The following is a 72089-nucleotide window of genomic DNA, read 5'->3' on the forward strand; positions in this document are numbered from 1 at the left end:
TTTAATACCCACTTTCGATTTAATTATGTTAAACAATTTTAATATTTTATTATGTGTGATTATTTATTATAATATGAGATAGAAAAATAACCTAATTATAATTATAATATAATAGAAAAATAATTTTAAAATATTGTGTATTTTTTTATAAAAAAAAATAATTTTTTGACGAGTATGAGTACGGGTACGGAAATACTAGATACTCGACGGGGACGAGGATGGGGATGAAAATTATATACCTGATAGGTACGGGTACGGGAACGAGGATGAATTTAACTCACGGGAACGGGAACGGGTATCATGAAACTCGTACCTGACCTACCATGTTGCCATCCCTACTAGCATCCTACGTTCCATCAAAATGTTCAATTTGAGGCAACATGTGCTCTTGTGGGATGACTTTAGACTCAATCACCTCTAAGAAAGGCCTAAATAACCTTTGTACTTCCACCATTACATCCTCATCAATCGACCTAGGATTGGCCGCTATCGTTGCTTGTATCTCATTTGCTCACAGTTGGATCTATTCATTCTTCCTTTTGATGGCATCTTCTTTTTCCCTTGCTTGAGTGTTCTCCTCCTTTAAGCCATTGATCAATGTCATCATCCCCTACATTGTTGGATTATATTTGGGATGGTATACTTTTATATTTAGAGTTTAGTTTTAAAGTTTATGAATTAAGGCTTAGGGTTTAGTTAGTTGGTTTTATTTTCTTATGATAGAATTATCTTCATTGAAATTATTTAGTAACTTTATTTTATTTTGTTATAGTTGATTAAAAAAATTTATTTAATTTATCTTGAATAATCTTTTGTTTAAGTTCACCATCATATTTGAGTAATTTTTTTTATTTCTTATCTTTTAAACTTTAACTATAAATTAAACGTAATCTTTTAAATTTGAAATTTGATAAAGTTTTAGTAATTTTTTTTAAAATCATCATTGTATATCAAATTTATTTTAAATTCTAACTCTAATTCTTTATAGGTTTAAATGAATTCTAATAAGAAAATTTTCAACTTTACAGTAATAAGAACTCTCAATCTTATTATTTTTTTCACATGTCTCAGTCTTACTATAATAATGATTAAAGGTTAATAGATTTTAAAATTTCAAAATAATAAATAATTTTTATAACTAATTATTTATATGTATAATTTTTCTTAAAAAGTTTATTTATAAATTATAGGTTTATAGATTGTAGATTATCTGGTTCTTAAAAAAAAATAAAGTTATTAAAGAAAAAAAAAAATCTTAATCTTTAAATTACAAAAATAAAATATGTTGAACAAATATTTTAACAACATTTAAAATAATAATACCTAAATATAAAATTTCAACTAAAGTATATTTTAAAATACACATGTCAAGTTTATCTAAGAAGTTAAGTGGTTCTTTTAACAAATGAAAATAGTTATCTTATTTAAAGAGTGCCAAAATATTGTCATTGTTGCTCATTATGTAACCCCATTCCGACTTTTTATGCAACAATCTCTTTACCAAACTTAAGTTGATCATGAACCAAATGCAGCAACTTAAAAATAGGAGAATAACCAACAAACTTATTATCCAAGTTGTAACATGTATAAACTTCACGACTATTGTGACAAAAAATTCAAGAAAACACCATAATAATTCTCACATTAACAAGAATAAAGAGAACAAAACTAATAAAGACAATTTTCAATCAAATAAATAAATAAAATTACTTGGATGGAGAATGAAAATATAAAGTGAGAAAATTTAAAAGAAATGTACATGCATTAAAAAAAAAGCTTGATTTTGATATTTGATGTTGGTTATTTATTTGCAATAGTGCAAAAATTATAGCATGATTTGAGTTAGACTTTAGTGCAATGCCTCCTATTTTTTCCAATGTAAGGTTTGACAAAACTGAGAAAAAGCTTCCAAAGAAGTTGGTAAATAAATAAATGAAAAATAGAAATATAATTTAAAAAAGAATAAATGAATAATAATAATTTAAAGAGTTAACCACTTATACATTGTCAGTGTAAAATTTTTTTATATTGGCAGTCAATCAGAGCCGTTAATAATATCTTTTTATCTGCTCATTTAATTAAATTAAAATAAAAAAGACACTATTAACGACTCTGATTGACTACCAGTGTAAAAAACTATACACTAGCAATGTATAAGTGATTAACTCTAATTTAAATCATTTTTGTCTCAAATTTATTTTAAATTCTAATTCTAATTATTTACGAATTTACTTACAAACACATAACAATAACATTCACATATCATTATTTTATTTGAAAAATTCATATATATATATATATATATATATATATATATATATATATATATATATCTTTGTGTCATCGACATGTTTGGCTATTTTTGTTTTTACTTGAAATCATTTTAAAATTAAATTTAATATAAACTTTAAAAATAAAGTAAAAACCATTTGATAATATTTTTAACTTAACACAAATAACTGAATTAACTTGCTATTGAGGGTTTAGTTTAATTAGTGATTTTAATTTGAGTACTTTATCCTTAGTAGGTCAATATGGTATAAAAGGGGACTAATTAGGTCTACTTGTAAATTTGGATAATGTTGATTATATCAAGGAAAAAGAAAGAGAATTTCATTCTTCTTAGCTGCAAATCAACTCAATTAATATTAACTCCTTGTTAGATATTTGTTAGGTCATAAAAAACATAAATATCTAAAAACAAAATAAAAACGGACTTAGATTCTCTCATGCATCTAGATCCAAATAGTTGCACTACCCAATTAATGATTAGGATTTCGTAGGCATGCGGGTGCAAAGAAACATGATTGGAGAGGATGCAAGTTAAACATTAATAAAGGAAAGTTAGAAAGAGAAGATAAAGTGAGAAAAGAAAAAGAAATAAAAAAAAAAAGTGAGGAGGTTGGAGAGAGAGAGAGGAAGGCAAAGAGAGAAAAAGAAATTATTTAAAAAGAAAAAGACTTTTTCATTCATTTATTTCTTAAAATAAACTACTTATTTTCCCTTTTATAAATATAAAAAAATTAAGTTGATTAGTTTTATTAACAATTTTTCAAAAATAAATGGTTGTGGCTTCTGTTTTTAAGAAGAGAGGTTAAAAAAAAAGGAGTGAAATACTAACTAAATGTAACAACACTGTACTTAAAAATATCCCATTCTCATGTGCAAGAAATAAAACAAACAAAAAGAAAGATAAAGGGAAGCAAGGCATAGCCACTACTAGCATGTGTTGTGGGACCAATGCAAAACAATACAAAAGGGTCAATATTGGTGAGGGGTGGCCAGAAAAGGACTGAAACCTTATTGTTTGGCTCAGCTACACTTCAAAAATGTGGTGCAGATGTGAACAAGGGTGACAAGTGGAGAAAATGAAAATCAATGTGCTTTTAATTTTTTTATTTTTTAATTAAATCAATGTGTTTTTCTTCAATCAATAATGTACCAACATTATCAAACATGTTTATGAACTGATACAAAATGATTTTAGCATAATCGGTAGTCCTAAGATTAAGTTTTGATATGTAATTAAATTAAACATTCAAATCGACAATTTTTGTTATCTATAATAAAATATCTAATTCAAATAAGATTATCTTACGTAATATAGCCCTATAAATAAAGAATAATGATATATATATATATATATATATATATATATATATATATATATATATATATATATATATATAATAAAATTGTACAACTTCTACATCGTCAATTTTTTATCTATTTTTTCTATCACTTCATATACCAGATAGTAATCGACCACATCAAATACCCGAATACATGATCCGACCGACTAGATCAACAACGTTGAGGATATCGATCACTCACTACTTAAGCCGAACATGCCGGTGTGCTCGGCCAAGTTAGATATTTATGCCAGGACAATTAAGGAGATATTAATTTACGTAATGTGCCGATTTAGTCTCCTAATTTTTCGGGGCCCAGTCCTTAATTACGGCCCAATAAGAAACACTATAAATAGATCTCCTACGAGGTACGTAACTAACTTTCAACTACCACATTTAATACGCCGAGCACTTACTTGAGCGTTAGAGTGTCTTTGCAGGCATCCCCTCTCACTTCGGACTGATCGGAAAGGAACGAGAAAACCTAAACCCAAGACCAGACCCACAACAACAAGGACAAGTAAAGTGTGTATCCTAATACATAAACACTTCACAAAGAGTGTTAATAATATTTTCTAAGATTTTAACGTACTCTTCTTAACACACTTACTCCTATTGATTAGAATTTATTAAAAATTATAAAATCATATGAGAAAGAAAATCATTAATATGGTGTAGGATCTACTAAATTTTAGTTTTTTTTTAACAAATGTTAATCAATAAAAAGTGCAATATAAAATATATTCAAAATATTTTTCATCACTTTAACTATAGATAAATAGACACAAAAATAATATTATAAACATTGCATAATTTTGTTGTTCATAAATCATTTTTCAAAAATAAATCGTATCAATAGCTGTAGTAAATGCCATATATCGGAATGTGACTTCCTTGTGGGCCTCTAAGGCTCACCAGGCTCATCATCCATCAAGGTTTTAAGTTGTTGAGTTTGATACAATTTCATGCACCCAAGAACATGGGCCTGGAGAATAGGGATGCTGTTTTTCTTTTTTTATCACCATTTTTTTTTTCAAAAATTGTAACATCGCACCCATTGAATTTGACATGTCTATATCAACTATCAACAAACAATTTTTAAAGAAACGTAGTTGTGAAAAAGAAAGAACTTATTAACACATTTTGGCAACGGTATACCCATGCCTACATTATTATAGAGCAAAATTCATCAATCTCAAAGAGAGTTCTATTGGGTCAAAATTGGTTTCAAGCTTTTATTATAAATCTATATACTATTTTACATCTTAATTATTATATTCAATTTTAGCATTATTATACCCAATTTTACTTCTTAATTATTCTTTCATAAATTACTATTTTTTTTTTAAATTTATTTCACAAATTATCCACACCTTTCCATTAATCACTCACAAAACATATAACTACTAACTCTTTATATTATATTAAATTATATATATATATATATATAGATTCACTTTTATTTATTTTAAATAAATATATAGAGATATGTAGTGTATCTTTTTTCTCTAGTATTGATAGAAGATATTTTTAAAATATCAAATTATATTGAATTATGTGATGAAAGAGAATAATAATTTTTCTTTCTGTTGTAAATTTGGAATTTTTAAAATCCAAATTCAAAATTTTACAATGGTTTCTTGTTTTTGGTTCGTGAGTGGATTAATCAAATTACACTTGACTAAAACTGTTAGATTGTTTTAACAATATGTAGTTGTAATTAAAAGTCAGTAGCATTATTTAGAAAATTAAGACTATGTTTAGATTGATGGAATAGAATATGTTAGAATATAATGGAATGAATGGATTGGAAAGGAATGAAATAAAAAATTCTCTATTCAAAATTTAATTAAGCCAAAAAGTTGGGGTTGGATTGGGGAAAATCTAGTTGAGAAAGGTAAAAAAGAAAAATAGTTTAAAAAATAATCACAAATATTTTAGCTATAAAAATTATAATAATAAAATAAAAGTCGGAAGGAAGAAAACCACTCTTAAAAATTAAGAATATGGGAACAAAAAGCACAGGAAAAATATCTGAATCAAAGATCTGGGTAATAAGAATTATAATAATCAAGAGCCTTATGCTAGTGTAGTCTTTTTTGCATAATTAAAGAATTGTTATTATTCCAATCTTGAAAAAATAAAAAAATCATAGCCTGTGAACCAGATCCGGGTTCATGGTCTCTTGATACAGTAATGTATAGTCTATTTTTGTACTTTGCTACAAGTACAAGTGTATGTTTGGATGAGTATTACTTTAAATTAAAATTTATTTTCAAGTGAAATGGTTTCTGTTTAGATGATTTTGTTGGATCTTTAATCCAACGTTGGTCTTATATGTGAATAATTATATATTAAAGATACATAATGTCAAATTAAAGTGATCTAATGATGTATAAATTATTTTGGCAGCTATGTATCTGAAAGGTTATGGGACCTTTAATGTGTGGTAACTAAAGGGTAATTCTATTTTGTGATGGGTTAAAATAGAAATACCAAAAGACCTTATGACTGTCTACAAATAGGTTAGGTCCCCAGATCACACGACGTTCTTTTCTTTTCTGACATCCCATTATCAGAGAGAGACAGAAAGATAATTAAAGGGTTCTCTCAAGAGAGTACGTGTTGATCTGGAAGGCCAAACCGCACCGCTCTCTTATCATCATGAATTCAGGTATGCTTCTGCTTATTGTTTCTAGTGATTAACATGATAGATTTTATTTTTATATAGATGATGGTTTTCATCAAAAATTTAAATTTGGTTCTTACAATTCATATCAGAGCCATTTATCATGTTTTATCATTAGGAATATTTTGGACATGTTTCTTCATTATAGTATTATATAAATTCACCATGCATATACAGTTGAAAGAAAATCCAATATATGTATCTTCTGAATATTATAGTTAGGAGAAAAGGACTTTAATTGTTGGCTAATTTATTTATTTATATATTTTTTGAAATTCCTTTATATAATTTGAAAAATGGATTTTCATATGCACCGTAACATGGAATGCTAGTTGTTTATTTGATTTTAATGGAGTTTGCTTCCAGTAAAGTTTATTTCTATAATTTGTATTCATTACTATGGTTGAATGCAATTGATTGGATTGGTTTCAGTTTCAATTTACAATTTTAATTAATTTTAAGATGATATATTGAACATTTGCAAGCATGTATTGAATTTAGTAAATTATATTGTATGAAAGGTATGATTTTTATATCAATTTTGGGATTTACGACTAATTGGTTATGAAGAATCAAATAATAGTCTTTTATATTTTGACATAAATTTCTTGATGATTCTCACAGATTATGTATTAAATTGATATATTATTATATCTCTTTATGCTAATTCATTTCGATTTCAATTACGAATTAAATTCATTTTTAAATTGATATGTTATATATTGCAATTGATTTCGAATTCAGTTACGAATTTAATTCATCTTTAAATTATGAATTCATTTGGTCTTAAAGTGATACATTAATATATATTATGTCCAACGTTTAATGTATTAATTATTTTTTATATTGAGAATTCATTTGATTTAATATGTTTACATTATTGTAATAATAATTGATTTTATAATTCAGTTTGATTTTTATATATACACACGGTAATATTTTTATTTATTATTAAAAAAATGGAACCTACATATCATTACAATAAAGGTTGATTTGTGTGTATATATAAATTTAAAAATATTAATTAAATTCAAATACTAAAATAGTAAAAATAAAGGTTTATATATATATTTTAAGATTAATTAATTGAAACAATATGTCACCAAAGTGACCTCTCTTGTGAAAATTAATTTATTTTAAAATATAAAAGGTTGTGATCTTGAAACTTATGTGTGTATTAGTCGGCCCAAAGGAAGGTTAATATTTTACATAATTACATGTGTACTTGTGGTGATAAATGCGTAATAATTATTTGGTTTTTTTTTTACGTGTAAATATTAAATCAGTCCAAAGGAAGGTTTATTATTTGACATGTTCTTATTATTAGCATTTTATTATCGCATCAAGGTATCATTGAATAGTTAAAATTTTATCCAAAGATAAAATGTTAATGTATTACCGGTATCTTGAAATGAGATTTATTTGTATTTGAATTTAATTTTTATTATTTATTTATTTATTTATTTATTTTTTAATTTTTTGAGACTTATATGAGTGTATTTTGTTTGTTGTTCTCAATTCAGTTATGAATGATCCTGCCAATATTACTTCTAATGTCAACTCTATTCCTATATTAAATGGCTCAAACTTCAAGTCCTGGAAAGACAATGTCTTAATAGTTCTTGGAGTAATGGATCTTGACCTTGCGTTAAGGATAGACTCACCCCCACCTCTTACGGATACAAGTACCTTTGAAAATAAAAGGGAAATGGAAATGTGGGAGAAGTCAAATCGCATGAGTCTAATGATCATGAAGAAAGCCATTCCAGAAGAATTCCGAGGCACAATATCTGAAAATATAAATACAGCTAAGGAGTTCCTTGCAGAAATTGAAAAGAGGTTTGTTAAGAATGAAAAGTCTGAGATAGGTACACTCTTGGAAAACCTAATTTCAAAGAAGTATATGGGTAAAGGCAACATTAGGGAGTACATCATGGAGATGTCTCATATTGCTTCAAAACTAAAAGCACTTAAGTTAGAACTCTCTAAGGACTTGTTGGTGCATTTAGTTCTGATTTCTCTTCCAACACAATTTGGTCAGTTTAAGGTGAGCTATAATTGTCAGAAAGAGACTTGGTCTCTAAATGAGCTCATCTCACATTGTGTTCAGGAAGAAGAAAGATTGAAGCAAGATAAAACAGAAAGTGCACATATTGCCTCTACCTTAAAGTATAAGGGCAACGGATTGAAAAGGAAAAAGGATAAGGAAGTTATAGTTACAACACCTCAAAGGAAACAACAAAAGAAATCAAATGAGTCTGAAGGCAATGGTTGTTTCTTTTGTGGAGTTGTAGGGCATGTGAAGAAGCATTACACTAATTATCACGCATGGCGTGTTAAGAAAGGTATGCTTCTCAACTTGGTTTGTTCTGAGGTTAATTTAACTTCTGTACCTAGACACACATGGTGGATAGATTCTGGTGCAACAACTCACATCAGTGTGTCTATGCAGGGTTGCCTGAGTTATCGAAAACCAAATGATGGTGTAAGATACATCTATGTGGGTGATGGCAAGACGGTTCAAGTTGAAGCAATTGGAAAATTTAGATTATTGTTAAAAACTGGTTTTTATTTGGATCTTGATGAAACATTTATTGTACCGTCTTTTAAACGAAATTTAATTTCTATTTCTATTTTGGACAAATTTGGTTATTCTTGTTCATTTGAGAGTGAAAAATTTAGTTTGTTTCATGATTCAAAATTGGTTGGTTCTGGTTTTTTATCAGGTTATGATAATCTTTATTTCATTGATACGATTGCTTCATTTAATGAATCTTTACAATTAAGTACTCGAGGCATTAAGAGAAAATTAACCAATGAGAATTCAGCTACGTTATGGCACAGATGATTAGGTCACATCTCTAAACGAAGAATAGAAAGACTTGTGTCAAATGAAATTCTAAACCCTTTAGATTTTACAGATTTTGATATTTGTATCAATTGTATAAAGGGGAAACAAATCAACAAAAGGAGATTTGAGGCCAATAGGACTTTGGATGTCTTAGAACTTATACATACAGATATTTGTGGATCATTTCCTATGGTAGCATGGAATGGTCAACAATATTTTATAACGTTCATAGACGATTTTTCAAGATATGGCTACATTTATCTCATTCATGAAAAGGCAAAGTCATTGGACGTGTTCAAAAATTATAAGGCTGAAGTTGAAAACCAACTCAACAAAAGAATTAAAAGCGTCAGATCTGACCGTGGTGGTGAATACTATGGTAGATATGACGGTTCAGGTGAAAAACGTCCAGGACCATTTGCTAAATTCCTAGAGGAATGTGGTATCGTCCCACAGTACACTATGCCGGGTTCGCCCACTATGAATGGTGTTGCTGAAAGACGAAATAGAACGCTTAAAGATATGGTAAGGAGTATGATTAGTCATTCTACTTTACCAAAGTCACTCTGGGGAGAAGCCCTTAAAACTGCAGCATATATCCTTAATAGAGTTCCAACAAAAGCAACTGGAAAAACCCCTTATGAACTTTGGACAGGCAAAAAGCCTAGTTTAAAACACTTACATGTTTGGGGTTGTCCAGCTGAAGCAAGGCCTTATAGGCCAAATGAAAAGAAACTAGACTCAAGAACTATAAGTTGTTATTTTGTTGGATACTTTGAAAGATCCAGGGGTTATAAATTTTATGATCCCACAACTAAGTCGATTTTTGAATCAGGAAATGCTTAGTTCTTTGAGGATGTAGATTTTGCAAGGGGAGATATAATTAAGGACTTTGTATTTGAAGAGGAATATGTTGATATTCCCACATGTGTTATTGACATTGTTCAGGATCCTCTTCTTGACTTTGTTCAAGACACAACAAATCAAGACAATGTCAAATCTCCTATGCAAGAAGTTGTTCCAGAAGAACAAACTCTTCCTCCTCAAGAACCTATGCCATTAAGGAAATCCACTAGAGAAAGAAGAAGTGTAATACCAGATGACTATATTGTGTTTCTCCAAGAACATGAGGTTGGAATTGGATTGATGGAAGATGATCAAATTAACTTTCATCAAGCCATGGAAAGTTCTAATTCTCAAAAGTGGATTGATGCCATGAATGAAGAGATTAAGTCCATGAGGGATAATGACGTTTGGGATCTTGTTCCATTACCAGAAGGTGCGAAACCCATTGGTTGCAAATGGATATTTAAGACCAAGAGGGATTCGAAAGGTGATGTGGAGAGGTTCAAGGCTCGTCTTGTCGCAAAGGGATTTACTCAGAAAGAAGGTATTGACTATAAAGAAACTTTTTCTCCGGTTTCTTCTAAAGACTCTTTGAGGACTATAATGGCATTAGTGGCGCATTTCGATCTTGAGTTACATCAGATGGATGTAAAGACAGCGTTTCTCAATGGTAACATTGATGAGACAATTTATATGATGCAACCAGAAAATTTTATTTTGAAAGATTCAAAGAATTTGGTTTGCAAACTTAAGAAATCCATCTATGGGCTCAAGCAAGCATCTCGACAATGGTATTTCAAGTTTCATCATGTGATCACCTCGTGTGGTTTTGAAGTGAATTTAGTTGATGATTGTATATACCATAAGTTTTGTGGGAGCAAGTATATTTTTCTGGTTTTATATGTTGATGATATTTTGCTTGTCAGCAATGATATAAATTTATTGCATGAAACCAAGAAATTTCTATCTAAGAACTTTGAGATGAAAGATCTTGGTAATGCATCTTTTGTATTGGGCATACAGATACATCGAGATCGTTCTCGAGGTACTCTTGGGTTGTCTCAAAAAGGTTATATCGAAAAGGTTCTCAAGAGATATGGCATGCAAGATTGCAAACCAGGTAATACCTCTGTGGCTAAGGGAGACAAGTTTAGTCTCGCTCAGTGCCCTAAGAATGACTTTGAAGAAAAGGAGATGCAAAAGATTCCTTATGCATCAGCAGTAGGAAGTCTTATGTACGCTCAAGTCTGTACGCGTCCAGATATTGCGTACGTTACAGGGATGTTAGGTAGATATTTGAGTAATCCTGGATTGGATCATTGGAAAGCAGTTAAGCGAGTCATGTGGTACTTAAAGAGAACAAAAGATTATATGCTCATATATCGGAGGTTGGATCAGCTTGAGATCATTGGGTATACTGACTCCGATTTCGCTGGATGCCAAGACAGTATGAAATCTACATCAGGCTATATATACATGCTAGCTGAAGGTGCTATTTCATGGAAGAGTGCTAAACAATCTCTTATAGCCTCTTCTACTATGGCAGCTGAATTCATAGCGTGTTATGAGGCATCTAATCATGGAATTTGGCTGCGAAACTTTGTCACAGGCTTGCGTATAGTAGATGGTATAGAAAGACCACTTAAGTTATTTTGTGATAATAAATCAGCAGTTTTATTTTCCAACAACAACAAAAGCTCAACAAAGTCTAAACACATAGACATCAAGTTCCTAGTTGTTAAAGAAAGAGTTCAAAGTAAACAATTGTCTATAGAACATATTGGCACAAACTCCATGGTTGCGGATCCGCTTACTAAAGGATTACCACCCAAAATGTTTCTTGAGCACACTGCTCATATGGGTGTTATGTCTTTAAGTGATGTTCAATTTTAGTGGGAGTTTGTAATTTTATGAATGCTTCTATGACATAGACATATTTTTCAATATATGTATGGTTCAAGTATATTTTCTACAGAAATAAAGTTTTGGTATATTGAAACTTTGATTTTGTCATGGTTTGATCTCACTAAGGTTTAAGGAGGACCTATTGGAATTAGGCATGTTAAGATCACATTACATGAAAATTCCATACTACACATCCATATAATGATTCATGTTATTCATTTGTATCAATATATGTGACCATTGATGGGTTTAGTTACGACAAATTAAATGTAACAAAGACTGCTTTGATCCTATGTTGGTATGATTGATGAACCGAATTGGTAAAAGATGCATTTTATGATTATATAATTATAAGGTTACACATATAGTCCAAGTGGGAGATTGTTGGATCCTTAATCCAACGTTGGTCTTATATGTGAATAATTATATATTAAAGACACATAATGTCAAATTAAAGTGATCTAATGATGTATAAATTATTTTGACAGTTATGTATCTGAAAGGTTATGGGACCTTTAATGTGTGGTAACTAAAGGGTAATTCTATTTTGTGATGGGTTAAAATAGAAATACCAAAAGACCTTATGACTGTCTACAAATAGGTTAGGTCCCCAGATCACACGATGTTCTTTTCTTTTCTGACATCCCATTATCAGAGAGAGATAGAGAGATAATTAAAGGGTTCTCTCAAGAGAGTACGTGTTGATCTGGAAGGCCAAACCGCACCGCTCTCTTATCATCATGAATTCAGGTATGCTTCCGCTTATTGTTTCTAGTGATTAACATGATAGATTTTATTTTTATATAGATGATGGTTTTCATCAAAAGTTTAAATTTGGTTCTTACAGATTTAAGATATATTGTATAAGTTATTGGATGTGAATGATGAATGAATCTGTGAAGATGATTATAGTAGTTGTATGGAAGGATTTTTTATGTGTTCAAGACGTGATTGATGTTATAGATATGTATGTCTATCTTTGTATCTTATATATATTGTGTACGGATGAGATGTATTCTCATTTTCCATGTTTATATGCTTGTGTTTGAACTAAACGTCACTTATAAGATTAGTACAAGTACGAGAAGATGTGTTTGATGAAAGAAACATAAAGAGGGACTTTGTTTTGATTAGTGAGACATCGAGGCAATGATTAGTTTTAGCATTTTAATGGATTTCATTTGGAGTATAACTCTTTTTGTTTAATTGTTAGAATTTGGTTAAAAAGGGCAGTTTGTGCCTTATTTTAATTTTATATATTATTTACTACATTATTTAATAAAGTTGCTAGAATAGATTGTGAACCTTTTTTTATTGAATTAATGCTTAGAATTTTTTGTGTGAAAAGTTTTAAATTTATTTCCTTAATCATTTATTTTTTGTTTAATTATTCAAGGTAGAAAGGTGTTACAGTTATTGGTATCAAAGTTTGGTTGGTTCATCTGGTGAGTGAGTTATGTATCTTCTATTGAGATTCACATCTTAGGAAAGCTAATGAATCAATTTTTTTTAAGGTTTTGATGATTAGAAACAGGGAAGCATCAAGATCAAGAAGTGTATAAAATGAGATGTATTGTAATAGTGTAGTTTATATGTAGGTTGTAGTTTGTGTTGCTTTGTATTTATCTTTAATCATGCTTATATGTTTGTGCTTTGTGCAAGTAATTGTTATCCTAATTGCCTTAAGAGTAGTATGATGATGATAAAATATAACGTGAGAAGTTTTTTGGATGATAAAATCAATTTTTGAGATATTACTCAAAATAATCGATTATTCACTTACAATAATCGTTTATTTTCTCTTTTTTTTCATTAAACTGAAATACATTGCTGTAATAATCGATTATTTGTAGAAATAATTGATTATTCTAAAAAGCACTCTCTGGAATAATCGATTATCCTGAGAAATAATCGATTAAATTGTTCTTGAATGATTTCTAGAATTACTAAGAACAAAATAATCGATTATTCTTAGAAATAATCGATTATATTTGCATAAAAAATTTATAAAAATGTTTTTCTCATTCAAAAATATATACAAGTGACATTGTGAGTAAACTTTGTGAAACTTTTGATCTTTGTGATCTTCTTGGAGCGTTTTCTTTGTGAAACCAAGAAACAAAAACACTTTGTGAAATGTTTTGAGAATCTCATCATCATCATTATAATATTGAAGAGTAGGATAAAGATTTATCTAAGAATTCACGTTCTGATTTGTTCAACTTACAGGTGAATTTGTTCCTTATTCATTTTGATATAGAATGGTAAAATCTTGAGTAGGTTTCTCAAGTGTGGAAACTCTTGCAGCGGGTTACTACAAGAAATGTTTTCTTGGGTGCAAGAAAGGTGGTATCTTGTATGTAGGAGTATATTCCATGTGTGGTGTGTGATTGTAAAATTTCTTACATAAAGATAATAGAAAAATCTTGATCAAGTTTTGATTAAGGATTGGATGTATGTTACATGTGGAGTGGCTAAATCAGGATAAATCATTTTGCACTTTTCTATCATCCTTACTCCTTTTAATTGTGTAATCTTTAATTTGTATCTTAACTTGGTTAAAACTGATTGCATGTGATCTATATTTTTGTATGTTTGAGGTGTTAATTGAAATGTAATTCATGCATGGTTTCATGTTAAGATTCTAAAGATTAAAGAAAGTTTTAATAAGCATATAGGAGCATATCCCATATATCAATAACTCAATAGACTTCAATTGGAAAGTATTTTAGAAAAAGTTTTTGAAATAAAGATCCTTGAAATAAAGATCCAGAGCTCTGATTAAATTTTGAAAAATCCAATTCACCCTCCCTCTTGGATTTAGCTATCTTTTCTAACATCTTCCATGTTTCACAATTATGTTTCTTGAAAGTGTTGATGTGATATGTAAAGTTTTTATTTGTTTGTCTTGCAAAGGGTCCTATTTTTTTTGCTATAATTTATTGAGATTGATATCCTGAATATGTTGTGCACTGCAAATAGGGGACTTGACAAGTCTAAAACATGTGACCATGAGCATTACCCCTATCATTGTTTTTAATTTCTCTTGTTAGCTTATTTGAAGGATGTGTTTTTTAATGGATGAATCTTTTATTGTGTCTCGATAGAGTACCTTGTTTATTATCTATTTGTGAAGTATGAGAAATTGTTCCTCAAACTTTTTCCCTTGATGTGAGAATTGTGGCATTGAATGTTGTTTAACTTGATGTAACATTGATGTATTCATTTGTTTTTTTTTCTTTTTGGTTACTATTTTTTACTTTCGGTTTGATCTTAATAGATTAAGACAATAGATAGGTATTAAGGATGGGTATGAGAGGAATGATACTTCACAGCCTGTAACGAGGGTGGTAGGGAGTCAAAATGCGATAACTTATAGTGAGAAGTTGGAAGAGAAATCTAGGTCCCTTTCACACTACAATTGTTGAGTGGTTGATAGTTTTGCAGTGGTAGAAAGTGTTGTAAATCGAGAACCAAAGGAGAAACCTTCGCTTTGAGCGGTGTCAGTGTTTTAAAACCCGATAACTTTATCTAATGCACTTCTCTCACGTATGATACTCCTTAGATTGTATTGTTTAATTCCAGAACAATTTGTTTGTTCATAATTCTTTAAAAGAAAAATATCTAATTACGCATGTTTTCCCTTAATATTCAAATTGCTTGTGGAAACACCAACTAATAGTTTAGCTTCTACTTTCAATGTCTTCTCAAAATGTCTTTTGTTACTTTCAGAAAGAAAATTGCAGTTGGTTGATTTGTTTGTTCCCTAGTCAACAAGAGAAACCTATTGATATGGCTTGGTTATCTTCCAATTATGTCCTATTTAAATTCTTCACCATGCAATAGTTCTTGTGTGAATAAAAGTGTAGATCATATTCTCATTAACAAAGTGAATATATGTTTAGAAAATAATTTCAAGTATACATGATGTTGCCTCTTTAGAACATGAAAGAAAAGCTTATCTTACTAAGTACTCCCTTCAATAGAAGATTTGCAAAGGTTTCTTAAGGACATGTTTAATATTTCACCAAGGAAAGAGACAATGTTTTCTATAGTTGACTAGGAAGGGTCAAACCTTTGTGTGAGATACTAGATGTGAAAATAGTTACCAAGAGCTTAAAAGTAAATTGACTACCAAACTTGTTTTAGTTTTCCTATTCTTGGTGAACCCTTGTAGTGTTTCACGATGCCTCTAAGATGAGTTTAGGGAGATTGTTTTATCAATGGATAAAATAGTAACCTAACCTATATGTTTTGATAGCTTAAGGACCATATAGAAAAATATTTAAATAATTTTTAGGTCTTGTGTGTCACCTTGGAGAGTGTATTTATGTTGATAGTGAAGAAGAAGGGTATAAGAGCATGAGGTTATGTATAGACTCCCACTGATTAGACTAATGATAGTGACAAGTAAGCATCTCTTTGATAAAAACTAGTGGGTGAGTGGTTGTAATATCTTCTCTTTTAGCCTCAATTAAGCTCTATTCCATGGATTCTTCAAGCTTTAAAAAACTCAAAAATGGTCAAAAAATCAGAGATGGTTGCGCCACTCCCTTGTAGGAAGATAAGCAAAAAGGAGGTTCTTGCCACAAGGAGGATTCCTTGATAAAAGAACTTAAGGAGAAGTTTCCCCTCTAGAGAGGACTAAGGACTTTGGAAATGGAGAGAAATATGAACTCTACTCATATAAATCTTAGTGTGCCAAAATTACAAGGGAGAACATGTATATATAGGAGTTGGTAGCTTGTAGTGCAAGCTAAGCTAACCTAGGTTAAGAATAACCTAGGTTAGGTTAACTTGAACTCAAGCTACTAACCCTAACCTAACTAAGAGACATTTGACCAACATAAGCTCACATATCACTTTTTTAGATCTAGAATGGTCAATGAGAGCTTGCCATGTGGACAAGCAAGGAAAACGAGACTCATGTCACCATCTTAGATCTAAAAGAGCCATTAGGAGTTTGTCATGTGGCACACGTGTTTGGTGTGACTAGACAAGGTCATGTGGTTTATTGGCTTACTTGGATGGACAAGGAGATATGTGGTCCCCACATGTCTTGGATGTCCAAAACACTTGCAAAAGGCAAGTGGATGTCTAAGCCATGGTAAAAATGGGCAAAGTTGGCTTATCCAAGCCCAACAACATCCATTTGACCTTTTTTAGTTGTACCCCTACTAAACTACTATTTAGACCCACAAATTAAATATAATACAAGGTCAATATTACCTACTTTACATGACCAAAATACAAGGTCCAAAAAATAGGAAAAATGTGTACAAGGCTTAAAAATACAACAAGAAGAAATAGGCTAAGAAATAAGCCTATAGCTTAATAAGAGCTTAGGTTCTAATTTCATCATGAGCTCATCCTTCTTGTATCCTCCTTGGCATAGCCCTTGTGATAGGTCTAGTGGTAAGCACTATTTCATCACTCTTTTAATGTAAGATGAACTTGTTGATAAAATTTTATGTTTAGTAATACTGGTGAGAAGTTTTAGTGATAGTAAAACTATCTTTTGATCGGAAATAGTTGAACACAAGACAAGTGAAAAGGTTAGAAACTATTGAGAATTATAATTGGACCTTGTGTAGGTAAATTATTAATGTGTCTACAAAGATGACTAAAGAGTTTAACCTTTTAGGACAAGTTTAGAAACCTTAGTTGATCTATGAGTAACACTTAATGAATTCTAAGTTTGATATATTGAGAATGACTAATAGATTTATAAATGAGATTAGTAAAAGATAAAAACCAAGTCCATTTCTGTTGGTTCAAGTAGAGTATTTGAGTCAAAGTAAGGAGAGTGGTTTTGAGGTGGGATATAGATGAAGTTCTAAGATTCTAAAATGAATTGAGTACATCTAGTGTAGTTTGAAGAATATGAGCTTAAAAGAAAGACATAAAAGTAATATAAGTCTTCATCTCAAAGTTGTAATGATATACCAAGATCTTAAGGGGATGATTGGAGTGGAAAGAGTTGTAGTTAAGTTACTCATGCATGTTCAATATGTTAGAAGCCTAAGGAAGAATACCAAAATCTTTAAGAGAGTTGCAACCTTTAGGCATACTAAGTAGGTGTGAGATTACATTGGGTGCTCTATAACATAGTTTTGCTACAAACCTTAGACTTAGATTTTTATTTTTTATTTTTAGAACTTCACAAAACTTTAAGAACCACCTTAGATTCATTTAGCTTATAACCTTTGTACAAATAGCCAATATGATAAAACTATCTAATCCTTAGAGAATCCCCTTAAAGATTTTTCTTAAGATTAAAAGGTAGTTAGGATGATACTTTATAGAATCATTAGTGCAATAAGGTGTGATATACCTTTATGGTTGGTTAGAACCTAGTGGGAACCTTATTATATAGGACTTGAAATGAATTAACAAACCACTTGTAACATTATGATTAACTAAGAGAGGATGAGGAAGATCATGTATCCCTGAAAGTAAATACTTGAATTGAAGTTGGTTTGACATGAAGATCATGAAAGATTACTCTTCATTTCTTTCATTCCCACCATATCTTAATATGAATTAACAAGTTTCTAATTTATAACTTTATCTTCTTTCTTTCAATCCTTTATAGAGTCTTCTATGTTCCATAACTCAAAAAAATTGTACTCATGATACAATCCATATCCATGTGTCTGTAATGGTTAGCTAAGATAAAATCATACCTTGAAGACATTACCTTGAGAGTTAAGGACAAAAAAGGGGGCCAAACCTACTATTATAGCACGTTCTACTTGAGAGCTTAGGAACACTATGAAAGAGCATTATTAAAATGTCTTGATACAAACAAAATTCAAGGAAAAATTTTCTTTTAGGGAGATAGAGTTGTAACATCCCATTTTTTTTAGAATAAATAATAAATAAATTAAAATAATTAGAATATTATAAGAGAAATATTTTGTTAAAAGAAACAAAAGAGGAGAGATAAATTAGAAGATTTTGGGCTAACTTTGGTTCCAACCTGAGGACTAATTAAAAAGAAGAAAAGGGAAAATATTAGTTTATTGCATAGTCTTCCGATGCCTAAAGCACTTGTGGGAGCAAATTTAAAGGATAACATCGTAGGAGGCACTAATTAGCAACCAAAGCTGCAGGAAACGCATTGTACCGCAGGATTGTCACTCCAATTAGGGGGAGAGTGATATTGTTGAATTCATTGGGCATATATGAGAGAGATAAAGGTAGATGAACAATCCTTAAGCCCCGTAGGTCGTTGAATTTGATTTATGTGACTGCTTATGAATGAATTGATTCTTTTTCTCTTATATTATATGAATTAGACTACTAATTGACATTGGATTAAGTTGTTGGTATAAATTGTTGTATTTGTAGATTAGGGTATATTATGTATGACTTAAGAAGTTTGATGGATTGGATGAGTTGCATGATTAGATGGTAATTATTATTATTATTATTTGAGTATGGATAATCTAATTTTCCAATTGAATGATGAATTGAAATAAAGGATATGAATAGATATATTGGAGGCTAGGATTTATGTTGGTTTGAGAGTTTTGGTGTAGTATGTTTAATTCTAAAAATGTCGATATGAACATTAGTATTTAGGTGATTTCTCACTATGTGATTAACCAAATAGAGTTCTGTTTGATGGGTTAGAAACTAGACATTTGGGGATATAGTTTAGATTAAGAATCACATAAAAATGTTAAGAAACAACTGAGTTATATGAGTCGGAAGATGATTCTCACTTTCTATGCGTGAAATGTAACGTTTGAAAATTATAAGCATTGCAAGGAACATTAGATGACCAAATTAGGTTTCTTAGTATTCATAAGAGTTGTAGAATTGGATGTTAGCTTTCCAATGGAATTAGAATCACATAAAAAAGAGATCTAGAACTCAATTTATGATCTAATTAGTGAGCAAAGGTCAAGCTGTCCAAGTTAGACTTAAATACTGGATTTTTGTAATTTTTAAAAATAGTATATGATAGAATTAACTCTTGAGGTCAACATAAAAGTTATAGATAATTATTATAACTTTGTAATAAAATTAAGATGAACTTGGTAGCATAGATAAATCTCTATAATGTTATGATGTTTAAGGTTTGGTGATGATGATTTTATAATGATGAATGCTACAATATATGATGAATGAATAATAATAATAATGTATAATGTTATATTGTGTGACGATGTTGTTGTATTATAAGTTATATTGATATATGATGAGTTGAATTATTATAAGTAATGTTATGAGATATGATGGATAAGTCTAGTGTTGCAGACTGACAAATGAGAAATTGAATTATTGTATGTTGTGAGAATATTGATGAGGTATGTGTATAAGTTTAGTGTTACAGAATAACGTTCGAGGAGTTAAGTATGCATATTGTGTTGTTGTATTGAGTTTATTAAGTTCATGCATTCATACTTTGTTTTGTATGGTAGTGCGAGTCTATGCAAGTGGGATGAATATCATTGGTAATCTATTTGCGCCCTGGGGGGTGTTATGGTGGGGAAACATCTAATGAGAATGGAAGGCTACTATGGCGAGTTGTAACACTTCAACAATACTTTGATAAACATCCTCTAATTGAAGTGGCTCAGAGTGATCACTATTGATGAGTTGCCCTTATACTATTCGATGGAGTGGTCTCGTTCCATTACTCTTTGACTATTATGTATTCTCGATGATGATGAGAAGATTGATACCATAGACATATAGAGTTAGGAGAATGCATTGCATGAGTTTTGATTTATGATTGAAATATATTGTATGACTTGCTAGATGTGAACGATGAACAAATGTGTGGAGATGATTATAGTAGTTGTATGGAATGATGCTTATATGTGTGTGAGACGTAATTCATGTTATAGATATGTATGTGTCTACCTTTTGTACCTTATATATGTTGTGTGCGGATGATATTCTCACTCCCTATATTATATGTTTGTGATTGGATTGAAAGCCATTTGTAGGACTAGTACAAGTACAAGAAGATCTATTTGGTGAATGAAAGATATAAAGAGGAGTCTTACTCTAATTAACGTGACATTGACGCAAATATTAATTTTAGTATTTTAATAAATTTCATTTAGACTATAGCTCTTTTTATTTAATTATTGGGATTTTTAAAAAAAGGATGGTTTGTGCCTTATTTTAATTTAATATATTTTTTACTATAGATTGTGAACCTTTTTTTTAGTGAATATTAATGCTTAAAAAAATTTATGCAAAGTTTTAAATTTATTTTTTTTAATTATTTAAATTCTTTTATTTAATTATTTAGACTAAAAAGGTGTCACACTAAATAAAACAAAAAATAAAAACGTTAATAAATCACTTGACAAAAATGATAGTCTATATAATTACAATCATTAAATAAAAAACGATATTAACAAATATTAAAATTTTTAAATGGCTTAAATTATAAATTTTTTTTGAAACTTTTCAATTCATGAATTCTTAAATCACTTAAATTATTTCTAATTAAGAAATATTACGATATTAGTTATCATAAAAAATATTACCGTATTAATTAACATTAATAAAATATTTTATAATATTATTTACTCTAAAATATTATTATAATATTTTTTATTTACCCTAAAAAGGATAACATTTTAGTAATGTTAATAACTAATAATTAAAAGGTTTTAGTAACTAATAATATTATTTATAAAACTATTAATATTAAGTCACATGATACACATCTTTAGAATAAGAGAAATTGATGTTATATTTGTTCAACTTTTAAGAGTCTTACTGAAAGTCTAAATTATGAAATAATATTAGGCTCAATCTTAAAAATATATATAGAGTGTAGGTGTAATTTACTCTAATATTATTTATATAACTCAAAATCATTCTTAGAAATAAAAATAATAATTTTAAATTTTAAAAGGATGTAAAGAAAAATATTTTACATGACCAAAATCAAAATTTACTGGAGATCAAAAGTATTATATCATAACAAAAATGCTATTTAAAATTAAAAAAATAAAAAACAAAGAAATTTTTTTACAAGATTAAAATTAAAACTCGTTCATTTTTCAAGAAAAAAAATAATTTAAGATATGTTTTTAACAATATTTTCATTAATTCATATTCCAACATGCAATACATTAATTAATCATTTTTATTATTTACTTAATTATTATTACAATAAATAAGCGTACATTTATTCAATTATCGTAGGTTGAATTATTAAGTAGTCCTAAATTAAAATGTTTCAAATATGTTCCCAAGCTAATTTCTTTTAATTAGTTTTCCAGACTAAAAAAAATAGACTTTTGAAATTAGCTTTTGATAGTTTAAAATTGCCATAAAATAATAATTTACGATAATTTTAATTTTTTTTTTTACAAATTCAATTAAAAAAAATAAATAATCAAGAATCTCATTCAAAAAATTTGAAATAAAATTGAGTAGCTACACATTAATTTAACCATTACCTAGTCTTTCGACGTCGTTTTGCACCTTGGCTTTCTGAACTGCGAGTTTACCACAGAGACGCTGCTCTTACTGTCCCAATCTCCGGCCATACCCACCGCCGCAGGCAATTCTCTCTCTTTTTTTCTCAATTCTCAAATTAAACTCATTTTTTTTCCTGATTTTAAAATAATTCGCTTACAGATGCTATTGATTTATGAATCATGAATGTTTATTATTAAAATTTTAGATTCGATGGTGCTTGTATCAATTCAAATGCTTTTAATAATTTACAATGCTAATGTATGAGCATATGATGTTGGTAGTGGATTTTTGGTTTCTGTAATTCATGTTCTAATTACTAACTTCATCTTTTAAATTTGTATACTTGTATATGTCTACGTGTGTCTATTAGTTACTGATTGGACTGTAGAAGAATAGTTTGCATAATATATAAGACTTTAATTTTCATGCACCATGAGTGTGAATATTTTTGCATTTTCCACTAATTATAAATCATCCTAGGCATGATTTTTAAGACAATTATTATAAAAGTCAATAAACTTCTTATATACGGAGATCTGATTGAATGACAGTATAAAATTCTTTTACCGTGTGAATGTATTCTAATTAAATTCAATATATAATGGCTGATTGATTTTTTTTCTTTTGAATTTTCATTTAGTTTAAGGAATCGACCCAGTGAATGGAACTGAGCTGATTTTCTAAAATGGGGAAGGGAAAGAAGGTGAAAGACACTCCAAGTGACGATGATTGTTGGTGGTGGTTGGTTCAGAAAGGAACAACAGCTGTATTCATCACTGTTGGGTTGTTTGCATTGTTGGTCCGTGCAGCTGTGTCACTGCACCCTTACTCTGGTGCTGGCAACCCTCCAAAGTTTGGGGACTATGAGGCTCAGAGGCATTGGATGGAGATCACCATTAACCTTCCAGTTAGGGAATGGTATAGGAACAGCACCAGAAATGACTTGAGCTACTGGGGACTTGACTACCCACCTTTGACTGCGTATCAAAGTTTCATTCATGGGCTTTTTCTTAGATTCTTCCACCCTGACTCCGTTGCTCTTTTCACTTCCAGAGGTCATGAGTCCTATCTTGGGTGGGCATTTTACCCATTTTCCATTCTTAAGTTAACTGATGCTGTAAAATGGTATTTTGGTCGTTGGATTTTGGAAATGTACCTCACTTCCAATTTAGTCTCAATTTAAATCATGTTTGCAGTTCAGTGTTTGAATTACTTAAAGGACAAAATTTAGATGCAGTTTCTTAGTTTCTATTTTTCAATCAGAATTAGAGTTTTACTTTGGTAAAATGAAAGTTCGCATTAAAGGTTAGTATAAATTATCAATGTAAAATTCTAATTCTGATCGAAGAATAACACTAAAAGTAGATAAGAAATCACATCTAAGTTTTGTCTTTATTCAAACTCATTTATGTTAGTCTCTAGTAGAGATTGCAGAAGGAATAATGTAGAATGAGTTTGAATAATTTAAGGTCTGTCATTCTGTAATTTAATCAATGTGTGATTTAAAAATGGGGTGCATTTTTAAGGAGCAGAATGACAGTTTATCCATTTAGAATCCTATTAATGGATACAATTGGTTTACCTTCAATATAGTTGCTGAATAGTGAGTATTTTGACTTTGCTATTATTATTAATATTTTAAACTGTGGCTTACGTTTGCAGAAAATTGCTCATGAGGTGGACAGTGTTATCATCTGATGCCCTGATATTCTTTCCAGCTGTCCTGTATTTTATTATTGTTCATTACAATCAATCTTCAAGGAGCCGTAAAAGTGAATTAGCATGGCACATTGCAATGCTTTTGCTACACCCCTGTTTGATCTTAATTGATCATGGTCATTTTCAGGTTTCATAAGAAAATTCTTATGGTGTTCAATGCCTTTGGCTCTTTACGCATTTTTCAGTCACAGGTTTGGTAGTGACTTACTTTTGAATGTTGCATTTTGTTGTATTTCAGTTCAACTGCATCAGCTTGGGCTTTACTGTAGGAGCTATTGCTGCTATCCTCTCTGGGAAAGATTTTGTGGCTTCTGTTCTTTATTGTCTAGCTCTAAATCATAAACAGGTTAGTCTCTTTCATCATTGCATAGGTCTATTTTTCATTTGTTTTATTACTTCTAGCTTTTTTTTTTTATTTTTTATTTTACACAGTCTATGTAGTTTTATATGATTATTCAAGCCTATCCAGCTATTATTCAAATTTTTTGCATGCGCTTGTATTGTTATAGTATGCCTTTTCCTCTTAAAGACATTGTTATCATTTTGTCTGCTTGGTGCTTCATTCATTACTTGTATTATTTGTGGTGTTCACTTTAAGTCAGGATGTCAATTGGTTGGATCCTACAGATTATTTTTCCTTTTCTTGGTCGATTCTTATAATTTATTAATTAATTTTCATGTCCCAAATTGTATGCGGAATACCTGATATACTTATTAGCCTATATGCCAGTTTGAATCAAATAAAATTTCTAAATATTTTACAAGGCCAATTTAATGACTTAGTGACTTTGCTGTTGTCTTGTGTGGGTTATATTGAATAAATGACAATAATTTTTGGGTTGTGTAGTTGAATATGATCTTTAGTTGACAGAAACAAATAGTTGCCTTGGAAATAACAAATGGAGGTAATGGATTAGGTAGTCGTGCCAATTGATGAGCTAAGGCATAATGAACTATATTTGGATACATAATTACATACACTGTTTTTTGGCATTACTTTCCTTCAGGGAATGGTAACTATTTAATGAATGCTTTTCCAGATGAGTGCATATTTTGCACCTGCTTTTTTCAGCTATCTCCTGGGCAAATGCCTGAGGCGTAAACATCCAATCCTTGAGGTGTTGAAACTGGGGTTGGTGGTTTTAGGAACCTTTGCAGTTGTATGGTGGCCTTATCTGTATTCAACGCATTCCATTTTAGAGGTAACAATGTTGTAATTGCCCACTACAAAGTGTATTCTTATTCTTAACTTTTCATTTGTTTTATATTATTCTTACATGGAAGCTGTTAATATTACTTTTACTGTTGTGCTTCCCTTGAACAATGATTTTAGAAATTGTACTTTTCTTGATCTTCGTTAGATCGTGGACAAATTGAACTTTTTCATAGTTTTCCCTTTGCTTATGTTATTGATTCCACCTGTGTGAAATCAGGCTTGTGCTATGTGTTAGGCCTCTTATAAGAATATTATAAGAGGAGAGCTAAGACTTAGGTTTTATAATAGGACTGAATTGTTTTAGCAGTTATTGTTGTTTTAATTAGGCACTGGGTGCTATTAGTGGGGGCAAGCGTAACTGCCTCTAGGCAGTTATTAGCAGAATAAAAATAGCAGAAGAAGCAGGACAAAGGTTAGGCAGTTTTGGAGTAGTTTCGGGAAGGGAAAGACTAAGCTCTCGAACATCTTGTGAGGGAACCTTTGTACTCAAATCAGTTTACTAAATTTCCTATGTAATGTGTATTCTGTACCAGTTAAATTGAATAAAATTCAGTCCTTATTCTCATACTAGTTGGTGTCTATCAACTGTGAAACTGGATATGTATGCAACCTCCATTTATACAATGGAGGTGGGTGACAGAAGAAAGCTGGATTGTGAAGGGTTGTGTCCTAAATTGAAGTTGGAGATACAAAGTCTAAATGTTCAACAAGATTTATGTGTCTTTGATCTTGGAGGAGTGGATGTGGTGTTGGGAATGGAATGGCTTGCTAGTCTAGGAGAAATAAGAGCAAATTTTCGTGAATTAACTCTTAGAATTCCGATTGCGGACGAATATCACACACTGAAGGGAGACTCCAATTTAACGAGAGCTTTAGCTTCGTTAAAATCTATTGTAAAGGCTCTACGTGATCAAGGTCGTGGATTCCTAGTAACATACTGTCAGATGCAAGCTAAAAGTAGAGAACCAACAACTTGTCCCGCTTGGACAGAATTGATTTCGGAAGATTACGATTCAATCTTTCAAGAGCCATAAGGATTACCACCTCCCAGAAGGCATGACCATGGAATTCGATTGAAGGAAGGGTCTAATATCCCCAACCTCCGACCGTACAGGTACCCACACTATCAAAAGAATAAAATTGAAAGGTTGAAAGGTTGATAGATGATATGCTTAAATCTGGTATAATTAGACCTAGTGTTAGTCTTTATTCGAGTCCTATAATCTTGGTGAAAAAAAAAGATGGTCAATGGCGTTTTTGTGTAGATTACCGGGCTCTTAACAAGATTACTATACCAGATAAGTTCCCTATCCCTATTATCGATGAATTGCTTGATGAACTAGGAGGAGCCGTGATTTTTTCCAAGTTGGATTTACGATCCAGTTACCATAAGATTAGGATGAGAGAAGAGGACGTTCATAAAACAGCTTTTCGGACTCATGAAGGGCATTATGAGTTTGTTGTCATGCCTTTCGTGCTCACCAATGCACCTTCCACCTTCCACCTTTCAATCTCTTATGAATGAGGTGCTAAAGCCGTATTTGAGGAAATTTGTGCTTGTTTTCTTTGATGATATTCTAGTTTACAGTAAGGGTGAGGATGAACATCAGAGGCATGTACGGGCAGTTTTGGCATTATTGAGGGAGAACCAATTGTTTGCTAATAAGAAAAAATGTACTTTTAGCCAAACTCAATTGGAATACTTGGGTCATATCATTTCAGCAAAGGGGGGTGGCAGCAGATCCACGAAAAATTGATGCTATGTTAGATTGGCCAATACTTAAGGATATTAAAGCTTTGAGGGGATTTTTGGGATTGACATGTTGCTATAGAAGGTTTGTTAGAGACTATGGTAAGATAGCTAGACCTTTGACTCAACTATTGAAGAAGGATAAATTTCAATGGAATGCTGAAGCACAAGCTTCCTTGAACAAATTAAAACACCTTGTGGCCAAATTGCCTATATTGACCATCCCCTATTTCTCCAAAACATTTATTATCGAAATTGATGCATCAAACAAAGGGCTAGGGGCGGTTCTAGTGCAGGAGGTTAGGCCTGTGGCTTTCCTCAGCCAGACTCTATCTGATAGGGCCCAATCTAAGTCCGTATATGAGAGAGAATTAATGGCAATTGTGATGGCTGTACAAAAATGGAGGCACTACTTGTTGGGAAGGCACTTTATAATTCTGACTGATCAGAAGAGCCTTAAATTTATGACTGAACAACGACTAATGAGCAAGGAATACTTCAGGTGGACCTCAAAACTTATGGGTTTGGATTTTGAGATACGTTATAGACCAAGAAAGGAGAACGCAGTGGCTGATGCTCTTTCTAGAAAAATGACATTTTCTGCTTTGTCCTCAGTTCACTTTGAGCAAATAGAAGATTGGGAATCTGAAATTCATCAAGATCCTAAGCTTCAAGGGATAATTCATGATTTGATAAAAGATTCTAATTCCCATCTGGGCTATAAATTTCAGAATTAGAAGTTGTTTTATAAGGGTTGGTTAGTCCTTTCAAAAGGCTCTTCTTGAATACCCTTATTGTTACAAGAATTTCACAACTCTGCTATAGGGGGACATTCGGGTTTCTTTAGAACCTATAAAAGAATCTCTGAAGTTGTGTATTGGGAAGGCATGAGGAAAGACATCTAGCATCAGGTAGCTACGTGTGAGACGTGCCAAAGGAATAAATATCAAGCTCTATCTCTGGCAGGACTTCTTCAACCACTGCCAATACCAAATCAAGTGTGGGGCTGATATATCAATGGACTTCATTGAAGGGCTTCCCAAGGCTCAAGGAAAAAATGTCATCTTAGTAGTGCTTGATAGATTGAATAAATACGCTCATTTCCTTGCACTTAGTCATCCTTTTACTGCAAAAGAGGTTGCCAAAGTTTTTATTGTATCGGATCGTGACAAAATATTCCTAAGTCACTTCTGGTCAGAATTGTTCAAATTGGCCGACACTCGACTCAAGTTTAGCACTGCATACCATCCCCAAACAGATGGCCAAACTGAGGTGGTCAACCGGTGCTTAGAGACTTATCTGAGGTGCCTCACCGGAAATAAGCCTAAGTAGTGGCCTAAGTGGTTGAGTTGGGCTGAGTTCTGGTTTAACACCAACTACAACAGCTCTGTAAAATTGACTCCTTTCAAAGCATTGTATGGCTGCGAATCCACCCCATCTTCTGAAAGGAACCACTATTCCATCAACTGTGGAAGAGGTGAACATGATGACTTATGACCGAGATCAAATGTTACATGATCTCAAGGAAAATTTGGTCACAACCTAGAATCAAATGAAGAAGTATGTTGACCAATCTCGACGCCCACTATCCTTGGCTATTGGTGATTGGGTATATCTCAAGCTCAAGCCGTATAGGCTACGGTCATTGGCTCGAAAGAGAAATGAGAAGCTGAGTCTATGTTTTTATGGTCCTTATCAGATCACAAAACAAATTGGAGAAGTTGCTTTTCAGTTAGCCCTTCCACCAGAGAGTAAAATCCACCTTGTGTTCCATATTTCTTTACTCAAGAAGGCCTTCTCTCCCTCAGAAAATCCTCAACCTTTATCACCTATGTTGTCAGAAGAGTTGGAATTGCAGGTAACCCCAGCTGCTGTGAAAGCAGTGCGTAACACTGCTCACGGGACTGTCGAAGTGCTTATTCAGTGGACTGACCTGCCAGAATTTGAAGCCACTTCGGAACCAGTGGAAACCATCATGAAGCAATTTCCTTCTTTTCACCTTGAGGACAAGGTGACTCTTTTGGGGGGGGGGGGGAGTATTGTTAGGCCTCTTATAAGTAAATATTATAAGAGGAGAGCCAAAACTTAGGTTTTATAATAGGACTGAATTATTTTAGCAGTTATTAATTATTTTAGCAGTTATTGTTGTTTAATTAGGCACTAGGTGCTATTAGTGGGGGCAAGCGTAACTGCCTCTAGGCAGTTATTAGCAGAATAAAAATAGCAGAAGAAGTAGGACAAAGGTTAGACAGTTTTTGAGTGGTTTCGGGAAGGGAGAGACCAAGCTCTCGAACATCTTGCGAGGGAACCTTTGTACTCAAATCAGTTTACTAAATTTCCTATGTAATTTGTATCATGTACCAGTTAAATTGAATAAAATTCAGTCCTTATTCTCATACCAGTTGGTGTCTATCACTATGCTAAATTCCCCGTGATTGGGTTTTATCTTGAAGGCTACCGTAACTTGATTTTGTAATTGTAGTGACAGAAGATTTTTAATGATGATAGATAATTGAATATTTGTGCCGCAAGTGGCAAATATGACACAATCTAGTAGATTGTCTGATCATGTTCTCCAATTTCCAATCTATCTCGTAGGACCATATTATCTTCACTTTAAATGTGTATATTCCTGATTATGCCACATGGTTGTGGCATGTGTACCTTATGGTTGTGATATCAATGGATTATCCTCAATAATTATATAGTTTTCTGATTTGTATTCGAAATCTTTAGATATTTATTATTTAGTGATAGTATTTTCTCTTGATTCTGTCTGCTGAGTAGTCATTAATATACTAATTAATAATCATCCTGGTTCAGTTAAAAATGCACTCCAAGACTCCAAGTTGTATGTGTACAAAAGTAGTCAAAAAGTTGGACATAAGTTATTGAACAAGTAACATGAGCCTTGTATATCTCTATAAGAAGGGATGTTTCTATGCATTTTGAAGCATGAATGAAGTATGTATATGTCATTAGGTGAGTCTTTCAAACATAGAATCAGATTTATGAAATTTATAGATTAAAATCTCAACACTCAACAGTTGATCCTCAAATGCATAGCTCATATCTGGCTATATCTCCAATGTTGTGTAAACTGTTAAGTATATTGGAGTTCAGAAACTACTTATCATCCTCTTTTGTGTTGAGTTTGCTAGACAGTTGACAATAAAGTTGTTTGATGAGCATTGGATTTGTCCTCCCACTGAGATTTTCTTCTCTTTTGATTATCATGGTTTTGGGAAAACTAGTTGCATGTGTTCTTATATGGGCTTGAGGTTTATGTGGTTGGAGAAAATTGTTTCAACCGTGTCTTTGCATGTAAAATTTTTTGGGGATAGGAATCGTATGATACCTTTTCTTACTTCCTTGTGGGTCTATGCCTCTGCTTTCTTAAGTGGTGTCTATATATATATATATATGAGGAGGGTTCAAACGACACCGGTGTAACTTTTACTAAGTGTTACACCGCTCAATAACTTGATATTAAATGTGAATTTTGAAAATCTAACCGTTAGATTGAAAGTTCATATCTCTTAGATCATATATACAAAATTTTATATTAATCCAAGATGATTTGATACTTTATTCTTATAAAACAAAATTGACGTAATATATTCATTTCAAAATACACTAAAATATGAACACTTTGATTACCTTCAAGTTGTTGTTCAAATTTAACAAAATTTAATATATATGATCTAAGAGATATGAACTTTTAATCTAACGGTTGGATTTTCAAAATTCAAAATTAATATAAAGTTATTGAGTGGTGTAACACTTAGTAAAAGTTACACCGGTGTCGTTTGAACCCTCCTCATATATATATATATATATAAGGGATCCACTTACTCCAAGAGTAAGTCTTAGTAAACTTACTTCACTTAATAGCTGATCTTTTATATTAAATTTCAACAATCCAACCATTGAATTAAAAGTTTTTAATTTATAGATTAAGTTTACAAATTTTCAAAAAATTTGAAAATCATATGATAGTCCGTCATATAAATTCAAATCAACGTATAAAATATTTTTATGATTATTCGTTAATTGGAATTAATGAAACAAAATATTAAATAGTTTTTAAATTTTTTAAAAATTTGTAGACTTGATCGATGCATTAAAAAATTTTAATTTAACGACTAAATCGTTGAAATTTGATGTTGAATGAGTTATTAAGTAGAATAAGTTTGTCAAAATTTCCTCTTGGAGTACCTGGATCCCTTTATATGTGTGTGTATATATATATATATATATATATATTTAATATCTCCTGTTGAGTTTTTAATTTATTATTATTTCTTTTTCAGTGCTGTACTGATGTTAGGAGAATTCCTGATCCTCCTGCACTGTATTTCTCTTATAATTTTATATCAATGTATGTGGATGAAGTGGTAATTTAAATAATGTCCGTTTCCCTCATTGTATTCTTTATTTGCAATAGTAGGGAAATTTGCAATCACTTACTACATGATTAAAAATTATAATTTCTTTTCAACAAATTATTGACTTTAGTGGAAGAATCTCTATCATTCTTGAATTCTAGGCATGCTTACGAATTTGCTTGTGTTACCTTAAAACTTTTGTGTTTCTTTAATATTTTGTAAAAGCTCCACTAATTACAGGCTGCAGTTTAGAGAGTATCAATATTAAAAATTAATCTAGTCAAGTTTGATATTCATAGATGAATTTGGCTTAGTGAAAGTTTGCCAGTAAATTTAGGAATCTGAAGCCTTAAATGAGGTATTTGAAGTCGGTTGCTTGAGATGGAAGCAATAGGTCTAAATTTTGAGAGATATTAATGTAGATATGCCAGTAATATTAGTTTAAACCTAGCCGTTAATTGGTACATTAAATTAAACAATAGAAATGCCTTCTCAACTATTTTCTGATCCTTATAAGGACCCCTGTTATTTGCATGTGGCACTTGTAACAGGTCCTCTCTCGTCTTGCTCCATTTGAAAGGGGATTATTTGAGGATTACGTGGCCAACTTTTGGTGCGCCTCTTCAGTTCTCATCAAGTGGAAGAGATTGTTTACAACAGAGTCGCTGAAGCTTATCAGCTTCACTGCAACAGTTATAACCTGTCTTCCTTCAATGGTTCAACAAATAAAGTCTCCTAGCAGTAGGGGTTTCCTATACGCGCTGCTGAATAGTTCTTTCTCGTTTTACTTGTTTTCTTTTCAAGGTTGGTAGTATTTCCTTTCTTTCAGTTTCAGAGTTGTGGGAATTTTGTTGAGAAAAATCTTATGTGAAATTATCTGTTCCCCCTTTTGCCTTCACAGTGCATGAGAAATCTATTTTGCTGCCACTTCTTCCGGCAACCCTGCTGGCTATTGAAGAGCCATTTATGTTCAGGTGGTTCACGCAATTCGCCATGCTCTCCATGTTTCCACTAATATGTCGTGACAACTTGGTCGTTCCATATTTGGCTCTGCATGCTCTCTTTGTCCTGATTCTCAATGCACCTGGTCAACACAAAATTAAAGAGAGTAATTATTTTGTTAGTTATTTGGGATCAGCAACCATGCACCTTGTTTTATGTTGCTATTTTGTTCTTCACATAGTTTACTTGACCATGCATCCTCCTGAGAAGTACCCTTTCCTTTTTGAAGCAATAATTATGAATCTGTGCTTCTCTCAGTTTGTTCTCGTAACTCTTGGCTGCAATATAAAGCAGTGGCTGTTAAATAAACCTGTCAAATTAGAAGAAATAGAAAAGAAACTCATTTGACATTGGTTTCACTTTTTAGAGTTAGATATGGGTTGTACTTGTTACAGTTAGAGGTGGGGGTGGCATGTTTGATGCATTTTGGCAATGTTTTATAGAAAGTGAATTGATTGAGAGTTTTATCTGCATTAACCTCAACTGTAATGATTTTGTAATCTTTAGTCTGAAAGTGTTCGTTGCCCCACTTTGATTTGATTATTGTTTTTCCATGTCTATATTAGATTTTATTGGTGCTACAGATAAACCTTGCCACTATCTATTTGATAAGGATGCACAATTAAGTTGGACTATTTGCTTATTTTTTTTTCTTCTTAATTATGTTATTAGTATTAAATATTTACTAGTTTTGTCGATATTATCTACCTTTTTTGTATTTTTTTTAGTGCATACTAGGTTTTAAATCTGTAAAGGTGAAAGTAATTTCAATGAGTATATACACAACTGCGAGTCAATACTAAATTGCTCATTCCTACTATTTCATTAACCTTTTTATTATAATTATGGTCTCCTTTGGATTGACTTATTTATTTCTAAGGAGAAAAAAAAATAGTAAAATGAATTAAAACTTTTTTATAAGTCAAATTAAATAATGTATTTCAATTTATATAAAATTTCTCAAAAAGTTGTGTGTAAGTTGATTTTGATTTTTGGAAAATGCTTAATTTATTTTTCCTTATTTTTCTTTCTTCTTATGAATACTAAATGAAAAGCTTATCTAAACAAAACTTGTAATCAAATTCCATTCAGTATTGCATGCGATACTAACAATTGAGTCTTATTTTTTTAAAAAAAATAATATCTGAAGTATTTGTTTTTGTGTTTTTTTTTTCTTTCCATTTTGTAACATAAGTTTTGAGCTTTTATACAAAATGAAATTAATATATATTTTTTTAATTAGGCATTTGATTTAAATACTTTATTTTTGTTAATTTTTAATTAATATAATTCGAATTAGAGATAATGGGAAAATTATAAAGCTCAAGCCCAATATGATTACTATGGTTGGTCAGAACTTTTTTTTTTTTTTTTTTAAATATTTAATGTAACGATATTCTTATAACTTAAATTTGAGAGGACTCATCTTACTCTTTAATTACAAAAATTATTTTTACAATAATAAAATAATTTATTGTCTTACATAACATATATATGTTTTTATTTTAAAATTTAACTTTTTTTCTTCTTTTTCTTTTCTCTCAATTTAAACAACTTCAAAAAAATCTATTGTTATATTTATTTATTTATTCTTCTCTTTTCTTATATCTTTCTTCTTTGAATCCTACTTGTTCCCTCCTCTTATATTCACATAGAGCATTAATGTGTTTGCAGAATTAATGCCAATATAGAATAAAATATGAACATGTTTGGTTACCGTTTCTTCTTGTTCTAATCAAGTGTGTGGCTGAAGCAAGGTTTTTATTTTATTTTATTTTATTTTTTTTTTCTAACTAGACTTGGTAACTGTGCACGGTAAACATATTTTTAGTTTTTAATATTATAATCACATTAACATTCTTTCTACTTCACATTCACGTTTTTTTTATAGATAATATGCAGAAAAAAAACTTTTTATTATTATTTTATATTTGTGTGTTATTACTCATTTTATTTTGATATCTCAATTATATTTTTTTTATTCTTTTTCCATTTATTATACTTTCTTTATAACTTAAAAGTGATTATAACATTATTGAACGACTTTTATAAAATTTTATGTTTAAGATCTATTTTTTTAGATGATTAATAAAAATTAATATTTTTATTCTCTATAAACACAAATTAAAGTTTAAATTTTATAAATTTAATTTAAATAAAATTTTAACACTTTTAAAATAAGATTATTTTAATTTTAATTATTTCAATTTTAACTATTTCATTTTAATCATCTTAATTTTATTTATTTTTATTTTAGTCCTTCTAAATTTTAGTTGTTTTCATTTTAATCATTTTTTTTATTTTGATACTTATAATATTTACTTTTTCTATTTTGGTCCTTATATTTTTTGTTTTTACTTTTTTTCATTAGATTTACGTCAATCTAACATAAACAATGATAATAGTAAATAAAAAATTGCAGAGAAAAATAGAAAATACTTTACAAAGGTTAAAAAGTTATTTAAGCTATTTTTATTATGATTTATTATTATCATTTTTATTCAACAAAATATATACTTATGTAGTTGTTTGGCAGAGAGATTTGGCTTGGTTCTACATTAAAGGATCAGGGTATAGGTGGGTGCAAGGCATGAAGCTGCTTATCATTGATCAAGAGTGTTGGTTTGTATCCCTTAAACAAGTTGTTTAAGATTTGAATATTGACTTTGAATATGGAGTAGATCGTGTTGAGAATAGAATACTCATTTTGTGTGCTTTACGATCTTTGTAACACCTCAATTTTCATAAATTATATGAAGGTATTTTAGAAACTATTTTGACACTTAAATGTATTTTATAAATATTGTAGACACCTAATTTCGTCCGGGGCATACAAACAAAGAAATGGACTTCTATTATTAAAGAAAGGAGCTCCCAAAGCCTGGGAAAACATGATATGACATCAGAAGGTTCAAAGTCCAATAAGGATGATTTAGTAGCCTAGAACGAGTCGTTCCAAACTATTAAAAAGACCTATAAACCCTAGATTGGAACGGGCCGTTCCAACACAAGCTGTTATGAGTAAAATTCGAATCTAGAATGGGCCGTTCCAGATTCACATTTTACCCATAACGGAATTGCCTAGAACGGGTTGTTTCGAATCCGGAACGGACCGTTCTGGTCAGTTCTGACGTCTATAAATAGGTGCGTCAGATACTGCTCTCAGGGGCCAGAAAATTCATCAAGAACTCCTTATAGCTTGAATTTTCTCTCTCTCTGTTTCTATTTCTTGATATCTGTGAGATATTTGTGTAGTGTAAAAGGTTGTCACAAAGCACCTAAAATCTTCATAGTTGAAGATCTAATAAAGCTTGCTACGAGTTATCAGGAGTTAGAAAGTTACTTGAGGCTACCAAAAGTATTTCACGCTTCTGACTTCATTTTCCTTTCTACGCTCTTTAAAGACCCAAGGATAACTAAGAGAAGGAGACCAACGAGATTTTGCTCTAGCTTCATCTTTTGCTTATCAAGTTAAGGGGGGGAGTGAGAAACCTCACTCGGGGGTGTGGGAATAATTGTTGGGTAGCAAGATTAGCCCCCAATCCATTGTTTGACAAGAACAGACACTTTATGAAAGTTTTCTATTTCGCTTTCTGATTGTTCTGTTGTGTTCCTTGATGATTACTGAGCATGAATATGTTTAATTTTGAGTTTGAATATGTTTTGATATGAATTAGAGTGATCTATGGGTTCCTATGGGAAACCCGTGAGAAACAGGCAAAATTTGAATCTTTTCTATTTTGCCTTCTGAGTTTTCTGTTGTGCTCCTTGATGATTACTGATCATGAATATATGTTTAATTTTGAGTTTGGATATGTTTTGATATGAATTAGAGTGCTCTATGGAGATTATGTGAATATGATGAGACAATGTCAAAAGTGAATATGAGATATGAAATATGATGATATGTGACAATGAGACATGATATATGAGTAACTATGACAAGTGAAATGATGAGTCCATGAGTTTGTGAATGTGTGACATGCATCATATGCATTTATGTGACGGGGTACGATACGGAGTACACCGTTAAGGAAGGCCCTCCAAGTGTGAAACATCTTGGAGGAGTCTTAGGGGATAGTGCAGTTTGGAAGGCCCAGTTCTGCCCATTTGTGTGCATAAGACGTATCTTGCACAACTTCACTATCCCGACGTGACCCTAGCAGTACATCCTTCTAGTTGAGAGTGGACGGTTGAGCCGGAATGTACTCCTAGACTACTCCAAGTATGTTGCTTCGGCAACATACCACGTGATATGTGATTTGAGACACGTGGCTGGCGCCACATGCATGCATTTATGAGTCTAGTCCATGAAATCATTGTATGAAAAATGAGTGTATATGTGATACCAATTGTGTATATGTGTTTTCTATATGTGATTGATGCTTGTGACTTGTATATTTGTTGTGTGTGTGCTGTCTAACTGTTATTTTTACACCTGAAACTGAGTGAGATGTTTCTCACTCCCCTGTTTTCTCTATGTGTATTTTTATTATGTTGTAGGTGATCATCAGTATGAGAATGTTGGTGATGGCTTAGGATTCAATTGGGAGTGCTCTGATAGGATATGTGACATCGGGGCATAGTTAGGACTAGTTTAGGACTTTAGTTTCTTTCTTGCTTGGAAAACCTTTAACTTTATTTCTTTTGTAATTTCCGCAAGTGAACTACGATTATGTATTTGAATGTGAATCCTTTACCTATTTGCTAATTGAGAAAGTTTTATTCATTCAAATTTTATCTTACAATTATTTTGTATTATGTCGGGGTAGAGGGTGTCACATTTAGTGGTATTAGAGCCAGGTTGATTCAAACCGGACATGTGTGTTATGTGCTTATCATGATTCTATTGTGTACTCTGACAATGTTTTGCTTGTTGTGTACTTTGATGATTCTTTGCTTTGTGATGATAATGATGATGATGATGTTCTCTTTGTGTTGTTGTTGTTGTGTTTAATTAGGTGTTTCTCTTCTTAGAATAGGGTTGATTGACATGATATAGCTTAACTGATCCTATTATATTTATTTTCTTCATCCTCATGATTGCTTATTTATTTTGATACTTCTTGCTTACGTAAGAAGTAGTGGTTGGGTGGTATCGCTCGCGTTGTGAGCATATGTGTAAGTAGTAGTGGACGAAGCACCGTGTTAATCAACTAGAACTATTGGAGTACTGGATGTGGTTGAAACATATTAATTTGTTGAGTGTATTAAAAGTTTATTGTCAATGGAATTTTTGAAACCTATAGTTATAGAGATTGAATCGAAAGAGGTTATATGTTGAGAATTGGAGTTTTGAGTGTTCTTGATGAAAGACCGAGATGTTGGTGATTTCTTTGAGTTTTGATGCTTGAATGCTAACCTTTTTATGAGTTAGGTTGCATGAGGATTTTTGATGGAGGACCATCCTTGGAGCTTCATATGGGACCCATCACTAGGTCCATGGCTAGGAGATTGGAAGAAGATAGGGGAACTAACACCCTAGAGACATGCTTCTCATGGCTAAAGTATACTAATCATTCTCCTAAACCTTGTTAGTATGGAATTTATTTTTTATGCCTATTTTTCCCTTGTCTTTAACTTTCCATTTTTACCCACGTATTTTGGGTATCTTAGACATAGGATTTATTTTACTTGTATTTCCCATTTTACCCTTGTATTTTGGGGTGCCTTAGTCATAGAATTTATTTTTACTTGTATTTCCCATTTTACCCTAGTATTATGGGGTGTCTTAGATTATAGGATTTTATTTTGGACTAGGATATCTTATTAGCGTGAGACATAGGCCTAGACGTATTTTTGGTGAGCATTGGATCTATTTTGGACTTGGAAAGGCTTAGGCCCAAGAGGAGCGCACCTCGGTTGCATGGTCTTATCATGCACCTAGTTGTAGCATAACCAAGCCAAAGATTCCATCTTTGGCCACCAAGTAGGTGTCACATTAGAGTTGCATGTGGCATGAATTTGTGTTGCATTTCCATTACATTTAGCATGGAAATGTGCACACTTTATGACCTAGCCGTCACCCTAAATGTGTGCCCACCACCTCACACCATAATCTATATATACCCTAGGTATTGCTTCATGTAATCACTTTGGATATTGAATATAGAGAGAGCCTTTGTGCCTTTTTATCATCCTTAGTCTCCATTGGCTAAATTCGGCCACCACCATACCTATCTCCTCCCTTAAGAGTAAACCCTAGAAGTGACCTTCATCACCCATGGAGTGAGCCAAACCTAGAGTACCCCTCTCAAACCTTTCATCAAACACCTTCACCCCATACTCCATTTTCGTCCCACCTTCCATCAAAGATGCCCTTGAAGAACCTTGATCCAAGGAGTCAAGGTATCCTTTGCCATTGATCATCATCTCTTCATCAATGCAAGCATGGATGCCATCAATTTTATTTCAGTTTCTAAGTCTTTTGTGTTGAATATGTGAGTTGTTTTGGTTTAGGATTGTAGGGAGAAGCTTAGATAGGGGTTTGGAAATGTTTAAAGGTATTTTCGTGGCCTTAGATTTTGGTACACTCTTTTGTTGTCTGATATAGGGGATGTTTTCGCTGCCGTTTTGTTGTGCCAGTATGAGTACTTTATTGACAGAATAGGTTTTTATGGTCTTCATAAAAGTTGTAGCCTTGGATGTTATCTTTCCAATAACACCAAAATCAGGTAAAAAGAAGGTCTATAACTCCAGTTATGGCTAATTTAGCAAACAAAGGTCTAGCTGTTAGCGCTGATTATATTTGTTACATTTTTTGAAATTTTTAGCTAAGTAGATGATCTTTTTAGAATTTCATGTCTTCATAAGAGTTGTATATTATTCTCTTAGATTTATTTTGAGATATGTTTGAGCTTATTTGGATGAGTACAACTCTCTGTATGTTATTTTCTTTAACAGTTGTTGAAGGGAGATGTATGTTGTCATGATGTTTTTGAGTTGTTAGGCAATGCAAGGAGGAAAAATGATTTGGTTATGATGTTCTGAGGCGTTGTCATGTGGATTGAAAGGTTGTTTAAGGTTGTATGATTCTATGTGGTAAAGTTGGTTCATGTACATGCTATATGGAGTAAATGGTGATTGATTTATACATTCTTATGGATGGTATATATATGAATGTTTAAAGTAGGTATTCTAATATGATTTGATATATGTGTATGTTGATATGAGGATATATGACCTTATGAATCAATTAGTGGATGTTTGTGTGTTTAGTAAGATTGACATTAGGGTGTGATATCATCATATTAAAGTTGTGGGTGAAGATATATCCAAGACAATTTCATGCTAAGTTATCTAAGTATGATTTTTGATTGTATGATGTGAGTTTTCTAGGTCCTATAAATTCTAGTAGAGGTATAACATAGATCTATCTAAGGGAAAAGTTGTGCTTAAATGCGAGATACCTAAGTCAATTAGTGAGGTTATGAGTTTTCTTGGGTTAGTTCTTTATTATTGGAGATTTATTGAGTAAATTTATGAGATAACATTACCTTTGACAAGATTGACTAGTGTTAATATTACCTGATGGAATAACACTAAGGCCGAGAAGACCAAGAGGTGATATACTAAAGGAGGCAAGAGGAATGGGATAGTGAGGCCATTTTTGGACCTTAGCTCCTATGTTTTTTTAGCATTTATTTTATTTCCTATTCTACCCTTGTATTTTGGGGTATTTTAGTCATAGGATTTATTTTCTTTGTATTTCCTATTTTACCCTTGTATTATGGGGTGCTTTAGATGATTAGGTTTTTAATTTGGGCTAGGGTATTACACTAGAAGGGTGACACATTTTTGGTGAGTTTTGGATCTATTTTTGGTGATAGAAAGGCTTAGGCCCAAGTGGAGGGCAAAGGTTGCATGATCATATCATACACCTTGATGTAGCCAATCTAGACCCATAGATTCCAAACTTGGTCACCAAGTAGCATCTAGGGTTCATTTGGCATGTCATTTGGAGTGCATTTGCCTTGTGAATTTCGGCCATGCACACTCCAAATGCAACCCTAGATGCCTCCCCTCCTATAAATACCCAACACCCCACCACTTGTAAATACTTTGGATTATATGAATTTGAGTGAGCCTTTTGTGCCTCAAATCCTCTTCCTTAGTCACTAGGTTAGTTTCGGCTAGCCACCTTCATTCTCCACCCTTGGAGAGTGAAACCCTAGATTGGCCTCCATCTACACTTGGAGTGAGCCAACCTTGAGCATTCATACACCATTCACCATACACTTCCGCCACCTACAACCATTTCACGCCTAGCTTCCCTTGTCACCATAAACCTCCCTTTTGTCTACCCTTTGGTGAGCCTAGATCATGGGCAAGGTGTCTCCCTTCATCACACTATCATCAACCATGGAAGGAGGGACTCCATCATTACCGGATTTTAGTAAGCCTTTTGTGGTATATAGTAGTGCTTCTAAGATGGGTTTGGGTGGAGTGTTGATGCAAGAAGGAAAGGTAGTAGCTTTCGTTTCTAGGAAATTGAAAATTCATGAGAGAAATTACCTTACCCATGACCTTAAGTTAGCGGTTGTAATATTTATACTAGGATTTGAAGACACTACCTATATGATTCTAAGCTCGAGGTATTTAGTGATCATAAAAGCCTTAAATATTCGTTTGACCCGAAGGAGTTAAATATGAGACAAAAGAGATAGTTCAAATTTCTTAAGGACTAGGATTTTAATCTTAGTTGTTATCTGGGTAAAGCCAATGTGGTGGTCGATGCTTTGAGTAGGAAACCTCTACATTTAACTTCCCTTGAGATTAGAGAGATGGACCTTTTGGCTCGGTCTAAGGATTTAAGTTTGACTTGTGAGATTACTCCTATTAATGTGAAACTAGGTATGACTCGAGTAACGAATGGATTGTTGAAGAAAAATGGAGAAATATAATTAGTTGATTCATTTTGGTGACAAGACTTGGAGACTGAGTATGAGTACGTAGTGAACTTACACTTAAGCGCTTAATCCTTGGAGAGGGTCATAAAAGTAAAAATAATATTGTGGCATATGCCTTGATTAGGATGACCATTCACCTATCATCTTTGATGATTTAAAGGTTGGATTTTATTGAAGAGTTTAGAGACTTAAGCTTGGTGTGTGAGCTTACCCTTAGGAGCATTGAATTGAGTATGTTGAAAGTGACTAGTGAATTAACGGATGAGATTAGAGAAGTCCAGGAGTTAGATCCTTTCTTAGTGAACCAAGCGAAGAAGATTAATACGAGTATATATAGTCCTTTTCGAGTGGGAGTTGATGGTGTTTTGGGGTTCAAGGATAGAATCTATGTGCCTAGTAATCCTAAATTAAGGAAGATTATCTTAGAGGAAGGACATAGGAGTACTCTTAGTATTCATTTGGGATCAACTAAGATGTATTAGGACCTTAGGAAGATGTTTTGGTGGCTTAAGGTGAAGAGAGAAGTAGAGGAATTTGTGTACTCGTGTTTAGTATGTCAGAAGCCTAAGTTAGAATGCCAGAAACCTTTAGGAATTTTGCAGCATTTAGACGTCCCAATTTGGAAGTGAGATGGTGTATCGATAGACCTTGTTGTAGGTTTTCCTTGGACACTTAAGAAATTTGATTCCTTTTGGTTTATAGTGGATATACTCACCAAGTTTGTCCACCTTACTCTTGTTAATATTAGATATTCTTTAGAAAGATTGATAGAGTTGTACATCAGTGAGATAGTGAGGTTACATGGGTTTTATTACAAGTATAGATTTTGATAGGGGATTGAGGAGAGTGCGACCTGGGAATTTGAGAGCCAGATGCGAGAGTACCCGATGCTACTCTCAGCAGGTAAATTTCGGGAACAAAATTTCAAAAATAGGGGGAGAGTTGTAAGAACCCTATTTTCATAAATTATATGAAGGTATTTTAGAAGCTATTTTGATACTTAAATGTATTTTATAAATATTGTAGACACCTAATTTTTTTCGGGGTATACAAACAAAGAAATGGACTTCTATTATCGAAGAAAGGAGCTCCTAAAGCCTGGGAAAACAACATGATATGACATCAAAAGGCTCAAAGCCCAATAAGGGTGATTTAGTAGCCCATAACGTGTCGTTTCAAACTACTAAAAAGGCCTATAAATCCTAGATTGGAACGGGCCATTCCAACTTAGGCTATTATGAGTAAAATTCAAATCTTGAACGGGCCATTCCACTTTGGGAACGAGACGTTCTAGATTCACATTTTACCCATAAAAGAATTGCTTAGAAAGGGCCATTTCGTATCTAGAATGGACCGTTCTGGTCAGTTCTGACATCTATAAATAGGTGCGTCAGATATTGCTCTCGGGGGCTGGAAAATTCATCAAGAACTCCTTATAGCTCGATATTTCTCTCTCTCTTTGTTTGTATTTCTTGAGATCTATGAGATATTTATGTAGTGTGAAAAGTTGTCACAGAGCACTTAAAATCTCCATAGTTGAAGATCTAATAAAGCTTGTTACGAGTTATTAGGAGTTAGGAAGTTACCTGAGGCTACCAAAAGCATTTCATGCTTTTAACTTCATTTTCCTTTCTACGCTCTCTGAAGACCAAGGAGAACCAAGAGAAGGAGACCAACCAGATTGTGCTCTAGCTTCATCTTCTACTTATCAAGGTAAGGGAGAGTGAGAAACCTCATTCGAGGGTGTGGAAATAATTGTTGGGTAGCAAGATTGACCCTTAATCCCTTGCCTGATAGAAACAGTCACTTTATGAAAGTTTTCTGTTTCGCTTTCTGATTGTTCTGTTGTGTTTCTTGATGATTATTAAGTATGAATATATGTTTAATTTTGAGTTTGGATATATTTTGATATGAATTAGAGTGCTCTATGGGTTCCTACGGGAAACCCTATGAGAAACAGACAAAATTTGAATGTTTTCTGTTTTGCCTTCTGAATTTTCTGTTATTCTCCTTGATGAATACAGAGCATGAATATATGTTTAATTTTGAGTTTGGATATGTTTTGATATGAATTAGAGTACTTTGTGGAGATTATGTAAATATGATGAGACAATGTGAAAAGTGAATATGAGATATGAAATATGATGATATGTAACAATGAGACATGATATATGAGTAACTATGACAAGTGAAATGATGAGTCCATGAGTTTGTGAATGTGTGACATGCATCATATGCATTTATGTGCACTACTACAGGATGCATATTCTACATCGGTTCTACAAGGTCATCTACATCAGTTCTAAAATCGATGTAGAATAGAGCAACTTAGAAAATTTATACCATTTTACATTGATTTCAGAACCGATGTAGATTTATACAAAAATTTACATCGATTCGCACAAAAACCCATTTAGATTTACGCATAAATTTACATCTGTTCTCTAGAGAACCGATATAGATTGTATTTTTTTTATAAAATAAATATGCTCATTTTTAGATTTTTTTTTATTACTTGTAATGAACATATATATAAATATTTCAAACAAATTTTTCATACATAAATGTAAGTTCAGAAAAATAAACCATCAACTACATATATTTATAAGTGAGTATGCATTCACAAGAACAAAACAACACGTCTTGGGAAACTTTATAAGAGAACCAGCAGTGTGATATGTGCAGAGTTACAACATACTGAATACAAATACGATATTAAGGAGAGCCCAGGTCCGGTGATGCATTGCCCATTCATCATCTATAACTAGAAGATTCCCAATCCCATAGCTTTGACTAGCCATTAAAATGATATTAAATAAAATTTTAATTTCAGCGGTGGTTCCCAACAGAAAAAGGAAAAATAAATCAAGCCTTTGATTTTAATACATTGAGACAAGCCAAACATTTTACTGAATTTCCAAGGCTTTTACATAGCCTAACCAGCTCATCCTAGTCAAAGGCATCTTGATTTTCACAAAATCATTTACTTAATTAAGATACAATATGCACCCTTTATTTATTATTATAGTTTCCTCAAAAGAATTAAAGCAATCTCTCTACGATGAACATATTTGAAACGGGGAAAATAAACATCTTAGTCATCGGTCTCATACTTACCACTTAATTTGTTTGATTTCGAGCAACAATGTGTATGGCCTTGCTACTCCAGTCAAGATTCCACCATCCATCCACATTGCCATCATAATGGAATAAAATAATTGTAAAGTTTTCTGGAAGAAATTGAAATAAATGAAATTAGATAAAAAATGTTGATTCCAATAATTTGGATAGTCTAAGCAATGATAAAATATATAGCATTGCATAATTTGGCCTCAGTAACAAATTCGACTAGTCAAAGCAACAAATTTGAAGTTATCAAATTCTAAGTTCTAAAGAACAGCACAAAATATATAGGTATCCAAAATTGAAAATCATTAGTCCAAAATATCATGGAAGATTCAACTCATCCCTCAACCCCCTTAAGTAGTTCCTCTTGGTTTTCTTGTGCAGAGTGAGACTCAAAAGCTCGTGTAGAACCCCAACAACACGCTTCTCCATTAAGTCACTATTGGGGTGAATCTTGGAGGAGTCGAAATAAAGAGAGAGATAGGGAAGCTTCTGGAACTCCTCTAGCCACGCCCTAACCTTTTTTTGAGCACCGTAGCCCCTCAGAAACTTCATCGGAAAAGCCAACGCTGATTGCCCCCGCTTGAATTCCTGGTAGTGGGTCCCACCCTCGTTGCTCCACTGCAAAGCGGGAAACGTGAGTTCCTCTGGCCAGCGCGTTAGTTTAAGCGAAACGACGCTGTTGGGGGAGTTCAAGAATTGGAAGGTGTTAGGGTATTGTGGAACTAGGGTTTGGTGGATGGTGCCGGGTAGGCCAAGGTCCCACTTGAGCACGTGGAGAGAGTGGAGGGGAAGGGCGCGTGAGTGGGTCATCATGAGGAGCTTGGAGAGGTTGTTGACGACGTCGTTTTGGTGCGTTTGGTGGAGAGCAAGTTTCTGCGAGTGGAGGAGTTGCACGGTGTCGGTGAGGTAGAAGCAGGGGAGGGAGGGCCAGCGGGGGTGGGGGAACTCGTGGAAGAGGGTGGGGTAGTGGCGAAGGAAGCGGAGGACAGGGATAGTGAGGCCGAGGAGCTTCTTCTAGTCGGTGACAGAGTTGGAAGTGAGGAAGGCAGTGGAGGAGCGGACGATGGCGTCCTTGAGGAGGCACTCAACCTTGAGATCTTGTGGGAGGAATTAGGGTTTTGAGAAGGTTCAATTGGGGTTTCATTCTGAGGGTAGAGAGAGTAGCAAACACAAATGACGCGCAACATATTTTTCAGATTTGAATTCTACATCGGTTACTATCAAAATCGATGTAAAATTCTTCATATTTACATCGTTTCTCTACTAAATCGATGTAAATATGTTTATATTTTTCACTTAATTACACAAATGTCACCGCATTCTTCTTTTACATTGTTTCTACTTAAACCGATGTAGATGTGACGATGTTGAACAATTTTTTTTGTAGTAGTGGTGACGGGGTACGATATGAAGTACACTGTTAGGGAATACCCTCCAAGTGTGAAACATCTTGGAGGAGTCCTAGGGGATAGTGCGATTTGGAAGGCCCAGTTCTGTCCGTTTGTGTGCATGAGACGTATCTTGCACGACTTCACTGTCCCGACGAGACCCTAGTAGTACAGCTTTCTAGTTGAGGGTGCACAATTGAGTCGGCATGAACTCCTATACTACTCCAGGTATGTTGCTTCGGAAGCATACTACGTGATATGTGATTATGAGACACATGACTGGCGCCACATGCATGCATTTATGAGTCGAGTCCATGACATCATTGCTTGATAAATGAGTGTGTGTCATACCAATTGTGAATGTGTGTTGTCTATATGTGACTGGTGCTTGTGACTTGTGTATTTGTTGTGTGTGTGTTGTTTAACTGTTATTTTTACACGTGAAATCGAGTGAGATGTTTTTCACTCCCCTGTTTTCTCTATGTGTATTTTTATTGTGTTGCAGGTAATCATCAACATGAAGATGTTGGTGTTGAGGCTTAGGCTTCAATTGGGAGTACTTTGATAGGATATGTGACATCGGGGCATAGTTAGGACTAGTTTAGGACTTTAGTTTCTTTCTTGTTTAGAAAACCTTTAACTTTATTTATTTTGTAATTTTTGCAAGTGAACTATGATTATGTATGTGAATGTGAATCCTTTACCTATTTGCTAATTGAGAAAGTTTTTATTTATTTAAATTTATCTTACAATTATTGTATATTATGTCGGGGTAGAGGGTGTCACAATCTTCAACATAGATTTACTATTACTTCTAACAGTGGATACTTAGTATCTATATTATAATCATTAAAAAAAATGGTGGAGAGGAATCTACAAGTTTCTTATAACGACTCGATAGGTTACTACACTTAGTATAGTTCAGTAACTATGCAACGAGAAGATTTAACAAAATCAACTAACCTAAGATTATCATGCAAATATCACTTGGTCATTCATGTGTGAGATACATGTATAGGGTAGAAAACTTCAAATATTTCCTGGGCATCAATGGGAAAACAGAAATCCCCTTACGGGGTTACATATATACTTTGTAAATATATACAAATACATCAACTACATCATTGTGTGCAAAATAAGACTAATTGTTATTCAAGTGACTATACACAACAAAAACTACGATAGAGCAGTGTCACCACAAAACCGATCATCTCCAACATAACCCTCCAAAACTTTAGACAAGTTACTCCTATTAATTTTGCTCTGCTCTTATACTAAGTATGATAATTGTAATTCCAATCATAAGGAAAAAAAGAGTAAACTTGTGAAAAGAATCAACATATTAATCACAATTAAGTAACTTACAACAATACTACATAGACATCTCACTTTAATCCTTAATGCAACTTAACATAACTTTCATCAAATCAACAATACAACACATACAACTTAAAACGTAGGACAACTTAATAAATTCATCTCAACAACATGTTCAACACTTCAACAATATACAATAAATGCATTGTCACGCTTATCAACTAAGAAAATCTCCTACAACAAAGGTGTATAATTTAAGTAGCTAGACCCTATCGAATCACAACATCTGACCTATCACAACTTGGTCAAGTATAGACAACCCTGAGCCTTAAAAATTGTCAGGTTTACAACTTAAACTTGATTTCTCAAGTTTCACAACTTAAACTAGGAAGTCTAGTATTACTATTAGGGTACAACATCTTGAGTATAAGTTTACCATGACATTAACTTGCAACATTAAGTCTCCTATGAGATTAGTCCACCGACTACCTTCTAAATACTATGCCATTCCACTATTTAGTTAAGGACTATGTCCTCAACCTTGTACTTTATTTGGTTGATCACTTTATACATGTATTCCTTGACTTTACCCCCATACGAATACCACATAAAACCTAGAGGAGACAACTTAAAATAACAATCCATTGAAAAACCAACTTACTTACTGAAAGATTCTCAACTAAGCTCTCAGAGCACCACAATTAATATTCACACAATGAAATATTTTAATTTCGAAAACATCTTTTACTCTCCTCTAGTTTTTATATATCTTAACAAAGACATGTATTTGTACCACATGCCTAACATCTTAACAACTTCATCAAGTATAACATCATACAACTTTAAAACTTAATAATCTATTAACTTACAACTTAACATCTTCATCAAGTATAATATCATACAACTTTAAAACTTAAGAATCTATCAACTTACAACTTAACATCATATACATCATTACACAACATATCAACTTAAAATATAATGGTTTATTATCATATCATCTTCATTATATTTAATCATCATTTTTCAATCATAAAATGTAACCACCCGCCATGACTGATACACTTCATGGAAATCCTCAAATAGTAGCAAAACTACTTACATGCTTAAAATTTTATACTCACTCTACATGGATATGCACATTATGACAAGTATATAAGTATATAAGTATAAAAGCAGCTAAGAAAAAACTCTATAAACATATACCATATATGTATAGTCATCCAATATAAAATAGTATAAAATCCTAAGTGTCAATCAAGCACTACTATACATGCTACATCAATAGCACTGCCATAAAAAAGGATCACAACATTTGCCTATAACAGCTCCTCAAGCATAGTCCTAATTTGCACTCATACAACGTATGATCATCGTAGTCCAAACCACCATGGAAATAGAAAGGGTAAGCTAGAGTTAAAAACATGTACATATAGAAAACAAATCTATAATATACAACATCACACCATATACCATACATGAAAGCTAACACATTCAAAGCAAACATGTACCTCATCCAATCATGTCCCACAAGATATCAAAAATACATATGAATACACCCAACACACATCATATGCAAACACATCAACCAATGTGTCGTTACACATTCACCTACGGAGCTCTCCTAACAAGATGAGCAGTTTAAGTGATTTCCACCCTACTAAACCAATCCAATCATTTTCATGCTCGAAGCGTCGGCTCGATCACAACAAAATGGGATACCAATCCCTCCTCTAGTTTCTTAGGTCTCATCACTTACATTAGGAAAGTCAAGTTCCACTGTCAAGAGTAGTACAACTGGGTATAAGCTTACCACGACCTTGGCATGCATTACCAAGTCACATATGGAATTCGCTCACTGATTATCCTCAAGGAACCATGCAACCTTTTCAAGTACTTGGTTAAGGGTTGTAGCCCTCGACCGCCCACCTTACTAAACCATTGACTAAGAACTTAGAGGAGACTCAACACACCTCAAAACCTACTCCAAGAGAGACACCTTTTTAAGGAGGGTTTTCCAAACAGTGGCCTGTCCGAGCACCACGCCAAGATACCCTATGTGGGATCTTCAGTTTTCAAAATAATTTCCTCTCCTCAAGTCCTAAGTTAGCCATCATGCTTTAATGCCATACTACATTCTCAATATCCACACCTCACCATACATCTACTATATACATCACATCCAGTCAATGCATATAAAGATCAATAATATCAATCACGTAAAGCATACTAATGCTTAACAATTCATACAATAATAACATATCAATGCTCCATTATTCATTCAACTATAGCATACTAATCATATATATCATATCAATGCTCATCACCATTTCAACTACATAAAGGTAGTGCACCAATGCTTATTATCATTTCAAATACACAAAGATAGCATTCCAATGCTTATTATCATTTAACTACACAAAGATAACATACCAATGCTTATTGTCATTTGAAATACACAAAGATAGCAATCCAATGCTTATTATCATCATCCTACATCATGCAACATGCAATAGGCACAAGTATCCTATTCATGTTCACCAAAGATTCTAATTCCCTCATCTACCATGTTAAAAATTGTAAAAAAAACTGTAATAGTTTGCCTAAATGCTGAAAACTTGACATTTACTCACTAAAAAGGTCATAACTAGAGTTCTAGACCTCCTTTTTAGGTGATTAAAATGCCATTGAAAAGCTAATATCCAAGGCTACAACTTTTATGAAGACAACAAAATATAATTCGAAAAGCATCAAACCACTCAGTGCTTCCCAAAGATCTTAGTGCTTTCAAAATTCCTTAGCCATTTCCAAACAGCTAAGCCCTTTGCCTCTAGAAACCTCCCTTATCACGTGACTCCCAAAGCACTCAGATGTTTTCAAATGGATCAACCATTTGCCTCCAAAGACCCCCCTTATCATGCGTGCCCCAAAGCGCTTAGCTATTTCCAAACGGCTCAACCCTTTGGTGACAAAGGGCATCCTTGTTTTTCACCTTTTTTGGACCTCTACACCTAAAACTTAGAAAAACTCCACATGCAATGGAAGACATAGCACTCATGCACCAAAAAAAGCTTAATTCAAGTCTTAGAAACAACATGCAACCATGAATTTTACCCAAGATCATCAATTTACCTCACATGCAACAAAACCTTAAAACCCCCAATGTTCAACATGTAACCCCTTGAATCCATCCCTATAGTTGCAGATTTCAAAGATTTTATCAACAATCAGCTTTCAATTCATTCAATAGTTCAATGATTTAACCAAAAATCTAATTTTCTAGCTTCCCTTACCTCGAAACAGAGTGAAACTAAAAAACTTTGAGGTAAAAGAAGAATGATCGGCTCCGCACGAATTCAACAACTTCATTCGAGATTTCCACTACTTGAATCATAACAACACCACTTAAAAGAGAATTAAGAAGAAGAAGAGAAGAAGATTGAGAGAAAAAGAGCTCACAGACCAGAGACCTTCTCTCTAGAATCCTTTCTTTAGAAAGTTGAGGGAAAAAATATATAAGGTTTCTGCTTTGAGTTTATAAGGTTCTATTCAAAATAAAAACCTTATATACTCTTTCCTCCAGGCCCAAACTAAGTGTCTACCCAGAGAAACCCCTCTCAAGTCAAACCTCACATAAAATAACTTGATCATTACATTAAAATCATGCAACTCGTGCCCGACGCTATTGAGGTGGGGAGCTTTTAATCTCACTCATGCCGGTGTCAAACTACCCACACTTGGCGTGGCTGAGATAGAGAGCCTCCCACACTCTCACGCCTGGCGTGGAAAAAGCCCACACCTAGTCCCAATTAGGCAGAGGGCCTCTACATAACTCACATCCAACGTCACTCCATTGGCATCCAACATTAATCTAGGCAAAAATGATTCTCTCTCCTCACACCCGACATTATTCAAACTCACGTCCAATGTGGACAAGTCAGACACGATTCTCCATCCTCACACCTAGCACCATCAATCATGCATTTGACAATAAGAGAATAAGAACCCCTGACTTTAAACGCGCCTAACACTATGCAGGAATGCACAACACGATATCAATTGTGGTGCTTATGCATAACTTTTTTTTCTCCCAATCCACCTGAAATCCAATCCAAAACTAACTTGCAACAAAACATCTAACATTTATGCATCCCAAACAACTCAAAATCAGCTTAATACAACAATGCAACCATCACATCCACAAATCATCAAATTCTTTTAAAACACTTCCATTAAGCAAACTCATCTTAATTCAATAAAAAAACCGCACATAGTTGAATTCAGATAACACATCATCAACTACAACACAACAATCAACAAAATCACTAGCTTCCCTTACCTATTGTCAATCCAAAATGATAAGAGGAAAAGAGAAGAAACAAACTTCATATGACCTCTAACTTGGTGTCCTTGGTTCTGTAGGTTTTGAATCACCAACTCAACAAATCTAATCAGCTAAAAAGAGGGGAAAAAAGATTTTTTGTCTAGAAAGGTGGAGAAGATCACTCGAGCTCCAAAGAATTTCCCACTAGCTTCTCTATAGGATTTTATTAAAGCATGAACTTATGAGGTTTTCATTTTTAATAAAATCTTTTGTACCCTCCCTTAAGTTAAACCAACTTAACTATCAAAGTCCCTTGACCCTCCAAAGTTCTAAAACAACTAATACTAACAAAAATTAACATTTATCATACAATCAATCATATAATTACATTAAACACTAAAACATATCATGCTACACTTCCATTCTTGAAAAATATTATGTTTTTTTTAATGTTTTAACGCCCTTCTGATGACAAAGAGGTTTTTGTGACATCGATATGTAGTTGCCAATGATTAGTGCTTGAGGTGTGGGAGGTACCCTGAAGATATACCCCAGGTGTTCTTCTTTGTTACGTCAGATGAAGCGCATTCGCAATTCTCACCGAGGTTTTGAATATGACAAATATAATACATATGGTTATTACTAACATGTGCATTAGTGTTTCAGAAAAATAACAGTAAGTTCAAGCAATGAAGTATGATCAAGCATAATCTAGTTGGACAAAATATTAGACGATAGCAAAGCTAGTATCAAGACTAAGGTTGATTCTGGAATAAATCAAAATACAAGATAAGACAAGTCTATCGGCGGAAGCCTGAGGCATCAGACGCAAGTTGACCAGACGTCAACATGAAGTGATCATCAGATAGAACCAACTAGAAGACGAAGTTATCACCCTCATGCTCAGAAGAAAAGGGTAGTCAAAGTCAGATGAAGCATCATGTAAAATACTAAAGCACGTTTGAAGTCCACTAATCACATTGAAAGAAATCATATAAGAAACACAAGAGGACATCAACATGAATACAGAAAGGAGAAAAATAGGCAAACGTGGATTCATAAGTCAAAGTTGAGTGCGTTAGAGAAATGACATCTACTTTTCAGAAAAAGACAACACTGCAGTAGCTAAACTGATGAGGAAGGTACAAGTTTGCCTAGAACATGATTGAAGTCAGACATTGAAGTAATCAACTACACAGAGAGACTCCACGAATACAAGCAAACATTTAATGCAAGATCAAATGAATTAAATGAGAAGATTTACATAGCCATGAACAAGCCTCCATTTGCAACGACAAGGAGCTACGCTCGAACGAGAAAATTTGAATTAAAACAACAAGAAAATTTATCAAATGGCTATAAGTATCAAGGAAGAGGAGGAGAAGAAAAAGAACAGAGAAGTAGAGAAAATGTACAACAAGAAAAAAAAGTGAAAGAGCATAAGCTATATTTTCTTCTCAAAGCATTTACTGTATATCTATGTAATAACTAAGATAACTTATCTTAGTAAGTGTTGCAAACAGTCTATCCTCTCTACGAGAGTAAATAAACAATTAGACATTTATCCTTGTAAAACTAAGGTTACGCACCTTAGTGAGTGTAGAAACTATCCTATCCTCTCTGTGAGAGTTGCAAACACACTCAACACCCTTATTTGCTGACAAGTCTGAAGAGGCTGGTAGAAAGAATACTTGTAAACCAGAAGTGGTTTGAGAATACTAGCGCTAGTGAGTGAAGCTAGCGGGCCAGAAGTGGTCAAGAATACTTGGAGAACCAGAAGTGGTTAAGAATACTAGTGTCAAGTTGACGAGCCAGAAGTGGTTGAGAATACTTATAATCCTTTGTGATTAGTGAAACTCTTTGGTTGAAGGAGACTTGACATAGCTCAGATTGAGTGAACCAATATAAACATCTGTATATATTTTTTTTTCAACACTACTTACTTCATCTTTCATTTACTTTCTTTTCAAAAAACTATTAGACAAAAACCCAATTGATCATTGAATCTGAGAAACAATTTTTCTTTGGACGATAAAACCTTTCAGACAGAAAACAAATTTACTCAACTTGTCTCTTGAAGTGGAAAATCAATTTTGTTAAACAAGAAAAATCACTGACAGAAAAGTTTGCTTAAGTTTTTCAACCAAGATTGAAACACCCAACTTAGAAATTATCCTTGCGAAGTAACTTTGAAAAATCTTCCTTCGAACAACCCCCCTTTCTATGTGTATTTCTGCTAGCTTTAGTTGGTATTAGAGCTTGACCTCTTAGGTTGAGCATCTAACACTACAGGGGTAACGATCATGGAAAATGAAGGACAAGCCGTAAATCGACCACCCCTCTTCAAAGGAGCAAAATATGACTACTGGAAGCAAAGAATGATTGCATTCATTGATTCATGTCATATAGACATGTGGGACGTCATTGAGCAAGGAAACTACATTCCGCTAGATTAAGCTGGCAACGAGAAACCTAGAGCACAATGGACTGAAGAGCAAAAGCAAAGATTTATGCTGAACTCCAAAGCACGCAATGCGCTCATGTGGGCTCTGTCTTAGAAGTGCCAAACAGATGTGGGACACCCTAACTCTGACCTACGAGGGGTCCCTAGAGGTAAAACGCAACAAGCTGAGCTTGTTGGCAAGTAAGTATGAACTTTTTGAGATAGAAGAAAGCAAATTTATACAAACTATGTTTGGAAGATTCCAAACCATCGTTAATGAACTTTCCTTCCTTGGTAGAACGTATGATAACTTTGATCATATTGACAAATTACTTCGAAGTTTACCTAGGAAATGGAGACCACAGGTTACTACTCTAAGAGCATCCAAAATTTTTGAAAAGCTCTCTCTGGAGGATTTTATTCGACTACTTAAAGTTCATGAGTTGGAGTTGCAACAAGACAACGCTGGGAGAAAACAAAATTCTATTGCACTAAATGTACAAAAGACAAAATCTTCACCATCCTCCTCAAAAGCCCTAAGGGTTGATGATACGTCTGATGAAAGTTGTAGTGAAAGGACCTACGACACAGATGATGAAATATCCTTCCTATCAAGGAAGATTCATTCAATGATGAAGAAAAAGGGAGGAATACAATAGAGAAAATATAGTAGACATCCTAGAGAAAAGGCACAGCCATTGTGCTATGAATGTAAGAAACCTGGACATTACAAAACAGAATGTCCAGAACTCGAAAAATAAAAGGAGAAAGAAAAAGAGAAGAAGAAATTGATCCCCTACAAAAAGAAGAAATCCATGATGGCCACCTGGGAAGACCTCAACACAACATCGTTTGAAAAAGACAAAGAAACAAATATCTGTCTCATGGCAGACATAGACTCATCATCAGAATCTAATAATGAGGAGGTAGCTAAATCTGATTTTAAAATTCTTGAACATGCATACAATCAACTTCTATCAGATTCAGCAAAGATTTCTGCAGCATATAAAGATCAAAAGAAAAGAATTTTGGAACTACTTGAAGAAAACCGTTTACTGAAAAATGAAAATGCAAAACTCTTTTCAACTTTTGAAGAAGTAATTAAACTTAACAAAGAAATTGACCTATTAAAATTAGATTTGTCAAAATTCACACTAGGAACCAAAAATCTTGAGTAGCTTTTGAAACACTCCAGGAGTGGGAAAGATGGATCAGGAGTAGGATATGTTGAATATGAAATCAAAACAAGAACATACACATCTCCCTTGTATGGAAAGAACATACATTTTACGTCCAAATGCAGTCATATGCACAAGAAGAGGGATTCCAAAACCTCTGGTACTAACACTCATGGACCCAAATCCATTTGGGTACCAAAAATTGAAATAGTGCCTGTTGCAGATGTTGAGATTCATGGAGTGGTGAATCAACTCAAACTTGGAGAATGAAGGTTTTGATGATAACAAAATTGTGGATTATGAGAATCAAAGCTGACCAAGGACATCAACAATTCAAAAACAAAGTCAAGAAGAAAATATGGCTATTATGATGTGTAATAGGAGTAGCTCATAAGTTGTATTGTTTTGTTTAGCTTATTTTGCATGTGTGTGCTTTGTGCATGGGCCAATCTTTATCTAATCTGACTAAGAGTGAGTATGATGATGAGTTAGAAACTTGAAAAGTTATTTTGAGATATAAAACAAAGTTTTTGAAAACTGACTCAAAATAATCGATTATCATTAAATATAATCGATTATTCCAGCAACAGGTAAAAAAGATGCCTTGCTGTAATAATCGATTATCCCAGGAATCACTCTCTGGAATAATCGATTATCCTGCAAAATAATCGATTAATCTGTTCTTGGTTGATTTCCAGAAATCATGAAGAACAAAATAATCGATTATCCTTTAAAATAATCGATTATCTGGTTCTGAAAATGTTATAAATAGTTTTCACACTTTGAAACTTCAGAACAAGAAAGAACAGAGAATGGTTTAACAATCAAAAAGAGAAAAACGTTATTGTGAAGTCTTTGTGACCTTCTTAGAGTGTTTTCTTTGTGAAACCAAGAAGTAAAACATTTTGTGAAATGCTTTGAAAAAGATCATCATCATCACATTCTTTCAAGAGAAAGATTAAGATTTGCTTCTAAATTCACAGTCTGATTTGTTCAGCTTCCAGGTGAATTCATTCCTTTAATTCTTTGTGAAAAATTGTAAATCTTGAGTAGGTGTCTCAAGTGGTAAGGAATTCTTGTAGTGGGTTTCTACAAGAGGTGCTTTCTTGGGGTCAAGAAAGTAGTTATCTTGAATGTAGGAGTATATGCATGTGTGATATTCTTGTAAAACTTCTTCATTGAGATAGTGGAACAAATCTTGATTAGGTTATGATTGAGGACTGGATGTAGGTCACATGTGGAGTGGCTGAACAAGGATAAAAGATTTGTGCATTCTTCTCTTACCCTTATCTTTTACTTTGAGTAATATCTTGGTTGTGTGTTAAAAAGAATAATCTTGATTAACATGTTTGTATGCACAACATTGCTTTTAAACTGAATCAAAGTGTTGAATATTGATTGTTCTTAACTTTGAACTTTATCAAAGATTAATCAAGAAAGCATATAGGACTCATTTTCACTAGCAAGTCTTTTAAGGAACTTCTTTGAAAATTCATATTAGAAAAGTTTAAATTGAAATAAAGATCCTAAGAACTCTGAAAATTTTTAAAGTGTCATAGAATCCAATTCACCCTCCTCTTAGATTGAGTCATTCTTTTCTAACAACAGATCTGTTCAACAAAAACAAAAAGTGTCCAGTCATGGCACCTGGACAGTGCCTGCTCGCAACTCATGATGGGCGAAAGGTCTATGTTCCTAAGCCTCAAGTTCAAGAAAAGAGGGAAAGTCACATTTGGAGGAGGACAAAAAAGATATATCATGGGGATAGGTAAAATAGGTATGAATTCCTCTATTTCCATTGATAATGTTTTGTATGTTAAGGGATTAACGCATAATCTACTAAGCATAAGTCAATTGTGCGATAATGGTTATGAAGTATCCTTCAACAAAAATAAATGTACTATTAGTCAACCTAATTAATCCATATTATTTATAGCTAACAGATGCAACAACCTGTATAAAATAATGCTTAACGAACTAGAAAATCAAAATGTAGATTGTCTAGTTTCATATGAAAATCAGCAGATCTGGCACAAGAAACTTGGTCATGCAAGTCAGAGATTAATCTCAAAGCTGAAAAAACATAACCTCGTAAGAGGACTACCAAATCTTGTGCATCAGACGGACGGTGTATGTGAAACATGTCAAAAGGGGAAACAAGTTAAAAATTCATTTCAAAGTAAAAATCACGTTTCCACCTCAAGACCTCTTGAACTGCTCCACATAGACTTCTTCAGTCCCACTAGAACAACATCTGTAAGTGGTAAAAGATATGGATTGGTCATTATGGATGACTACACTAGATGGACATGGGTATTGTTCATAACTCAAAAGGATGAGTCTTTTAGGGTATTCTATGTATTCTGTAAAAGAGTTCAAAATGAAAAAGGAATATCAATTGCATCTATTAGAAGTGATCATGGGGGAGAATTTGAAAATGAACAATTTCAAGAATTTTATGAAGAAAATGGAATAAAACACAATTTTTCAACACCTAGAACTCTACAGCAAAACGAGGTTGTAGAAAGAAAGAATCATTCTTTACAAGAAATGGCATGAACCTTACTAAACGATTTCTCCACCCCTAAACATTTTTGGGTAGAAACAGTTAATACTTCCTGCTATATTCAAAACATAATATATATTAGGCCCTTGCTGAAAAAGAATCCTTATGAATTGTGGAAGGGACGAACACCCAACATATCATATTTTCGTCCGTTTGGATGTAAATGTTTTATTCTAAATACCAAAGATAATTTGGGAAAATTTGACTAAAAAATCAACGAGGGTATTCTACTTGGATACTCTGAGAGGTCAAGAGCCTACAGGGTGTTCAATAACAGGACTAAAATTGTTGAAAAAGCTATTCACGTTAAATTTGATGAACATAAGCCTGATAAAGAAATATCAGAGCTAGGAAATTTCTTTGAGAATATGCAGGTGAACAATGATCAGACAGAGAAGCCTAAATATGAAGAAACAACGACTCAACAGTTTGAAAGAGAGGATAGGGAACCAGTCAATCACAACTGGAAAATGAAGGTTCATCATCCAGAAGAACAAATCATAGGAGAAGCAAATGATGTAGTAAGAACTAGAAGTTCATTCAAAACTCAAGCACAAATTGCTCTACTATCCCAAACAGAGCCAAGAACCACGGACGAGGCCCTGTCAAACGAAAGCTGGGTTCAAGCCATGCAAGAAGAATTGAGCCAATTCTAGAAGAATGATGTCTGGAAACTTGTTCCAATGCCTAAGGACAGGACGATCATAGGAACAAAATGGGTATACAAAAATAAATTGGGCAAATCAGGAAACGTGGTAAGAAACAAAGCAAGGTTAGTTGCAAAAGGGTACTCTCAGCAGAAAGGTATAGACTTCACTGAAACTTTTGCACTTGTTGCTCGAATAGAAGCCATTAGAATCTTACTTGCTTTTGCTGCATGTACTGGCATGAAATTATATCAGATGGATGTCAAAAGCGCATTTTTAAACAGAACAATCTCAAAAGAAGTTTACATATGTTAACCTCCTGGTTTTGAAAATGAATTGTTGTCATCTTATGTTTTCAAACTAAACAAAACTTTGTATGGATTAAAACAAGCACCACGTGCATGGTATGAAAAACTAAGCTCTTTTCTAACAGATAATAATTTTATAAGAGGAAAAATTGACAACACCCTGTTTAGAAAAGTAATCAAGGATGATTTCATAATAGTCCAAATCTACGTAGATGATATAATATTCGGTGCTACTAATGAAAATCTATGCCAAGAATTTTCCAAGCTTATGCAGGATGAATTTGAAATGAGCATGCTGGGAGAACTGAAGTTCTTTCTAGGACTTCAAATCGTCCAGTCAGATGAAGGAATCAAAATTCATCAAACGAAATATACAAAAGCACTACTGCAAAAGTTTAAGATGTAGGGTGCGAAACCAATGAAGACACCAATCCATTCTTCAACTACTCTTGGTTTGGACGAAGAATTACCAGACGTTGATAGCACGATGTACCGAGGAATGGTTGGTTCTCTTCTGTACCTAATAGCGTCAAGACCTGACATCATGTTCAGCATCTATATTTGTGCTAGGTTTCAAGTACGACCTAAGGAGGTACACTTACAAGCGGTTAAAAGAATTTAAAGATATCTTAAAAGAACACCTAACCTAGGCATCAACTTCTATAGAAGCCATAATTTTTCCCTTCTAGGATACTGTGATGCAGATTATGCAGGAGACAAATGGGAGAGAAAAAGCACTAGTGGAGGATGTCATTTCCTTAGACGCTGCTTGGTTTCATGGACTAGCAAGAGGCAAAGCACGATTGCATTATCAACTTGTGAAGCTAAGTATGTTGTTGCAGGAAAATGCCTTACACAATTGCTTTGGATCAAACATTTGCTAAAAGACTATGACATTTACGAAAGTAGTATTCATGTACTCTGTGATAACACTACTGCAATTAACATTTCTAAAAATCCTATTTTGTATTCTAGGACTAAGCATATAGAGATTAAACATCATTTCATTAGAGATCATGTGCAAAAAGGAACATTTGAACTAGTTTATGTTAAGACTGAAGAACAACTAGCTGATATCTTCACCAAGCCCCTTCAAGAACATAGATATGTTTGGCTGAGAGATAGGCTAGGAATGGAATTAATAGATGATCAATAGTATATTATCCTCACCCTCTATTTATTTTTGATGATTACAAAGGGGGAGAGAAAGAACAGAAAATCTATCAAACTAAACCGATCACTAAGTAAGGGGTTGAGCATAATCTAAGGGGGAGGAACCTCAAGTCCTTAAGGAAACGAACAATAATATCCCTTACATTACATGATATCTGCTTGCTCTATGCTCTGCGTCTGATACAAAATTCTTGATATGTGTAAACGTGTATGAACTTGATAGATTATATTTGTTATCATCAAAAATGGGAAGATTGTTAAGTTAGACGAATCACATTCGCAATTCCCACCAAGGTTTTGAATATGACAAATATAATACATATGGTTATTACTAACATGTGCATTAGTGTTTCAGACAAATAACAATAAGTTCAAGCAATGAAGTATGATCAAGCATAATCTAGCTGTACAAAACATCAGACGATAGCAAAGCTAGTATCAAGACTAAGGTCAATTCTGACACAAATCAAAATACAAGATAAGACAAGTCTATCAGCGGAAGCCTGAGGCATCAAACGCAAGTTGACCAGACGTCAACATGAAGTGAACATTAGATAGAACCAACTAGAAGACGAAGTTATCACCCTCATGCCCGGTCGAAAAGGGTAGTCAAAGTCAGACGAAGCATCATGTAACCAGACGTAGTCAAAAATACTAAAGCACATCTGAAGTCCACTAATCACATTGAAAGAAATCATACAAGAAATAAAAGAGGACATCAACGTGAATACAGAAAGGAGAAAAATAGGCAAGCGTGGATTCACAAGTCAAAGCTGAGTGTGTTAGAGAAACGACATCTACTTTTCAAAAAAAGACAGCACTGCAGTAACTAAACTGATGAGGAAAGTACAAGTTTGCCTAGAACATGATTGAAGTCAGATATTGAAGTAATCAACTACACAGAGAGACTCCACGAATACAAGCAAACATTTAATGCAAGATCAAATGCATTAAATGAGAAGATTTACATAGCCATGAACAAGCCTCCATTTGCAACGACATGGAGCTACGCTCCAACGGGAAAATTTGAATTAAAATAAAGGGAAAATTTATCAAATGGCGATAAGTATCAAGGAAGAGGAGGAGAAGAAAGAGAACAGAGAAGTAGAGAAAACGTACAACAAGAAAAAAAGAAAGTGAAAGAGTGTAAGCTATATTTTCTTCTCAAAGCATTTACTGTATATCTGTGTAAGAACTAAGATAACTTATCTTAGTAAGTGTTGCAAACAGTCTATCCTCTCTACGAGAGTAAACAAACACTTAGACACTTATCCTTCTAAAACTAAGGTTACGTACCTTAGTGAGTGTAGAAACTATCCTATCCTCTCTGTGAGAGTTGCAAACACACTCAACACCCTTATTTGCTGACGAGCCTGAAGAGACTGGTAGAAAGAATACTTGTAAACCAGAAGTGGTTTGAGAATACTAGCGCTAATGAGTGAAGCTAGCGAGTTAGAAGTGGTCAAGAATACTTGGAGAACTAGAAGTGGTTAAGAATACTAGCGTCAAGTTGACGAGCCAGAAGTGGTTGAGAATACTTATAATCCTTTGTGATTAGTGGAACCCTTCGGTTGAAGGAGACTAGACGTAGCTCAGATTGAGTGAACCAGTATAAACATCTATATGCATATTTTTTTTTCAACACTACTTACTTCGTCTTTCATATACTTTCTTTTCAACAAACTATTAGACGAAAACCCACTTGATCATTGAATCTGAGAAACAATTTTTCTTTGGACGATAAAACCTTTCAGACAGAAAACAAATTTACTCAACTTGTCTCTTGAAGTGGAAAATCAGTTTTGTTAAACAAGAAAAATCACCGACAGAAAAGTTTGCTTAAGTTTTTCAACCAAGATTGAAACACCCAACTTAGAAATTATCCTTGCGAAGTAACTTTGAAAAATCTTCCTTCGAACACAAACACACACATTCAACCCCCTTCTATGTGTATATCCGCTAACTTCATTCTTCTCTAGAAACACAACATAAGAATGGAGGACTTTAATTAGGACCTATTTGAACAAAATTCTTTAAGGAGAGAGAAATTGGAAGAAAAATGATGAAGAACTTCTCCATAAAGTAAAACTAACGTATATATAAGTGAAAAAATAAGATTTAAGAGAAATTAATAAGAAAATTTATGCAAATTAGCATATGTGTATTATGAAGAAGCTAATTTTATTTTTTTCTACCTATTATTCTCTCTTAGAAATATTTATGGAGAAGTTAACTCAAGTAGATTCACTAGAGCATAAACCCCATCATTTGGATAAGGAGTGACATGCTTGGCTACATGCTTGTTATAGGAGGGAGGATGTTATAGACTTTATTGTTTGCTAGGTTTTATGGAATGTGCATAATGATTTTGTTTTCAGTACAACTATATCCATAACACTTGGAGTTAGAGGTGTAAACGAGTCAGATTAGGTCAATCCATTACTCAACTTGATCAAAGTTCAGTCTATTAGGTTGAGTTGAGTTTGTACATTTCTTTTTTGAAATCCAGCCTAACCTAACTCAATCACAAAAGGGTTGGGTTGTCGTCAATCGAGTCAAAATAATCAATTTTTTTTAATAAAAATTTTAAATATTTCAAAATAGATGTAAATTATTTGATATCTTATTGTAAAAAAATAATAATTAACACATAAAGCAAATAATGATACAAACTAAATTTTAAAATAAATTTGTTGATTTGCTACATTGTTATCAACTCAAATAACCAACATTAATACAAAATAAAATTTAAAATAAATATGTTGTATTGTTAAAATTGTTGAATCCTTCCTTTAATACATGTTTTAATAATGACAAACTCTTGGTTTCAAGTTTTAATGATGACAAACTCTTGGTTTCAAGTTTTAATAATGAAGAGTTGTCATGTGGAGTACTAAGAAATTGGTTCAAATGTTTCATATTTATTTTATTTAGTACATAGAAGCTTAATAAGTGTTACAACTTAGAATCTTTAATAGATATTACTTGAACTATTATGTAGCACCATGGTCTTAACTACTTTGATGAGCACACAATGTAACACCCCGATTTTTCATACTTTATATAAATAAATTTTGAAATTATTTTGATAAATATAGTTATTTTTGAGTTTTAATATTATTTAATTAATTATATGGGCTTTATTTTATTTATAAGACATGATTTATAATGATTATTTTGATTAGTGATATATAGGTAACTTTTATATATGAAATGTATTTTATTAATAATATGTTTGTATTTATTTTAATATTTTAATGTGTTTGTTAGAAGGATTTTTAATATTATTTAGTTAGTAGATATGAGTTCTATTTTATATAAACGTATGTTATTTTACTAGAAGGGAGAAATATATTTTATATTATTTATCTATTTTATGTGAACTCTATTTTATTATAAAAATGATTTTTAATTAATAGTTGGATTATTTGCTATAAGACTATTTTTATGAAAAATATGTTTTTATCAAGAATTATGTTTATGTTATTTATTAAAAAGAGAAAATATGTTTAATTATTTTATAAGAAGGGAAGGAGGGATGTAGTGGTCTTTTGCTAAATTGTATTATTATTATTATTATTATTATTATTATTATTATTATTATTATTATTATTTTTAAGAAAGGAGTTGTCAGGAGTTACTTTTCATGCTTCTTATTTCTCTTTACTAGTCTCTCGTTTCTTTTCTACGCGCTCTGAAGACTCAAGAGAACCAGGAGGAGGAGATTACCGGGGGAACCACACATACTTCATCTTCTATTCATCTTCTATTCATCTAGGTAAGAGGGGGAGTGAGAAACTTCGCTCGAGTGTGTGGGAATAACTGTTGGGTAGCAGGATTGATCCCACTACTAGAAAAATGTCATTTTCCTGCGAATTTTCCTACAAAAAAAATATTCGCAAGAATTTTTTGCAAATTTTCTTGCAATAATATTTTCACAAAAAATTTTGACGAATTTATTTGCGAAAAATAATTTACAGATATTTCCTACAAATTTTTTTATGAAAAATAATCTACAAGATATTTTTGCAAATTTTGCTACAACTTTAATGATCATAGAAATTTTTTTCCATGGTAAAAATTTGTAGAAAATATTGTAAGAATTTTATTTTGTTTCTTCTAGATTTTCTTGCAAAAATAAATTCACAAGGAATGTTTACTAAATGGTAGAAAAATTTTGCAGGTAACTTTTCCTGCGGATTTTCCTACCAATTTTAATCCGCAAGAAAAATAAAAAAATATTTAAATTTAAAGTTTAATATTTTTAAAAAACTTCAAGTCCCATATCAATTGAAAAAAAAATAATTAAAGAGTTATAAGTTGGGGCAACACTTACCTTACAAGTTGATTTGTATGGTTGAGTGTTAGACTTATAATCTACAATCTTAGTATTTAAAAGATTATGTATCACATGTTGGAGGCGTGGAAACAAATGCTTCGGATGAATTCATTAGGAACATTTGAAAGTTGAAGAATTATTGATAGAATTTATCGTACTTTCTTTAATTTTTTTCGTAAAAAATATTCCTACAGAATTTTTTGCAAAAGAATTCACAGAAAACTTTCTTGAAAATTTTTATTTTGCAGGAAACTTTCCTGCGAATCTTTTTATGCAGGAAACTTTTCTTGTGATATTTTTTTCTTTTTGCAAGAAATTTCACAGGAAAATTTCTTGCGAATTTTAAAATTCGCAAAAACATATTATCCACGAAGGTATTACTTGCAGATTAAATTTAGAAGAAAGATTAGTAGGAACAACGTTTCCTGCGAATTTTTATGAAAAATTCGCATGAAAAGTCACATGTAATTAGATAAATTCTAGTAGTCCCCCCAATCCCTTACCTAATAGGAACATGAACTTTATGAAAGTATTTTGTTTTGCTTTCTGATTGTTTTGTTACGTTCCTTGTGGGATTCTGAATGTGAATACGCATTCAATTTCAAGAATAAGAAATAAAGATGTGAGAAAAAAGTAAATATGAAACCTTGTGGTTAAATGAGAAGAAAAAGGCAGGAAGTACTTCAACGAGATAATAATTTTTATTTAATACATTGGATATATAAATTACGTTATAATATATTCAGCACGCCCACGTAAGTGAAGTCACATGTATACTATACAATTATAATTTATAACACAAATATATTGCACATGCGTTGTAGTTCGACTACTAACTAAATTCAAACTAAAGGCTCCAAAGGTAAAATTGAATGATAACAAAGTGTTTCAAACCAAGTTTAATACTCACAATATTTTATATTTCAAAACAATTGAGGATGAATGTTAAGATGTCACCAAAGATTGTCAAACACCACTAGCATTGTAAATTCTTTAATTTGAATGGATTGTTTTCACATGGATAACAAAAATGATTTGAAAATCATGGCAGAGTACAAAAATGCTTTTTTACTTAAGAACTTAAAAAGCTGATGATGTTATGAAAATAAATGTTGTTTAAGACAAAAGTTATGAGAGTATGAAATTTAAATAAAAATAAGTATAACTGTAATCAAAATATTTTCGTGCTCTTTGTTTTAATGTAATGAACATTTCTAATAATAAAAAGTATTCACTTTTATTTGAGTAAACACTATTTTTAAGCATACTCATTCACAATTATTTTAAGTATTATTAAATATATTTAACACTATATGCTGACACAGTTAATACAATAGTACATATTTTTGTAACAATATCTAGGTGACGCGTTGCTCATTTCCAAGTGGAATGCTTCTACCAATTAGCATTTCCGGCTATTTTCGGTACTTGCTATGTCATAAATAATAATAAAACCTATTTTTTAACTTATTTTTATGAAGATAACAATAAAACAAAAATATGTGACATATATGTCCACGACACCCTCTTTCTTTTCAAACTAATTTTAAAAGCTAATGTTGGAGGAAAAAAGTTTTCAAATATAGTTTTTGAAAGAAAATTTGATTTGAAGTTAAAGATTGTTACGAGATTTGAAAATAACTTTATGTTTAAATTTAAATATGGGTATTCAAACCTTTTACATTTAAAAACCAGTTCTTAAGGTTTCAAAGCAATTTTAAACTGGTTTTAAAAATTTAGAAACCATATTTATTTGAAACAAAATAATGAGTTTAGGTCGAAACCTAGCCCACTTTCAATGCCTTTTTTTAATTAATTAACTTATTTTATATATATGGTAATCCAAACCATGCCCACCCATACATCTCATGGTATTGGTTACAGAAGATTTTGTCTAGCAGACAGTGGTAAATATTTTATATTTAGTTTTTGCTCAACACAAGTTATTAAAGTTCCTGGTCATTTGGTCACTGCATTATTCCTCAGTTTTAAATTTAATTATCAATGTCATTTCTCTTAAAAATTTCAACATAAACATGCAATGAGATTACAGTTACTTTTAATTAATATCCTTGCAATAAAATATTTTGCACATAGTAAATCTAATCGTTTTCACAGCTTATATCCATCCCTCAATCTGCAAATAAACTTAGGCTTCTCATAATAAGTTTAGTTAACTTAACATATCATCCACACCTCATTACAAATCAACAAAGGAATCCCATCGATGGGTTCCTATTAAATGCCTAACCCGAGTGAATCATTAATCCCAATTAAAAATAAATGGATCCAAAACTTGAACGTATTGAATTATATACCATTGTTCAAATATTGGAATTAATACGGAAGCCTGGCATGATTAGGGAGATAAAAATAAAAATAAAAATAAAAAAGATAAACAACCAGCCCATCATAGAGTGCCACATCTTACAACCTATCATTTAGAACAACCTTGACATATCACGCACATGCAAGACTTTCAAAAGTACAACAAGGTTGGTATAGGCCATACCTGTCAAGGATAAGGATTAAAGGAGTTATAGGAAATTTCTTCCATATTTGGAACGTGCTCATCCTTTCTTACATATCTTTACCATAATTACCAACTAATAATAGTTGATTAATTCGAACATGACGACGAGAAGAACAACTTTGTTATTTATTAGCTGTTGTAACTTGCTAAGGTTGCTATAAAACCCCCCCACATCTATTTCAATCAGGCAATAACAAATATTGAATTCTCATACGTGTTTGCAATGGGTTCCTCATCTTGGGTCGCGATTCTCTTGTTGAGCCTGGCAGCCTTACGCTCATGCTTTGCCACAGAGGTCACATATGATGCAAATGCTCTCATTATTAACGGGGAAAGGCGTCTTATTTTTTCTGGTTCTGTCCATTATCCACGAAGCACAGTGGAGATGTGGCCAGACATTATTCAAAAGGCCAAGGATGGAGGCCTTGATGCCATTGAAAGTTACGTATTTTGGGACCGTCATGAGCCTGTTCGACGTGAATACGATTTCTCAGGAAATTTGGATTTTATCAAATTTTTCAAGCTAGTCCAAGAGGCTGGTTTGTATGCCATTTTAAGGATTGGTCCTTATGTTTGCGCAGAATGGAACTATGGAGGTTTTCCATTGTGGCTCCACAATATGCCAGGGATTGAGCTAAGAACAAATAACTCGGTCTACAAGGACGAAATGCAAACCTTCACTACAAAGATTGTTGACATGGTCAAAGAAGCAAATTTGTTTGCATCGCAAGGAGGACCCATTATTCTTGCTCAAATTGAGAATGAATATGGAAACGTCATGTGGGGTTACGGAGATGCGGGGAAATCATATATCAAATGGTGTGCGCAAATGGCTGTAGCACAAAATATCGGTGTCCCATGGATCATGTGTCAACAACACGATGCTCCCCAGCCTATGATCAATACTTGCAACGGCTACTACTGTGACAATTTTCAGCCCAATAACCCCAAGAGTCCCAAAATGTTCACTGAAAATTGGATTGGATGGTTCCAAAAGTGGGGTGAGAGGGTCCCCCACAGAAGTGCAGAAGATTCAGCTTTCTCCGTTGCACGCTTCTTCCAAAATGGCGGTGTACTCAATAACTACTACATGTACCATGGCGGAACCAACTTTGGTCGCACAGCAGGAGGCCCCTATATCACAACATCTTACGACTATGATGCACCACTTGATGAGTATGGGAATTTGAATCAACCCAAATGGGGACATCTTAAGCAACTTCATGCAGCAATAAAATTGGGGGAAAAGATCCTCACTAATGCAACAAGGATTGACAAGGATTTAGGCAATGCAGTCACACTAACAACATACACCGGTGCTGGTGGGGCAAGGTTTTGTTTCCTCAGCAATACAGACAGTAACACAGATGCAAATGTTGACTTACAACAAGATGGTAAATACTCTGTCCCTGCTTGGTCTGTGACCATTCTTGATGGTTGCAAAAAAGAAGTTTTCAACACCGCAAAGGTTAATAGCCAGACCTCAATAATGGTGAAAAAGAGTGATGATGCTTCTGGTAAGCTAACTTGGGCGTGGGCACCGGAGCGAAAGAAAGATGCCTTGCTTGGAAAGGGCAGCCTCAACGCAAACCAGCTTCTCGAGCAAAAGGACCTAACTTTGGATGCCAGTGACTACCTGTGGTACATGACGAACGTCGATATCAACGACACCTCCATTTGGAGTAATGCAACTCTTCGTGTGGACACCATGGGTCATACGCTCCATGCTTATGTTAATAGAAGGTATGCTGGATACAAATTTAGCCAATGGGGAAGCAACTTCACGTACGAGAAACGAGTCTCTTTAAAGAAGGGAACAAACATCATAGCTTTGCTTAGTGCCACTGTGGGGCTTGCAAATTACGGGGCAGGTTTCGATAAGATAAAGACTGGTATAACAGGAGGTCCTGTTCAATTAATTGGGAAGAACAATGTGACTATGGATTTGTCAACCAACCTTTGGTCTTATAAGATTGGTTTGAACGGGGAAAGAAAACGTCTCTATGATCTGCAACCACACACTGGTGTAGCATGGCATGCTAATTCATCCTATCCTATTGGTACACCCATGACTTGGTATAAAGCAGACTTTGAAGCTCCTTATGGAACAAACCCCGTGGTGGTGGACTTGCAAGGGTTGGGTAAAGGACATGCTTGGGTGAATGGGCATAACATTGGTCGTTATTGGCCTTCTTGGATTACTGCAACCAATGGATGCACTGACACTTGTGACTACCGCGGAAATTACATAACAGAAAAGTGCAACACCAACTGTGGCAATCCATCACAACGGTGGTACCATGTGCCAAGGTCGTTCTTAAACAATGACAAGAACACATTGGTTTTGTTTGAAGAGATAGGTGGAAACCCTCAAAACGTTTCCTTCCAAACAGTCACAACAGGAACCATTTGTGCTCTTGTCCACGAAGGTGCATTGTTAGAGCTATCATGCCAAGGTGGACAAGTAATCTCACAAATCCAATTTGCTAGCTTTGGAAACCCAAAAGGAAAGTGTGGCTCTTTTGAGCAAGGCTCTTGGGAAGCTACTGATAGTCGGTCTGTGGTGGAAGCAGCCTGCATAGGGAAAAGTAGTTGCGGGTTTGCAGTGACAAAGGAAGCATTTGGTGTAGCCGGTGCTGACAACGGCCCAACTAGACTAGCCGTGCAAGCGACCTGTTGAGTCGGTTGTTTGCTCTCAAGGCCAAATTCAACCAGTCGAAACCCAAATAGGCTTAAATTGCATGCATGTAACATAGACATACATTTGCATTCGTCACATTTTCTGAATCACAAATAAAAGTGTCATTAATTTCCAATATTCCAATTCCTTACAATAAAATTTACGCTCTCTTCCTTACAAAGAAAATTTATTCTTCAGTCTGACATCATGCAAGTATGGTAATTAAAATTTTGAAGGAAATTAAACTTAAGAATAATGTTTGACTGTGCAGCCTAGTATATAATGTAATGTGGTCTTGGAAAGAATGTGTGTTCAATTTAATTTCATGCACACGACACCAAAATTTTAAATATTAAGAAAATATGACTACCAATGCAATAAGAATTCATTGGATCTACTCTAATTGCATTCATAATAAGAAATAAAGACGTGAGAAAAAAATAAATACGAAACCTTGTGGTTAAAGGTGAAGAAAGAGGCAGGAAGTACTTCAATGAGATAATAATTTTTATTTAATACGTTGGATATATAAATTACGTTATAATATATTAAGCACGCCCGCGTAAGTGAAGTCACATGTATACTATACAATTATAATTTATAACACAAATATATTGCACATGCGTTGTAGTTCGACTACTAACTAAATTCAAATTAAAGGCTCCAAAGGTAAAATTGAATGATAATAAAGTGTTTCAAACCAAGTTTAGTACTCACAATATTTTATATTTCAAAACAATTGAGGATGAATGTTAAGATGTCACCAAAGATTGTCAAGCACCACTAGCATTGTAAATTCTTTAATTTGAATGGATTGTTTTCACATGGATAACAAAAATGATTTGAAAATCATGGCAGAGTACAAAAATGCTTTTTTATTGAAGAACTTAAAAAGCTGATGATGTTATGAAAATAAATGTTGTTTAAGACAAAAGTTATGAGAGTATGAAATTTAAATAAAAATATGTATAACTGTAATCAAAATATTTTCGTGCTCTTTGTTTTAATGTAATAAACATTTCTAATAATAAAAAGTATTCACTTTTGTTTGAGTAAACACTATTTTTAAGCATACTCATTCACAATTATTTTAAGTATTATTAAATATATTTAACACTATATGTTAATACACTAGTACATATTTTTGTAACAATATTTAGGTGACGCCTTGCTCATTTCCATGTGGAATGCTTCTACCAATTAGCATTTCTGGCTATTTTCGGTACTTGCTATGTCATAAATTATAATAAAACCTATTTTTTAACTTATTTTTATGAAGATAAAAATAAAACAAAAATATGTGACATATATGTCCACGACACCCTCTTTCTTTTCAAACTAATTTTAAAAGCTAACGTTGGAGGAAAAAAGTTTTCAAATCTAGTTTTTGAAAGAAAATTTGATTTGAAGTTAAAGATTGTTATGAGATTTGAAAATAACTTTATGTTTAAATTTAAATATGGGTATTCAAACATTTTACATTTAAAAACCAGTTCTTAAGGTTTCAAAGCAATTTTAAACTGGTTTTAAAAATTTAGAAACCATATTTATTTGAAACAAAATAATGAGTTTAGGTCGAAACCTAGCCCACTTTCAATGCCTTTTTTTAATTAATTTATTTATTTTATATATACGGTAATCCAAACCATGCCCACCCATACATCTCATGCTATTGGTTACAGAAGATTTTATCTAGCAGACAGTGGTAAATATTTTATATTTAGTTTTTGCTCAACACAAGTTATTAAAGTTCCTGGTCATTTGGTCACTGCATTATTCCTCAGTTTTAAATTTAATTATCAATGTCATTTCTCTTAAAAATTTCAACATAAACATGCAATGAGATTACAGTTACTTTTAATTAATATCCTTGCAATAAAATATTTTGCACATAGTTGTAGACCCCTAAAATTGTCCGGGTCGGAAATAAAGCTTGAAGACTCTCGAAGACTGAAGGAAGATCAGCCAGAAGGACTCCTGGAAGGCCCTAGGAGGGTTCTCTGTAGGTCTAGAGGTCTTAGAATAGCTCAAAATAAGAAAGTGGAGGGAATGAAGCCCAATACGGCCGTACTGAACTTAATACGGCCGTATTGAAGCTTCAATACGGCCGCAGCGAACTCAATACGGCGTATTGAAGTTTCTGAAACTTCAATACGGCCGTACTGAAATCAATACGGCCGTATTGAAGCTTCAATACAGCCGCAGCGAACTCAATACGGCCGTATTGAAATTTCTGAATTTCAATACGGCCGTATTGAACTCAATACGGCCGTATTGAACTCAATACGGCCGTATTGAACTCAATACGGCCGTATTGAAGTTCAAAAATTTCAATACGGCCGTATTGGCTCCAGGGCCCGTATTGGGCCTGTTCCCTATAAATATGACGTCAATTGGACGTCATTTGACACTTTCACACACAGTTTTAACCCTCTCCTTGAGTATTTTGGGGTTTTTTGAGCAGTGCTCTCCCTAGAAATCACTTGGAGAGTTGATCCGACGAAGTTCTTGAGCCCCGAGCCATTTTGCTTGAGGATCGAACCTAGTCGAAGGGAAATCCTCCGGATTTCCATAGTTAAAATTTTATAGGAAGGGAGCGAGCGGGCTTGTAGAGCGAGGGAATGCCAAAAAGCTTCCCAGTTTTACGAAATATATAAAAAGCACGCTTCAAAGGTTTCTTCTTAAATCCTTTCTTT

General features: G+C 33.0%; 2 protein-coding genes, 1 long non-coding RNA gene and 1 pseudogene across 3 annotated transcripts; 3 read left to right on the top strand and 1 right to left on the bottom strand.

Moving 5' to 3' along the window:
• The first annotated feature begins 22323 nt into the window (after positions 1–22323).
• LOC109807934 (ALG6, ALG8 glycosyltransferase family) lies at positions 22324–32987 on the top strand. The gene is made up of 7 exons (XM_020370667.3): positions 22324–22466; positions 23025–23458; positions 24047–24230; positions 24342–24449; positions 25144–25305; positions 32009–32261; positions 32359–32987. Exons 2-7 carry the CDS (start codon positions 23070–23072, stop codon positions 32805–32807), a joined length of 1545 nt encoding a protein of 514 aa, XP_020226256.2. The 5' UTR covers positions 22324–22466; positions 23025–23069; the 3' UTR covers positions 32808–32987.
• On the bottom strand, positions 31849–45653 carry LOC109807089 (uncharacterized). The gene is made up of 3 exons (XM_083067966.1): positions 45014–45653; positions 44486–44598; positions 31849–32737 (listed from the first exon to the last, which is right to left on the bottom strand). The coding sequence occupies exons 1-3, from the start codon at positions 45308–45310 to the stop codon at positions 32695–32697; spliced, it is 453 nt and encodes a 150-aa protein (XP_082924092.1). The 5' UTR covers positions 45311–45653; the 3' UTR covers positions 31849–32694.
• A 319-nt stretch (positions 45654–45972) lies between these two features.
• Positions 45973–46625, top strand: LOC145954182 (uncharacterized). Its single transcript, XR_014431337.1, has 2 exons — positions 45973–46113; positions 46391–46625. It is a non-coding gene; the product is annotated as an uncharacterized LOC145954182 (long non-coding RNA).
• A 19833-nt stretch (positions 46626–66458) lies between these two features.
• Positions 66459–70070, top strand: LOC145954183 (beta-galactosidase 7 pseudogene; annotated as a pseudogene).
• Positions 70071–72089: the final 2019 nt, after the last annotated feature.

Source organism: Cajanus cajan, chromosome 2, assembly GCF_000230855.2.
Source record: "Cajanus cajan strain Asha chromosome 2, NIPB_CcT2T_4, whole genome shotgun sequence".
In the NCBI taxonomy this organism is placed as follows: Eukaryota; Viridiplantae; Streptophyta; class Magnoliopsida; order Fabales; family Fabaceae; genus Cajanus; species Cajanus cajan.

What these genes read in the sequence shown, in the direction of transcription:
- LOC109807934 (XM_020370667.3), top strand. Translation starts at nt 23,070, where the DNA reads ATGGGGAAGGGAAAGAAGGTGAAAGACACTCCAAGTGACGATGATTGT. An exon ending in TTGATCATGGTCATTTTCAG is followed by an intron (nt 24,231 to 24,341) that starts GTTTCATAAGAA and finishes GTTGTATTTCAG; the next exon opens with TTCAACTGCATCAGCTTGGG. An exon ending in TTACTTGTTTTCTTTTCAAG is followed by an intron (nt 32,262 to 32,358) that starts GTTGGTAGTATT and finishes TTGCCTTCACAG; the next exon opens with TGCATGAGAAATCTATTTTG.
- LOC109807089 (XM_083067966.1), bottom strand. Translation starts at nt 45,310, where the DNA reads ATGATGACCCACTCACGCGCCCTTCCCCTCCACTCTCTCCACGTGCTC. An exon ending in GCTACGGTGCTCAAAAAAAG is followed by an intron (nt 44,599 to 45,013) that starts GTTAGGGCGTGG and finishes AATTTCTTCCAG; the next exon opens with AAAACTTTACAATTATTTTA. An exon ending in GAAATCAAACAAATTAAGTG is followed by an intron (nt 32,738 to 44,485) that starts GTAAGTATGAGA and finishes TTTATATTGCAG; the next exon opens with CCAAGAGTTACGAGAACAAA.